This window comes from Amblyomma mixtum, chromosome 5 (genome assembly GCF_055824585.1).
Source record: "Amblyomma mixtum isolate Tamu chromosome 5, ASM5582458v1, whole genome shotgun sequence".
Lineage (NCBI taxonomy): Eukaryota > Metazoa > Arthropoda > Arachnida > Ixodida > Ixodidae > Amblyomma > Amblyomma mixtum.
The window spans coordinates 34402125-34455736 of record NC_143016.1 but is presented as its reverse complement, the minus strand read 5'-3'; the positions used below and the strand labels follow the sequence as shown (position 1 = coordinate 34455736).

At 45.3% G+C, this 53612-nt stretch overlaps 3 protein-coding genes across 3 annotated transcripts in view; all 3 read right to left on the bottom strand.

Moving 5' to 3' along the window:
* The window catches only part of LOC149341721 ((3R)-3-hydroxyacyl-CoA dehydrogenase-like), a 15148-nt gene extending 13386 nt beyond the window's left edge, over positions 1-1762 (bottom strand). The window contains exon 1 of the mRNA XM_089543883.1: positions 1622-1762. The gene's annotated coding sequence lies outside the window, so the exon portion shown is untranslated. The remainder of the gene's footprint in view (positions 1-1621) is intronic.
* LOC149341720 ((3R)-3-hydroxyacyl-CoA dehydrogenase-like) overlaps positions 1-8866 on the bottom strand; it is a 9816-nt gene extending 950 nt beyond the window's left edge. Inside the window, exons 1-2 of the mRNA XM_089543884.1 lie at positions 8685-8866; positions 1622-1815 (exon numbers count right to left, since the gene is read on the bottom strand). Of these exons, the coding sequence (XP_089400010.1) occupies positions 1622-1815; positions 8685-8835 (345 nt within the window). The 5' untranslated portion in view covers positions 8836-8866. The remainder of the gene's footprint in view (positions 1-1621; positions 1816-8684) is intronic.
* Positions 8867-19778: 10912 nt separating this feature from the next.
* Positions 19779-28706, bottom strand: LOC149341719 ((3R)-3-hydroxyacyl-CoA dehydrogenase-like). The gene is made up of 6 exons (XM_089542014.1): positions 28587-28706; positions 26821-26905; positions 23371-23524; positions 22963-23176; positions 21490-21686; positions 19779-20673 (listed from the first exon to the last, which is right to left on the bottom strand). The coding sequence occupies exons 4-6, from the start codon at positions 23156-23158 to the stop codon at positions 20269-20271; spliced, it is 798 nt and encodes a 265-aa protein (XP_089398140.1). The 5' UTR covers positions 23159-23176; positions 23371-23524; positions 26821-26905; positions 28587-28706; the 3' UTR covers positions 19779-20268.
* Between the last annotated feature and the right edge of the window lie 24906 nt (positions 28707-53612).

The following is a 53612-nucleotide window of genomic DNA, read 5'->3' as shown; positions in this document are numbered from 1 at the left end:
ACTCATTGCTGAACTGACTGAACCTTTACCGAACTTTAATAAAATAAGGTTTATACTGGAGTACGCTGTGCGGTTTGGGACCTACGAACTAAAATTTTTCCGGATACGCTCAAAAGGGTACAAAACCGTGTAGCTCGATTTGTTTATAATAATTATAACTTTACATATAGTGTTATACTACTTAAGGATGGGTTGGTAACTATTAACCAGACGCAGAAAAAAAAAATGAGATTAGAAACGCTCTTCAGAATGTATTTCAGCGTACTTAGAGTAGACAGGAAAACTTACTTTTCGCCTCCTCATTTTACGTCTAAGAGACGTGATCATCAATTGAAAATAATGGAATTTAATGGTTGGATTTAACTGTCTTTCAGTATTCACTTTTTCCACCCACAATCAGCGAATGGAATCGACTATAGCACAGAAAATTACTAAATGTCCGAGTGAAATTCTCTTTCGCTATCTGTTGTCTTATTTGTAACAGCTTGTGCGTTGTTATTTTTGTTTTTGTTTTGTTTTTATTCATTGTATTAATTTGTATCTATTGTCTTTTCTTTCCATCACTTCACTTTATTCCAGTTTTTGTCGAATAAAACTGAGGATGCCGAGAAAAAAAAAAGCAGTGCTGTCAACTGCTTGATGACCTTTGCCACTCTTGTGTGTGAGCAGTAATACAATCCATAACAAAGACATTCAGTGAGCATTGTCGGTTTTGTCTTCTGCATCAAAACAAACACAAAATATTCTAGCACAAAATCAACAACACAGAAACTGCACAGAAGGAAGTATGCAAAACAGGTATGCATTTTAAGTCTAAGGCAAACAACGCAGTTTGCATCAGAATAAAATTGGTCACTCATAACACAGGTTAACTAAAAAACATATTTCTAAGAGCACCTTATAATGATTCATTTTGAAATTTCGGTATGATGTATCATAACATTGCAAAACCTTAATTTACAAACAAATAATACATACCATAATTTACAATACAAATAATTTTCCAATTCTTAGCGCATGGGGTGTTTCTTGAGGTACAAGTGTTACAATGCTAGAGAGAAAGCCGTAATTTCTGGATATTGTAATTTTAAAAAAGCATGCCAACTTATAAAAAAAGAGTCTGTTCACAGGTACTATCTTATGTTGTAAATATAAATGGAATTAGACAAAGAATTATATAACTTGTTAGCAACAAGCCGAAACTGGCTTTTTTTTTTGTAAAGTCAGCAGTTTGTGGATACTGGGCGCAGTGTTATGACCCCAGACAAGAAAACAATAACTAAGATGTGAGTAAAAAAGCACGCATAATAGAGAGCAAACTTAGTTTTTAATGGTAAATGCTTAACGCGTGACTGGTTATTCCCGACCATACGAGCTCTCTTTGAACTCTCAACTTAGCCTTGACTTCTGTGATTATACTTGGTAGGAAGGCAGCGCAAAAACGACAACCACAGGGGAGGACAAGACACAAAAGAACGCTCTTTTGTGTCTTGTCCTCCCCTGTGGTTGTCGTTTTTTGCGCTGTCTTCCTACCAAGTATGAATTACCAACTAGCCCAGCACCATGTTTTATTGAAGTTCTGTGATTATGATCTCTACTTGCACTGCCATAACACGCTAACCTTTAGGTTGATCCGGATGACCCTGTCGAAATCCTCATCTGTTGTGTCGACAATAGAGGCAAGACTGGTTACCCCAGCGCTGTTCACGATGATGCTGATGGGCAGCGATTCCGTGTCCTTGACGTGGGCGAAAAGCTTGTCCACTGATTCCGAGTCGCCGACATCCACAAATTCTGCCCTGTGGGTTGCGGAACCTGCGAGGAATATGATTCATTCTCTGGTTTCATCCGCAGTGCGTAGACGCGAACGCTATATCCACAGTATCCCGCTAGGCCAAAAATGCGAACGGCTCGTAAATAAGCGTACGTTTCTCATTATGCGCTGTTAGTGAAAGTCCATTCTATGAATTAATGGGAGCTACTTAGTTCAACGAGTGAGGCATTTGTAAAGCTTCGTTCTCCTGTCTATTCGCCTAAACATTCCCGGTCTGCCGCTTTACTTAGGCAGTTGTAAGTGCGGCACGTCTGAAGAATGTTGTGGCTGCAGAAAAGACACATGGTTTCCCCAAATTTTTTTCATCCCGAACGGATTTCTGCAAAATTTCGTTAAACCCCATTTCTACCCGAAAATTTTGTTTCATAGAGCATTAAGCTATATGCACTGTCAGAATATAGCAGATTTCTTGTGCTTATCTTAGAGTGTTGTTTTCGGTTAATTGTTGATGTAAATTGCGTTTAACGCTTGGTTTACAGGATCTTCCCCTAAGGCTTTCAGAAAATAAAAAAAAGGCTTCTTGAGTTAGAAGACCGCATTCTTCAGCATACTCGGCTGCATTGTCAGAAGAGTGTAACCCGTCGTAATTGATAGCCATGTCAGTTTTACAAGTTCGAAAACGCGGTTAACGTCGGTGCTGCGGCACAACAAATTTTGGCTATTTCGACGAGCTCGTGCATTAGAGAGGTTGCTTTGTCTCCAAGCTTCTTGAAAGAGCATGTATTTTGGCGCGATGTAACCAAAATTTGTTGGGCCACAGCGCCGAGAGTAACAACGTTTCTGAAATTCAAAGAGCTAATATGGATATTACTTACGGTGGGCTACATACATCTCAATAATTAAGGAGCCTAACAGTAACGACCAAAAAGTTAGCTATTCAATATTAGTTAACCAGCCTGCTAGTTAGCATGCCTTAGATGTGTTTTGATGTACTACACCGCTCACAATGCTATGCCGAAAAAAGAGGTCTTCTAACTCAAAAAGCGTATTTTTTTATTTTGGAAAGTCTTAAGTGAGACACCATTTATATTCGTGGAATGATGTAAAATAAGTTCGAGCTCTAGAAGGGAGACGGCAGAACACGTGCATTGACCGGAGATTTTAATGTCATCATTGTACAAAGCGCTACCAAAACGGCCACTGCGCTGTGATGAAGAAATTTTTTCGCAGTGTTCGGAGCCCTATACATGGGAAGGGCAATGAACGCACGAAATCATTTTATTTCATTTTGCTTAACTTATACTCAGTCAAATAAAACCATTACAGAGGAGAATTGATAAAAACACAAAATCAAAAGAAGCACGAACCCAAACAATAGAAACAGAAATATGATGGAAAGCTAAGACTAGCCCCGCCGCGGTGGCTCAGTGGTTACGGCGCTCGGCTGCTGACCCGAAAGACGCGGGTTCGATCCCGGCCGCGGCGGTTGAACTTCTTTGGAGGAGAAATTCTAGAGGCCCGTGTACTGTGCGATGTCAGTGCATGTTAAAGAACCCCAGGTGGTCGAAATTTCTGGAGCCCTCTACTACGGCGTCCCTCATAGCCTTAGTCGCTTTGGGACGTTAAACCCCATAAAACCAAACCAAACCAAGCTAAGACTGATTACTACAGAAAATATGACATAGTGAATTGTGAAAAAGAACAGGATCTGTAACTGATAAAACCTCTGGTCCCGGTCTACTAATGTGCGTGGGGATGAAGGAATAAAAGAAAGAATGGCTGGTACAAGTGACAATTACCGGGGCACTTAAGGAACTTACGTGCGAGTAATGCGAAAGCATTGCAATGCTACTGCAATTCTATTATATTTTTATTCGAATTCTACTCTAATTCTTATTCTGCTTCCGCGGTGGCTCAGTGGTTATGGTGCTCGGCTGCTGACCCGAAAGACGCGGGGTCGATCCCGGCCGCGGCGGTTGAAATTTCTATGGAGGCGGAATTCTAGAGACCCATGTACTGTGCGATGTCAGTGCACGTTGAAGAACCCCAGGTGGTCGAAATTTCCGGAGCCCTCCACTACAGCGTCCCTCATAGCCTTATAGGGAAGCGCACCTGAAGTTTGCTCCCACTGCACCAGCGCCACTTCTCCCCTGCCGGTCATTTTGGCGTTTCCGTCCGGGCACGTCGCCGGCGGAGCGCATTGAGCCAGCAGCCTGTCGACTGGTACGCGCGTGCTGCTCGCGCAGCTGGCACTCTCTCTTTCATTGTGAGCACGTGCCGTCCTGCTCGCGGGCGCACAAAAGTGTTGTTGCCGCTCGCTGTGAATTCCGCGACGTTCTAAGAGTGGAGAAACTTGTTGTGTCTGCGGCTGTCAGAATAGTTCTCTGAACATCGACGGCCAAGGACTGCCCGTGGAATTCTACAGATTTCCTGGAGATGTCCTACATTCTTGCGGGAAAAAAATTTAATATTGGAAAATTGTAACGTACAGTAACGGAAATATTGAAGGTAATGGTCCACCCTTTCTATATGCAGCAGAATCTTAAATATTTTTCATCGCTCGTATCGAGCAGTTGACGATAGGAAAAACGTTAATACGAAAAAAAAAATGCAAGCCTATCGATGGGAGATTGCTATAGTGAAATCTTCCAGTATATGAAAAAAAAAATGCGTTCATACACTTTTTCCTATTAAAAGATGTTTTTGTCCGGAATTGTTGGGAATGAAATGGATGAGAACGAGAAACGGCAGGCCTCGATAACATGGGCAGGGTGAAGTAAGCTTTTCCTGTTGCTAAACACGTTTGGCATGTTGCACGCGTAATATTATTTCTGATCAGTTTTTGCTGTAATTCACTAAGAATGCAGTGTTTAGTAAAGCTCGCGCTAACGAAATTCATTTCTTTTGCCATTTTTTATTTTGGAGACTGACAACAGCTAGCGGCATTATGCAGACGCGTGTGAGGCAAGGTCAGTGATCGCCTCAATGTTCCGACTAGTGACGCCTGGCTCAATTTTCGAAGTTGCTTTACATGTAAAAAATTTCTAAAAACAAAAATTATCAAAATGTTTGCTTGCACATGAATGATGGCTCTGCAAATAAATGGTTTTGTGGATGCGCGTGCGCTGTAATCGGCATTAAAATAAATATACCAACCGCTTATCTCCGTTGTAGCGATTGACCAAACTAGAGCATTTTTTCTCTTTGCCGTATATAACAAGAAGCTGGTAGGCGCATTTCGTGAGTGTTTTCGTTTTTCTCCTCAGCCTCGCGTGTCGCCTTAAGGCCACTTTATTTTAAGTTAGAATAAAAATTATTTCAATTATTTTTCAGTGAAACCCGTAACAAAATCCTTATTATTTGGCCAACAAACCTGCATGCACCTAACTGCTCAGCCAACCAACGAAATTAAGCATCTTGCGAAGATGGCCGCGCCAAAAAAACAATGGTATTTACCTCGAATTCCATTTCTTAAATGACCTCGTCATTTACTTGCGATACACATTTTGCCGTTACGGTACCGGCTTTTTCGTCAACAATCTGCTTCACGTGTGGGCCTGATCCACTAGCAGTTCCTTTTTCAAGTTTGCGCAGCAAAAAAAAAAATTCACTGTCCACTATTTCTTTTAACCTACATCTCAGAGCGCACTGCCGCGACAGAAAGAAATGCGAACAGCGCAGTGCCTAGGCGCTCTGCTGTTGGAATTTATTTTCGTCACGCTTATACTTGGCTCGCAACACAAATACGCTAGAGACATCCGTGATACAATAATGTACCACTCTAGCGTCTTTTTGTTACTACCTAGATAAAAACGCATTAAAGATAAATTCCGACTGCGCAGCGCGTGGGCGCCGTGCTGTCCACATTTTTTTCTAGCGCCCCTGTACATTTTGCTAATCCTCTGAAGCTCGTCAGCGTTCAAGCACGAGGGAAAAAGCTCGCGACTGCACAAAGAGATTTGCAGGCTGGCCAAAACGTGCAAAGTACGTGCAGAACTGGCTTTTTTTCAGGAGAAAGCGCGCTGCTTACGCTGCTACTCAATGGGAGGGAGACCGGTTTGCCCGGACAAAAGTGCGGAGTCGGCCGGAGAGGGCGCTTTTCAGTGGCGTCCGCAGCGCCCCCCTGCGAAGCTGCGGTCCCCTATACCCCTGTCACACGGGCAAGTTTAGTGACACTTTAACGAAGTGCACTTCTCCAGAACGAGTGACACTTTCGGGGCGTGCTGCTACACGGAAAAATTAAGTGTCATTCGGAATTGATGGTGGTGACGATGGCTTTTCAAGTAAGGCACAAAAAATATTACTTTTCGCGCTTCAAAGCTTTAATGTACAGTTGATGTACAGTAGATTGCAAACTGCAAGCACTTTTTTTATGATTATCAAGGAGCTTTGTGCAATATTGTGACTGTTGCACCGCCACACCGAAACGGTTGCAGATGGTTGCTACGGTACTACGGTTGCCATGCTAGCCGGCATAGCCATACCGCTGCGGCTGCCTAAAAAATTATTGCAGCTGAAATCAAGAATGTCGGAATATGTGCAGTATATATATTTAATGGCAACGCAAATAAGTTTACATGAACAAGAGGGCGAAAAAAATTAGCTGCGTTCAATAAAACGCCATTTTTATTGCCGACGTTGTATTTTGATTTCGAAACGCTGCTACCGAGGCTATACACTTCGCCCCTCGGGAAAAGTGAAGTGAGTTCCCCAAACTCACTTCTTGCCGAGTGCGTTCAGCAGCGAGTGTCATTAAAGTTCATCGTGTGACACGATGCGAATGACACTACAGGCGAGTGTCACTCGTTGAAAATGACACTAAACTTGCTCGTCTGACAGGGGTATTATACCCGTGCCACACGGACAGATTTAATGCCATTAAGTGCTTACTGCCTTAAGTTTTAATGGCATTCGTGCGGTGCCACACGCATAAGTTTAATGGCATTAGCCTTACTGCCATTCGCGACCTACTGAGTTCGCCACAACTCATTCGCCCGTGCAATGTGTACTCTCGCTCCCATTCCACACGCAGAAAAGCATGCAGCTTTGTCAGTGACAACTGCCTAGCCCACTATAAAATGGTTAATTCTTAACTTTCAGCCAGATGAGGCACCTAAACCGCATTTTCGATGCGAAGAGCGCCATTTTAACCAGCCTTATTGACTGGTACTCTCGACTTATGTGCTGACATGCGAGTTTATGGCTACTTTTTCGACTTGTAAAGCAGGAACAGCCGTATTTTCTGGAAAATCGTTTTTACATTACATTTGAACATCATTCCCGATATATTCTGCTCATTAGGAATGTTTATATTAAGATGAAACTTTTGACTACCTTGCAAGCGTTATCGTCATCGTCACTTTCGATAATGGCATTAAAAGTGGACATGTAGCACCAACTCCGAAAATAATGGCATTAACAAACTTAAGGCCTTAAGCATTTACTGCCATTTCTTGTGCGCGTGTGGCACGGGTATTAGTCGCTTTGGGACGTTAAACCCCATAAAACCAAACCAAACCAAGCTAAGACTGATTACTACAGAAAATATGACATAGTGAATTGTGAAAAAGAACAGGATCTGTAACTGATAAAACCTCTGGTCCCGGTCTACTAATGTGCGTGGGGATGAAGGAATAAAAGAAAGAATGGCTGGTACAAGTGACAATTACCGGGGCATTTAAGGAACTTACGTGCGAGTAATGCGAAAGCATTGCAATGCTACTGCAATTCTATTATATTTTTATTCGAATTCTACTCTAATTCTTATTCTGCCTCCGCGGTGGCTCAGTGGTTATGGTGCTCGGCTGCTGACCCGAAAGACGCGGGGTCGATCCCGGCCGCGGCGGTTGAAATTTCTATGGAGGCGGAATTCTAGAGACCCATGTACTGTGCGATGTCAGTGCACGTTGAAGAACCCCAGGTGGTCGAAATTTCCGGAGCCCTCCACTACGGAGTCTCTCATAGCCTGAGTCGCTTTGGGACGTTAAGCCCCATAAACCAAACCAAACCTAATTATTATTCCTTTGTAGTTGGTTCATTTGAAGGTACCAGTAATAGGTTAACATTTCGCATTTTCCAGCCTTTGATTACACTACACCGTTTCGACCAATCGTGAGTTTTGTAATGCCACTTTCCCGGCGAAGCCGGAATTTCGTGTAGGTGAGCCATCTAATGTTTTCGCACTAATAAGAATTTTGTGAACGTGATCCATGCTCGATGATTGGCATCACTGTATCAAGCACTCACAGAATAACGACGCCCTGCTCCATTGCTCTTGTGCGTTTAAAATAGTCGTTTTGATGTAATTAATGTTTTCGTAGTGAACAAACAAATACGCACAGGTCTTGCATGGACACAGATTTCGTGCACGCGACGAAATAACTGTAGTTAATGAGAAAAAGGAAATATTTCATTTGGTACACATATCTCAGTGCATGCACCTTCCATTTTCTCATAGTGAAAATAATGAACCAAATCAAGTAATTTTGTGTTCCACATAAAAATGGGCACAAATAGCAGCGCGATTTTCGCTCCAAAAAATGACCCGGGAAAAATGTAGTTACGGAACTTTTTAATAAATAACCCGATTTGTACCCGAATTTTAATTGCCCGGCTTGCAACCCCCTGATTCCGTCTGAAAAGATTCTAAAACAGTACGCTACACAGTACGATCTCACCAGTCGTACTGCTGCTTATCACTCCAAAGAATTTCAGTCGATGTTCGTTCGAGCGACCCTGTTTGTTCGCAGATGAAATTCAGAAACCACCGCTCCCCACTATTCGATGCATCTGAGTTCATGGCTTAGCGTTATGACTTCTAGACATCCGCGTCACTTGCGGCGGCCCTGTAAACCGCGCCCTTTTCAAGCACCTGCAACGATTACCAAGCTGTGCGATTCCGAGAGCCTACCTTGTAGCGACTTGGCCACCGAGTTCGCTGCGTCCAGGTTGAGGTCTGCCACGACCACGGTAGCCCCCTGGGATGCAAGGGCGTGGCAGGCGGCTTTGCCGATGCCGCTCGCTCCTCCGGTCACCAAGGCTAGCCGACCTTTCAGGGACATGTTGACCGCTGCTCTCTGCCTCTGCCGCTGAAGCCGGAATGGTGCAATCTGCAGAGGCCCTCTGATAAGATGCCTCATAGTCACAGATAAGATGTCGCGCGGTCGTAGGCACCAGGTTTTATGTTGCACTGAATACGAGCGCCTGTACTTTTCGTTGAGATCCCTTCTGCATCTGCCGCCGCGGTGGCTCAGTGGTTATGGTGCTCGGCTGCTGACCCAAAAGACGCGGGTTCGATCCCGGCCGCGGCGGCTGGAATTTCTTTGAAGGAGAAATTCTAGAGACCCGTGTACTGTTCGACTCAGTGCAGGTTAGAGAACCCCAGGTGGTCGAAATTTCCGGAGCCCTTCACTACGGCGTCTCTCATAGCCTGAGTCGTTTTGGGACGTTAAACCCCATAAACTAAATTAAACTAAACCTTCTGCATCTTTTTGTCGATAGATACAAAAAAAATTCTTTTAAAAGGCTGCTCACCTCGCCGTGCGAAATAAACTATCTTGAAAAGGGCACAGAACAGAGGAGCATGGCGAAATGCCTAAATGCGGCTGCTAAGACTCCGCTTCCGTGGAAATTTCTGTGGAAGCGCGCTTCTTGAACGATGCCCCACATTTTTTGTGGTTGCTTTGCTAGGGATTTATGTTGGAAACATTGCAGTCCATTGTTTGAAAGACACTCAGCAAATATATAATTGTTGCGCCACTGCTACCGTATCGATGAAAGGGAAGGTGACGTCGCTAGTGATTAATTACACATCGAATAGACGGTGATAGAGGGTGGAGAGAAAAATCAGGGCTCGCATCCGAAACGTGGCGTAATTCGCAACTTGCGTATCATATACGGAGATGTGCTGATGGTCATTCTGGGGATGTTTTCTTTTTAATTTACCATGTTGATTACTTCAAAGTAAGCGTCATTATTTTATGGCTTAAAGATAATTGATAAAAAAAATCAGAAGAAGAGACAACCACATGAAGCCTGTGGGATACGAACCAAGATATATGTGGAAAATGAAAACGCGAGCAACACAAATGATATATTGCAGATCCCAGCCTGCACATCAAAAGTAGTTTTCGAACGATATAAATCTACAATGAAGTTGCCTTTTATTCAGATATCTATGACTACAGTACACAAGATTTTTTCTTAATGTTTGCAGATTTTTCTTTCAAAAGCTACCATATACGTCGGTGCGCTCTGTGCACGTGGATTGTACAGCAAGACGGACATTATTTGCCTAATATAGCTCAATAATTTCATAACTAATTACCTACAATTAACTAATCAACTTACTTAATTTTAATTTGAGGGGTCAAGATTATATTCCGAAATTGACGGCCATCAACGTTTAAGGCGAGTAATGTTTTCAATTTTCTTAATCTGCAGTGTGGTTCGAAATATTAAACATCGAAAATTAGCATTTTAAATCTCACTCAGTTCTCCGTGCCACACTGCATATTTTAAAATTGCGTCACTTGCATTTCTTACGCATCGGTTACATACATCGTTTGTGTATTCGATGATGTAGAAGTTACCTTGATTTCTGCTGCGATACCACGACCAGGGACGTCATTTTATAAATATGTAATGCGGAAAAGTCCTCAGTTGAAAGTTAGCGCTTGTCCATGCCTTCTCGTTCGTCCTGTCTTATTTTGTAAGCTATTATTTCGTTCTAAGCGGAAAAGCACATTTTAATGCGTATTTTTGACGTTCGATATAGCTCAAACCACAGTGCCGATTAAGAAAATTTTAAAACTGGGATAGCCTTCATTGTTTACGGCCTTAAGTTTCGCAACATAGTCTTGCCCCTTAAAATCAAAAATGCAAAATCTAATTATGTACTTTGAGTAATGGTCTAATAATTAAACCTTATCAAGTACATAATGTTGGCCTCGCTGCACATATGGCACTTACAATGTGCTGCCTTCTTACTATAAGAAAACCTTGAGTTGCCATGTTCGCAGTGCGCCTTTCACGAGAGTAATAGCAGAGGTACGGAGTATATTTCGGGAGAAATTGCTCTGGAAAAGTAATACATTGCAATACTCATCACTTTGAAGAGCACTTTAGTTGGCTTGAAAACTTCAGGTAATGCAGTTGTGCGTTGCAGGACGCCATTATTACTCCTGAGCATCATTGTCGTATAAATTGATATCTTACTAGGTTTTGCGAATTAAAAAATATAAAATGCATGTTACCTCGTGTAAATTCGTTTTTAATAGTTATTTTTAATAGCTAATTTCTAACAATTTTCTAATAGCTCCCGCCCCCTGCTTTCACTTGCATATCAAACAACCTACTAGAAGTATGTTCCCAAAATCGATTTAGTATTGCGTTTACTTCAAACTTTCAGAGCCCTAACATACTAATTTCATCTGCAGCAGATATCTGATGAAATCAGCATAAATCTACGATTCACTTTTACACAGGCTCCAAACGAAGGTAAGTTTATTTATTTGAAATGCCTCAAAATTTCATGGGGGCAGGGTTTTGCGTGAGGGGTGAGCGAGACATGAATAATGGAAAAGTCGTTCGATGGCGGTTTTGAAGTAGCTGGGTTAGAGTGAAGGATGACGCATGCGAGATTATTTATGCGAGAATAATGCAATTTAAAACATAAGTTTATTCTTTTTCCGAAGAGGCTACAGCACAAGTGCACAATATAAAGCCCTGAAGAAATCAACGCGGGAGAAAAATCATCAGACGGAATTACTTCTAAGTTGATCACAGTTACGTGCAGTTCAAAGATAAAAAAAGATACTATTTGATACATTGCCCAAGTGCGTAATGAAACTTGGCTTGGTATCAGCGTCGTCGTTGTCGTTGTACTTGTGTCTTTCGTTACTATCTTTGTTGTGTACTGGCTCGCTCTAGTAACCATATCCCAACCCTCGAATGTATTTCCTTCTCTAGTGAAACGCCTACAAAAATGTGAATGTACGGGAGAAGCCGCGCACAAAATTCCGTCTCGAATGAGAGGTGAATCACTCTTTGCGAAACTCGAGAGCTGTCTCCACACTCCGATTTCAGCAGCTTCGGCGCTGGGCGTCTTCTTCAACCCAAGCTTGCAAAACGCTCTCCGCCGCACTTCTTGGAAAGAGGAGGCAAGAGCTTCTGTCTCCACGCCAAACATCTATTTCTGACCGTGACAGCGGTCTGCCTATAATGTTCATGGCAAAGAGCACAAGCGTGCACGACTCTCTGCCGCAGGGAAGTTTTAGCACCCGACAAATCGGAGTTGGCATATGTCGCTGTAGATTCTCATGTTCTAATTATCGTGCGAGTTTCAAGGATATAAATGCTTCTAGAAGCTACAAAAGATAAAAAATTTAAATACAGGTATCGCGACCACCAGTCGTTCTTGAAAGGAAACTATAAGGTACATCAAAACAGATTTAGCTTCGTTAAGATGCCGATTTATCAACAAATACGTCTTTGTCAGCCGGAGAAACGTCGATACAGCCATAAAAGGCCATTGAATTTATTTTTAAAAAGAACGAAAATTTAATAGAGTTGTCCTCTGTGCTTTTTTGATAGCCTAACTGGCGCATCAAGCTTGTCGAGCGCAACGAACGCACTGTTATGGCGAAATTATTCTCCGGCCCTCACACATCTTTGCATAGCTTAAAACTAAGGCAATTAATTGAGGTTGACCACATAATTCTGTAGAGTTGTTGGCAGAAAAAAAAAGGATAATAAATATTGATAAAAGGTCATGCTTATTAACATCATTGGAGCTTGAATTAACAGCTCAACCACCACCCGGACGTCATAACAACTTACACGTTTTTTTATTTGTATATTTTGACAGAGCTACTACCTACTGTGCAAGAGCAAGAGCCACAGATAGCATACAAGGTACTGGTTTGGTCGACTAGACAAAAGTCGTTTAGCGTACGCCTGGTGAGGCCGTGCCTCCGAATGCATTGCACCACTAGATACTCTAACGGTCGCTCAAGCGGTAGATAAAAAAACCACAAAGAAGCGATCAGTTCTACAGCATACAAATACTGAGTAAACAATGCACATTAAAAGCCAATTCGACGAATCCATTATATAGCATATTTATAGACACAAAGGCAAAGAGCAGAGGGGCTCAGTCCGAGATAGACAGCCGCCTTGTTACAGCCAGATCGTTCTCTGGATTGTTTCAAAACATTCGAAATGCAAGGCAACAGAGCGTATACATCACGACAAAGCTGTTATCATGTTTCATGCAGCGAAAGTGTTTTCCATTCGTCTTTTATAGCTGCTTGTTGATATCGCATTGCAAGCCACTCCAACGAATTCTGGAAGCGAGTTTAATAGTGCGAGAACTTGGTGTTTAATTCTGCTTTCATATTAATGCAAAGCATTTCTAGGCTATGTCGGCGGGTTCGTGTCACCAAAACGTGTCTGCAGCAGTTGTGACGTTCTCAGAAGAGGTAGCATCAAACGAGTGGTTGTAATCGAAAGAGGACGATGTGAGGATGCTGCGCAAAAAAATAACTCGATAGGATGATTAGGTAATAAATGAAAGCCAAAATGTCTAAAAAACGTCAAAATAGCGCTGATTTCAATATATTGAGTGGACGGGAAAACAGCTGTGGATGACAAAATAGGCAAAGGAGTAAAAAGTTTGAAATTAATAGAAATGTATTTGATGAATGATAATTAATAGAACAAAAATGTTCATTGAAATAGATTAATTAGATAATTAACTATCAGTAAAAATTATTGGACGGTTGAATAGGCTGAGCCGGGATATAGTAAGTGGGCGGGAAATCAACCATGGCGCCGAATTTGAGAAACCAAAATTGTTCATGAGATAAAAGAATGTATAATCAGAGTCAGTAAATCGATCTTTAACTAAAGCATAAGATGATTACGCTAACTCAGTAATTAAATTAACAAACAAAAAGGAAATGATAAAGAGAGGCAAAGAGAGGCGACGAGTGCCGAGGAGGCGTCAATGCTTTGATGTTCTCCCAATGCGGGTCGCCGCAGATATCTCTAATTTTATATTCTATACCGTATTCTGCTTGCATATTATAGTATGCATTAAACAAAAATTATAATCTGTTTTTCTGTTGGCAAATGAAGATTTCTTTGTGCGAAACCTCATTCTCTGTTCTCCGAGATTATTATACGCCACAAGTTTACAATACAAAGACGTCTCTCAGCCCCTATCTCTCCTAACACTTTTCAGGGCGAGTAGTTTAAATTAAAAAAGATCGGATGGCAAATGCTTTGACTTTCTCTCCATTTTTTTTTCGATAGGGTTGGCGGAAGAGGTTAGAGAGGAGAGGATGTCTAAGCCTTGTTCGTGTAAAGCAGGCATAAATGTCTTTCTGTCCTCCGATGACTTCTACTAGTCATGCCGGCTCATTTCTTTTTTCTACCACCTAATTTTCGTCGCATTTTTTATGCGTGCCGAAACATGCATCTTACAAACTGCACACAGGCAGGGCTGCACATAGAAATATTCCTTTTTACGCCTACGTTAAGGTCATGCAGTTAATTTATTCGTACACGACGCTATTCACATACAGCAGGGCACAACGACCCCTATCTTAACGAAGTCGTACGTTCGTTGAACGCCTCTTGTAATAGTAATAAAAATGGTTTTAGAAGCTCCGAGGGAGTTCAGAGAAAGGTTTTCTGCTTATCATGCAAAATATGTCATGAATTGAGCGCCTACTCTCTTGCTGCTGCACGAAAAACAGATAGGATTAACTTTCCTGCCATTGACGTGTGATATTGTCATCCTCTTAGCAAATTATTTCAGAACTGTACGAACACGGTTGATAACGCGACAAGGAAATATTTTCGGATGTTGACATGGACTTCAAATGCCATTTAAGTCAAAAGTAAACTGGTGGGCGATCATACGATGAGATACCATAAAACTGATTAAGTAGTGTTGGTGGTAAGCACATTCGATTTTACTTTGATCACCTTCCCTTATAGCGTATTTTGACTTGATTACGACGTCACCTTTTCGTTCAGTTTCTGAGTGGGTTTCTGAAGGGTGGAAGCGGGCGCAGGGTGAAGGTGGATGATAGGTGGAGGTTGAGCGTGGAAGTGGGTGAGTGGAGACCTTTTGTAAGATGGAGGTATTTAATCCTCACCAGATCCGAGAAGATCGTCGGTTTTTCAGTGTTAATCTAAATACGTTTCTGAAGTCTCAGTAGTGTTATGAACGTGCACAAAAAAATTTCGCAGCCATAAGCTCAACAGTCCTTACTGCAAAAATGTTCTCCGTGCTCTCCGCTACGGACCTTCGTGCTTTCAGAAACGTGCAACAGGGCATTATGACGCATATTTAGTTAAATCTAGGCACTAAAGAGTGCGTATCTATTTAAAAGTTTCAAATATTTTCACTGCAAATCCCAGAATACAGGAGATATTTGGCTGCTAGAGAACAAAGCTGATTTGACACAGCAACAAAATTCAAAGACTGCTCAAAGCGACCCTCATAATACCCTGTGGTTGTACGGTTGGCTGGGTGGGGACATGGTGAATACTCTTGATGCGTTTTTTTTTATGATTTCACTAAGAGTCAAATGTGCATTATAATCTATGCGAGGTCTGACGAAGATTACACGTCTTACAAAAAGTAATGCATAATGCGCAAATTAATATCTGAACACATACCGCCAGGCGCAGCGCGCACAGATTATAAACAGAACAAACAAACGAAGTTAATTATTCACTACAATACATATATTTCCGCTTAAGAACTGTTTTCATTCCTCACAATGGAAACTTTTGACTAAGAGCAGTTTTTCATGTTGTTTCCAAATGCACGTTCTGGACAGCTGGAATTCCCAAAATCTCCTATTTTCTTCGATAGACGTGAATAAAAAAGTTTGTTTCCAATAACTGATTCTGCCTTTAGAGACAATTGTTACACTGTACCTAAAACAGTATATTACTGGTATCAGGAAAAAGTTTTTTTCTGCATGAACTGCAACATGTTCGGAAGTATATTCCGTTCGCATGAAACACAGTGTAATGGGGAAAGAGTGAAACAGTTCATAGCTATGAAACAGGAGTATAGTAATTTGAGAATAAGTGAAGCATGCTTTTTTGTAAGATTATTAACTTATTATAATTAGTTTTACTAGTGATTTTCCATATAATTGTGTCATTTCGAAGAAAGGAATTAACAGGTAAGGCCATTATATAGCTGTCTTTTTTATCCAGGGCGCAATTAAACCTGCTGATCTATAAAGGACACCAATGTTTTTTGAGATATGAAAATGTACACAAATGATATACTATCACGCTCAGTATGACCTGCAACGCACCCGAAGTAGGCCGACTGAGGTTTCTGCTGTGTAGCAAATCAGTCCGCCTTCATGCATATAGCACCAAACACGCACAAATATTCACGATACTCTTCTTTTCATTGGTCGCTAAATGCATAACTTTGAATGCATGTACCGTCTTTGCTGAAGTAACCATGCAACGGGTTTGCATGTCAGCCGTATAGTGGAGCCCTTACAGCACCCCTAAAGACTGAGAGGCCTCGAAAGGTGAGTCCTTGCTTGACAGGTATTTAGAACTTAAAGGATGTCATAATCGTGTCAGTGCACGGCTAAGTAACAAGCCACGTTGTCTGGTTACTTCTGGCAAAGACAATGTGTACACCTGACGAAACCATACTCTCAGGAATTTTGGTCCGTTACTCGCTTGCTCACCTGGCTTTCGTACTTAATTTTTAGTTTGGTTTGGTTTATGGGGTTTAACGTCCCAAAGCGACTAAGGCTATGAGAGACGCCGTAGTGGAGGGCTCCGGAAATTTCGAAATTTCGAAATTCAAGCACTTAAATCATAGATCTGGTCCATAATTATACAAGCGAGCGCTTAGTTATGAAAAATCAAGAGAAATGCTGTTTCTAGCGCTCTGATAAATCTACTTCGTTTAGGTTGTTCCTTGTCACTGATAGATGTTTCTTTTCTATTTTACTCTTAATCTTAACGTGTATATGGGAATTTGCTGTTATAATATTATAACTATGGCATGCGTTAAACCTACGTTATATCTGTTATATCTGTCCTTTCAGACGCTATTCGGCCTTGGGTGAGGAAGAAAGAGGCAAATGCTCGCTGCCTGACGAGGACCCTGACACCCATTCACTGGTCAGCAAGTAAAAGTGAGAAAATACATTATTATACAAATGCTAATTGCAAATATACAGTAATAAAAACACTAACAACAAAATTTTGCAATCTTTCGAACATGTATGCACTTTTTTCATCAAATAATAAATAGAAAACACTCACGGCATTGAGCATTCACTAAGACAGCATGTAAATTTTGAAGGCCTTTTTAAAGCTTCCAGACGATCTACACTGCTGCAAGATATTGAGGAAAGCTGGGTGGGTGTTCAGAAAGTTAGGGAATAAATGTATCAGTGTTTGGGTACCACAACTAGTTCTTATCGCGGGTAGTTTGAAGAAACTATATCTCCTGTTATACCGTGTATTACTGGGCAAACGCAAGTCGGATAGTCTGGTTGGATCTCGTATAACTTAATTTCTAATATGTGTGGCAATTTTTAGCTCGTAGAACTGGTTAACGTTAAGCACGTTAGGTCTTAGAAACAAGAAACACCGGGGCCCTGTGTTCTAACCACTCAAGGTGACTATAAACACCACAAATGATGTTTAAAAAAGACATCCCCTATGCTTCTTGGTTTCGGTGAGTGTTGGCTTCCGTCATGTACCTCATAAAGAGCCCCTCTTTTCCCTCCTCTTATCTGCTCATTATGAATGCAGGCGGCTATTGATTCAGCGGTAGTGAATGCGATATATATGGTCGGCGAAACTCCAGCTGTCTTTAACAAAAAGCGCTATTCCGCCCCTGAGTCACGAGTAAAGAAAAAGTTGTTATATCCTGATACCGAAAATTGCGCTGACAGGTTTCGTGAAATGTTTATCTCGGTCATTAAATACGAAAGCGTCGCTGGAATCTTTTGATATATTGAAACAAATCAGAATTGGTTTCATTGCTTCCGGAAGCTTCTGATGTTCACATCGAGATCAGCAAGACAACCATAAGTGGTGGTAAACAATGGCACGAAAAGTGGAAAAATCAGAATAAAAGATCAGCAAAACAGCCTCACTCATCTTAGTAAGGCTCGACATATTCCTTGCGCGAATGTATGGGTCCCCTTCCTTTTCACGTAGGTCAGTGTGGCTGTTCTTTCCCGCGCAGGTTTCAAGGAGTTTGCCTTGGCCGCATTGCGCGAAGCCCAGTAAAGTTCTCTGCTATCTCTTGGTAGGTTCTCAGCGAAAAAAAAGAAATAAACTTGAAGCATACATGTCTTCGACGAATTGTACGGAGTTTAATGGAGGAATAAACCTAGAGTAAAATTTTTTTCTCGAGTATTTTTAATTCTGCTATCCATAATTCTCATCAGTGCATGCTCGGTTGATTTACTTTTTTAAAAAAAAAATATGTACTGATAAAGTGAAATCGCTTCATAGTTGGCAGAACCTGTTCTTAGGTTGTCATAGATTACATCCTCAAATATTTTAGAGAGCACTGCTAGCGCACATATCGCCCTGTAAATCGAGAGGGTGTCATCATCGCCACCTTTGCGACTGGTGTCACTTTTGCATGCTTTAGTTCACCTATAAAATTGCCAGAAAGCAGTGTTAAATTAATAATAAAAGCTGGTATATGCCTATAGTTTAAAAGGCAACATGCGTATCTGCTTCGGGAGCAGCTCCGTCAAGTCATTGGTACATTGTTTCTTTTTTCAAAGTACCCATTATGCTTGTATTTCCATATAATTTGTCGCTTGCGCTTGAAGAAAGATCTAGCCGGAAGCTTGTGATGCACTCATTTGTAACAGGATGGCTGTAAATCTTTATTGAAGTTGAGCCCTCCCCCGCTTTTTTCAAGCGATTATTCATAACAACCTTTGTTTGGTGCCCATTTAACAATATCCCTCGCAGTTGATTTCTTTTATTCCAGGCTGTCATCCCGTTCACTGATTCCCAATTTTTTTTTTCGCCTGTTTGCGCATGTCAGAGGAGAGCCTTTTATAGTATCTGAGTCTAGGTCTTCTGAGGTCAGTCTGTAGCTTGGTCCCGAGTTTCTCGTTTGTTTTAAACAAATCCTGGCCACGTGTTCACACGAAAGTATGATACATTGATGAATGTCAGAGTTACAGCTGTAAGGATCCACACACGACCCACTTCAGTTGATGCGCAATGGCGTCGTGGTCATTGCAATACCCACAAAGTGCTATACCTGGCGTGCAGATAGCTTAAGTATGATAGGAGCCAGTCACTTTGCACACAGGAACAAACTCTCAACTGCTACTTTTCCACTGACGTTGGAAATGGCTCACGGATACCATCCGTTCACAGGAAAACTGTTATAACATATAAAAAAGCGTAATTTTCGTTCACACCGATAAAGTCATTATTAGCTGAATGTGTTCGCTTCTATGCTGAAGTTACTTCTTTGTGGCACTTCCCACGCGTGCTTAGCTCGCGCACAACGTAAGCCTCGTACTGTGAACGACTTTTCCACGTACATTGCTCTCAATTCGGAGTCATATCAGCACGTAACGTCATATTAGATGTTAGGAGATAGCAAAAATCTTAGGAGACCGCAAGAAACCAGCAAAAACCTCGGACTGAGCCGGTAGCATCATCACTAGACTCCACCGGAAAGTTAGTGACTGAATAAAATCTTGCTATTCCAATAACGCTGCTGGCGGTTCATGCCTGCTGGCGTATGAGCAAAAACTCTGATCCACTGGCAGCTTAATGACTCAGTATCAGGCTGTCTGTTGCCCCAGTCCGTAAAGAATAAGTAACGCCGAAAAATTGGTGTTCCACAGTGGAAACTTTATTTCTCATCAAAACTTGCGCCAGGAAGGGTATGAGGACTCCCAGGGATCTATGGATGTAAAGCTGAGAAGGGACTTCTACATATACGGGAATTAGCTCATTACGCTATTGTGTCATACCCTCCAAGTGGAGCTTAAGTGCCCTCCCTTTTTTTTTTCGCTCCAGGCGATGCACATATATCAGCCCTCCACGAGTCAGTCGGACACCACGAACATCCACCTTCTTCACACTGCTGTATTAGCGGAAAAGGGATGTGCTGCCTACACGAAGGTGTTTCGATGGACGTGTCCCACGCAGTTCGTTGGCTCCAGCGACATCTAACGTCATGCAGGTGTTGCTGTCTTAAATCGCAGTCGCGCCAGCGTTGCATGCGAAGAGAATCGGTTTCAGAAACATTTGTTTCTTCAGTGCAGGGAGTGGTACGTATCAACCAGGAGCTTCAGAAATCTGTCTCAAACGTGTGCTTTTGACAGAGCGTGACCACGTACAAGTCCTCCATCTTCACCGATCTGTCCTCGTGACGTTGCGGAGGTGCTATCAAGCATTACGTTCCGGAAATCATCTGCAGGCGTGACGTCACATCACATGCTGAGCCCGCCGGTGACCTCGATCGCGGCCCCCGTGACGAAAGAGCTGTCCGCGTCGTCGCACAAGAAACGTATGGTTCTGGCGATCTCCTCGGGCCTGGCTACCCGACCCAAGGGTGTGCGGGCGACCACGCATGCGCGATCCTTGTCCCCGACGTCGGCCGTCATGGCGGTCTCGGTGAAGCCCGGCAGCACAGCGTTGCAGCGGATTCCGTGCGCCGCCAGCTCGACCGCCGCCGTCTTGGTCAGCGCCACGATAGCCGCCTTGGAAGCGGCGTAGGCGCCGTGCTGCCGCAGGCCCGTGCGGCCCACTATGCTCGACACGGTCACCACGGAGCCTGTCTGCACTCCTCGCGCCAGCATCTCTCTGGCAGCCGCTTGCACAGTCAGGAAAGTGCCCTGCGATGCACACAAGAAAAAAAAGAAGAAATTAACCCTTTTTTTTTTCGCACCTCAGCGGCAACGATTCCTGGAAAAACCTCGAAACGCTCTTTCCTGACACTGCGACATCTTTGACTTTTGGGGGCGCCGTTTTTTCCGAAACCGACTCTTTATTTTTTTTTTCATTATGTTTTTCTTCTCCTCCTGCTAAACTCCTCGTTATTCCTCTTTTGTCAGGCTGGTTACCCCGAATGCGGTACCCAGCGCTAAACAGTGCCGAATATGTGTCTTCTATTCAATAAAGAGCTTCCTCCGTTCCTCGCGCTACTCGCGCTATTTCAACGATCTCTCAGAACAGGCGCGCCACTAAATGCAAAGCTTTTGTCTAAAACTAGCTTTGTAATAAGTCTTTTGTGTTAGCAAAACATAAATGCTTGGCACTCTAACGTCCGCAGCTCTTGGGTGCGGGCCCTTTTTATACCTGTTTAGATGCATCCTTCTATTGCGACGGCCGGGTGTTTTCTACAATATGTATACCTTCTTTCTAGACATCATTCTGTGTAAGAGCGGGGTACCAAAGAGCCAAAACACATATCGTGCTTGGTGACAACGTGGGCCTACGAATAACGCTTGAACTGATACATGATTTCCAATTGCTTTCGACGTGCGCGTTTCCCGTCCCGGCAGACCGCTATCGCTTCGATTGCTCACCCCTGTGTTCAGTCTTTCTTTTGTTTCTAAACCATTACCATTCTTTTTTTTTTTTTTACTCCGCTGAAAGTCTGCTCCTGAAGGGTGTTCTCCGTATACGTAGCAGTAGAATCATGAACTTACCCGCAGATTAACGGCCAACACTCGGTCGAAGGCGTCCAGTTCCATGTCGAGGAGGCTGACATTTTTGTTGACACCAGCGCAGCAAACGACGATGCTCACAGGCGGCAGATCTGTATACCCACGAATGCGTTCGAAGAGGGACGTCACCGACTCTGGGATAGAGACGTCGACGTCCAAGGCCAGGTGACGCTCGGCTCCTGCGCATACGAGAGGAGGTTGAGTTCACAGTTTCTCCGTCATACATCCTTATTGACGTAGTAAAAGACGACAGGCTGTGAGCTCCAAACCATTTGGTAGTATGCGCTGTTGTCGGTCTCATGAAAACAAAGGCATCAGCAAGCGCACGGAAGGCAGGTTCCCGCGAATGACCGGCTCACATATGGCAGCCCTCAAATAAACATACACTAACTCACAACAGACATTCCAAAGGATCATACTGACATTACATTGAATGTTTGCGCGCACTTCTGTGTGGCGGAACTTGCCCTAAGGTCGAGAATTATAGGCATCACTCTAAAGCGCTTGCCGATGGCTAAGTCTTGCGGTCTTGCGCAGACGCTTCCATTGCACGATATACGAGCTCGTTATAGGCACACAAAATATGGCGTTTATATCTTTTACATGTTTTAGTCGCATATTATCTGGAGCCGGAGGTGACTTGAAGGATCCTGACGTGAGCCATGCAGACGAAAGATTTAGCCTTTAATCATGGGTCATGTTTGAATTCCTGATGCAGTACTTCTTATTGCAAAATATAGTACTGACGGTAAATCTAAAAACTGCACGTATGCGTGTCGATTACACGATTTCCGATGCCTTTATGCGAGCTGAGTACACGACTCCCTTACTACACAGAGCGTGAATTGTACATGAACAGCCTCTGTCAAAACAAAATAGACCAATGAGCTGCTTCTAAACCGGGAAAAGTGACTGTTCATCATCTGTGGTACTCCTGACTTTCCGAGACATGACGACGACAGTTCTTCTCAATATTCATAAATATGGAACATTGGCGATTCCTTGCGAACCGCATAACATTTTCTTACTTCTTTCACTGCCTTCTTCATGGGTTTCCTCACGGTGCGGTTGAGGTGTACATCGAGAGTGAGACAGTTACTGTCATTTTCCTTTCCTCATGAGTCACAACCAATCATTAAAAACGCAGCATGACCAAGAAGAAAGTTATTTGGGCTTTTTACCTTTGACAAAGTCTGTACCGTCTCTGACAGAAGTAACCGTGCAGGCTCTATGTTTTGCTTCCCATTGGTATAGCGGAGCACTTCGCCACCCCTCAAGCAACTCTAGATATCTGTAAGGTAAGGGCAAGCCTTGTCCTCACCTCTGAAGAGCTTTTCATCTTTAGCAAAGCCGTAAGGGCTTCACAACAGATCTGAGAAGCAAACCATGCAGCCTGCTTACTGTTGGCAAGGGCGGCACCTGAGACAGACACATGCGCTCGCCCGACGTGCTCACCTGCGGGCAGCTGTGCCACAGTCTGGACGGCAGCGTCCAGGTTGCAGTCGGCGGCCACCACTCGGGCGCCCTGTGCGGCCAGAGCCTCGCAGACGCTACGGCCGATGCCACTCCCCGCACCCGTCACCAGGGCAACGCGGTCCTCGAGCCCCGATGTGGGCAGTACTTCTTGCGGAAAACAGCGAGCGGGGCACATGTTCGGTCCTCAACAGTTCTGAAAAGCACAAGTGAGGGAGGATGGTATATTACCGGGAGGAAAAACACTGATAGGACGATCATGAAAACTGATGCGATAAAGCCGCGATAGCAGTTGGATTTACCCTCGCTTACTTCGACGCGTTTACTCTAAGCATATACTTAACACATGCAAAAAAATTCACGCATGGAAAACATCTAAGGTCGACATACCTGAACGTCTTCACAACTTTCGAGTCGTTCAATGTACTCCAAGCTTCTTGGCAAAGTTTGTAGAAATCACCAGTAGAGAGGCTAGGCACGATATTATTGTGCAAACTTCCTTTGTTTGGTTGTCGAGACTCCCGCCAGATTTCACAATGGCAGACTGCAAATGAAGCACCACAGCAATTTCAGAAGGCTTCTTATACGCTGACACAGCAAACATTTTAAACCGAGATGACGCCAACAGCCCAATTGTTCTAGAACGCATTACTTTCACTTCATGTTTCATACCGAATATAGCTGTTATGGAAAACAAGAGTTCTTCTGAAAGGTCAGAAAAGGTCAGCGTTGACGTTCCGAACGTCATCTGCGAGAAGCATGTGCTCCTCAAACTGCTAAGCTACCCACATTCTTCACAAAAGCTGTGTTCTTTTTTTTTTTTCGCGTTCCTGAGTTGTATGGCCGTTTAAACTTCACCAACCACGTCATCCTGGAGTAATAAAAAAACGGTCGCACTTGAGACGCGGCCGAGACTTTTGCAATTAAGAAAATGGGCCCTCTCTCCGGGTCAATAACGCATCATTTCTAATTCATTGTTTATGTTCTCAAACTGGTATTTGCTGCATGTAAGCAAGAAAGCCTGCAGTATTCGGCGCCGGTGTTGTTCGTTTTTCGGTGCATCCTGTTTGTGCGGCTTTTCGGTCTGGGTAGAAGGCAACGCGCCCGTCTTCATGCCTATATGTCCCGCGTAATACGAGCCTACTGTTTTACAGGGAGAGCTGATTGGGCGAGGTTTGGCGACATCACCTCGTCGTCGTCGGTGGCGGCGACGTCGTCTATGCTTTCCCCTTTTCCTTTCTCACATCCCTTTTCTTCTCGCCCCTCTCCTAGGGACCGTGCGTTACGTACACAGTAACCTTCCTAGACACATACACGCATCCCGCACCTCCGCCGGCACCGCAATACCCCGTTACTGTTTACTGCACCACCCGGTTACGGCAACTCTCAACAAACACTAGGGCTTACTACTTGGCGCTAATGAAAGTGTAGCGGCATAAACGGAATAGGCATCCACCCCCCCCCCCCCCTTACCCAGAGCTACTGAAGACTCCTACTGGCATAATCATTTCGCGCTTGCTGTTATTTGTATATAGAGGTAATTACCGTCTGGCAAGTTTATTTATGGCTGTTTGTTTTAAGCATTCAATACCTCTAGGCAAATTAAGTGAAACCTGAAGCCAAAAACGCGGAATAACATTACGCCGAACATGACGGTGAACTTTTCAACATATTCCGAAACTTTCCGTCTGATTGATCTTCACCAGTAAAAATCTTCAGCCCCGACAGGGATTTGAACCGGCCTCGGTGCATACAAGCCGGTTTCGCTTCCCGCTGGCTTCGACCAATCGGCAATCGACGCTTTAATTTTTTTTTTACATTGTACTCATTACATTTATATAATGCCCCATGCGCATAAACTATTTACAAAGAGTTCAGCAAGCGGTATCAAGTTCAAGCACGCCCTGCATGCAACTTCCGCTTTCGTATTCTGAGTAAAAAACAAAATATTCCTTTCCGAGACACGCACAGATCATAGAACGTCGAAAATATGCTATATTAGTTAAACGCACCATAAAACAAGCGGAACCAACTTCAACAGAACAGAACATTTTTTTTTCTTATTTGACACAAAAAGGTGAAATGAGAGAGCAGAGAAAAAGCTGTTTGAGCACAGCTTAACAGCGCTCCATCCCCCCAAAGGCAACACTAAAATCTTGCATATTTCACGTTTCAAGATTACAGGGAAGGCCTATAGATTTAAAAAAGTTAAATAGTGCATACAAGGCTACAACCTTCAAAGTTTCGAAGTAACAAAGGTACAAGACTAAGAACAGTAAATGTTCACAGGGAAAAAAAAAGAAATATAAAAATGAGGATCGGACAAATGTACGTAGAAGAGAGTCATACAGACGCAACGCATTTCTCTAAAGCGAAAACACTAATAATGACACTGAAATGAAAAACTTGTCCACATTGATTTTTTCTACTGGCATCACAAATTTTCACTATGACATAACTGTACTTTCCGCTGCTATACTGTACTGTATAGGCGCCCTTTGCAGCAGTTGTGTGCAACATGGCCCTTCGTTAGAAATATGCATGTACCGGGTTACTTATAGGGTTACTTTAGCTCATCTGTGCTCCGGAGAACGGAGGTCCGCAGTTCCCCCTCACTATCTACAGGCTGGAAATACAGAACGAGCCGCACTGCCAGAACCAGAAGCGAACCTGGTTGCCTGCACTTTTTCACAAAAAAAGTTTTTCACAAACAGACGCATATTGTAAATAGACCTTAACGTACACAAGTTTAGCGCCGCTGTGAATGGCCCTTGTTTATTTTTGTGTTATTACTATAATTGGGCCGCCGCGGTGGCTCAGTGGCTATGGTGCTCGGCTGCTGACCCGAAAGACGCGGGTTCGATCCCGGCCGCGGCGGTTGAATTTCTTTGGAGGAGAAATCCTAGAGGCCCGAGTACTGTGCTATGTCAGTGCACGTCAAAGAACCCCTGGTGGTAGAAATTTCCGGAGCCCTCCACTACGGCGTCTCTCATAGCCTTAGTCGCTTTGTTTTGTTTGTTTGTTTGTTTATGGGGTTTAACGTCCCAAAGCGACTAAGGCTATGAGAGACGCCGTAGTGGAGGGCTCCGGAAATTTCGACCACCTGGGGTTCTTTAACGTGCACTGACATCGCACAGTACACGGGCCTCTAGAATTTCTCCTCCAAAGAAATTCCAGCCGCCGCGGCCGGGATCGAACCCACGTCTTTTGGGTCAGCAGCCGAGCACCATAACCACTGAGCCACCGCGGCGGCTTCTTAGTCGCTTTGGGACGTTAAACCCCATAAACCAAACCAAACCATTATTATTGGCAGGAAGACTTATGCGTGAGCAGAGTGCTTTTAGTCGTCGTTCAGGTGCAGAAATAGAGGGGAAATCACTTTTTTCGCACAGAAACTTGAGGCAAACCTCGTACGTCACTGAGCCTTGACAGAATGAACTCTGCGAATGAATAAAGTGATGACTGCATTTAAGTAGCGAATAATTACGAGCATATAAAAGTAAGTTTCCCAACAGCGGCACTTTCTCTAATTATAAAAGCTGGAAAAAAGGTGGTTGAGGCGAATTGACCGATATTCTGGTTAGCACGAATAACCTTTAAAAATTACATAAAAAGTTAGTAATGGTAACATTTAATGGGTTGCGGCAACCATAAATAATGAAAAATAATAGCCCCTGCCAGCATCACTTACGTAATACAGGCTTAAACCGATTAAAAAATAAAAGAGGAAGTCCTAGGGCAATTGGAAGTTTTGCCACCCGAAGGTGGAAAAATAAAATAAAGGAAGGGGGGGGGGGGGGGGGGGGGGGGGGTAACAATCGGAATAGTTGCAAAGAATACCTTTGATCACAGCGGTGTATCTAAACGGCACATCAGGGTCGTTGTGCAGCGCACACCAGCTATCGACTTGAAGATCGGGGAACACCTGCGACAGTAAAATCTGCAGCTCGTTTATATAGGTTTTCCCGATCGGGGCTTCTTGTCCTCAAAGACGTCGACGCGCGTCATCACTTTCTGTGCGCGTGAAGAATAGAGATCGTGATATTTCGAAAACGCTGCGAAAATATAAATATATTCCTAGAAGTTCCCAGCCGCCAGATGTCAATGCGCCTGTCAGCACGCTGCGGTATGCGCTCTCCCAGACACTGCAGGCGTCTCCTTGCGGTGGAGCCTGTTCCAGAACCTTTAACTCACTGCAGCAGAGCAAAGCATTTCCATAATTTCTTTCTTGCTTTGCAAGCTCACAAAGCCATTGAACCCATCTGACTCCGCTAGGCGGTGAGCAAACGGCTTTGTCTATTTATTTAGCCTATTACTTACGGAACTGGCGAAGGAAATGGAAAAAATACCTAAAAACACCTTGTTCAAAACACTAGGAAAGAGGCGCGGCTAACTGCGTCAATATGTTTACGTCAATAACTTAAGCCACGTAGTTAGAGCGGAGACGTCAAAGCCCAGTATTTTTTTTTTTCATACGCGAGTATGCCAGCTGCTCATTTAATCGTATTTCACTACACTCGTCAAAATCTACACGCGTCAAAAAGGCTATCCGTAGCAAAGAGCAGTTGAGTGCAATATTTCGAAATGCATTCTCGAAACGTACCAGCTGTCGTCTGATAGCCAGAGGAGCTAATTCGTTTGCAGTCGACAAATTGTGCTGTTAGTCGAACCAACATGACATAAAACACGTTATTAGCATTCAGTAAGAGATTACTCCCAAAGTATGTGTAAGAAACTCACTTTGACCATGTTTTTTTTTTCCACGTATGATACCCTTCAAGTATTTTAATGTTTTATGAAGTAGTAAAAATAAATTAAATTTGGTTTCTGGTTACGAACGAATATATCATTTCCTGAAGGTCCGGTTCTTTTGAGGACAGTGCGGACAAATTAAGTTCATCTGCGCAAGAAGTTAAGCGCGTTCTCGTGCCTAACAAGGCATTTTTACTGGAAATGGAGCTTTTATAAGTTATCAAACGTCATAAAATTTGGTACACATACCGCCACCGCCGGGGCGTTTTGAAGCGAAATCTCCACTACAGGACCTCGTGCTTCGATCGCCGGGTGTCTAGATTTGACCTTCAGCTGAGTTCGAGGTCAAACCATGAAAAAAGGAATCGAATCAATATCTATGACGGGGCAGTGCCGCGGGACTGCCTGCTCAAAGTCGTGTTCTACGTAGCACAAATCCGTGCTTTCGCTCCGATTCGAATGTAGTAAATATTCTCTGTTTAGTTTTTTGGCAAAGCGAACTTCGATGACGGCAATAGTTTCTGTGCGCGGATCCTGGAGGCCCACTCAATTCCAAGCGGGGATCACGGAGACACTGTTTCCGTCGTGACGCCGCAAGTTTGAGTCATTAAAAACTCGAGTGCAGCGCAGTGGGAGAAGATGCTTACCAGCAAGGACGAAAAGGAAACCCCCCCATCTAAAGTCAAGTAATGCGGCGGCCCTGGAGCTGTGGGAGGTGAAGCTGACCAGCGCACGTCTGCCTCGATGACCGGGCAGTGGTCCCTATCATCACCAGAAGCACTGAGCCCGGGACTGAGGGCCCACCCACATGCGCTCCAGCCACCGTCCTCTTCAATAAACATTGACTCACTCACTCAGTCACTCCCTCATCAGCAATGCCTGGTCCAACGTGACAAGCGGGCAGCAGAAGCAAGTGGCGCCCTTGGTTGTGGACACGCCCGCTGGATTAGAAGAGCGACTCAAGCAGGACCTCAAGCTGCGATAACAGCAAATAATCAGTAGTGTTTTTTTCGCTCTCTCTCATAGGGTGGAAAAAATGAATTGTTTCTCAGCAATAAATTAGCGGTTTATTCGTTTTTATTTATACATACATACATACATACATACATACATACATACATACATACATACATACATACATACATACATACATACATACATACATACATACATACATACATACATACATACATACATACATACATACATACATACATGCATACATACATACTGCAGCCCTTTCTTTCTAGGCTATAGCAGGAGTGGATATACAGGCATAAGGCGCACAAAGGCGCCAGTGGCCTACACGGCAACACCAAAAACTATAAACAAGCAAATACCGCATGCACTCGAGACCGAAACAAACATCGCTGCCGACCAAACACCAACATAGCCAGAAAAGGCTGTAGAATTGATTTGCAATCAAGAAAAAAAACACGAATGAATGGAGTGGTCCAAGGCGTCCCCCTAAAGGTCTAAGTAATTCATTGAGTGTTCCCCCTTTGTATCATGCCTGCTCGTATGGTTGCTCGCAACACTGTTGCTGTTGACTAGGTACAGAACTAGACAGGTGCGACGTGAGCTATGATTAATTTTATAGCACCTCATCTATTTTATGGCGGCAAAGTGGCAGCGTGCACTTTCCAGGACGATGCCACTTTACACGCGTTTATTTATTTATGGTTTCACTGCTTGCTTATGCATGCTGCGACGAGGCCGCCGCAATCGACAGCCCTCGAACTTCCTTGCGAGCTGCGAGAGCGACTGTTTCGCCTTCTTGACGTTAATTTTAAGTTTTAAACGTTAAGCAGTGTTTCTGTATAAACACACATGTTGGCACTCCACAGTGCGGCGACCCCGTCGCGTTCTTTCTCGGCGCACACCAAGCAGAGGCAGATGCGAGACATGCCGCGTTACTAATGCAGGAAATGGATTTCTTGCTTCTTAAGCACCGAGATTTCTCGTCACGCATAAAAATTGTATATGTGTGAATTAATCATAAAAAGCGACCCATGATTCCTGCTTCGGCGACCACAAGACAGGACGCGCGTGGGTCTTTAGCATTCCGCCTCCATCGAAATGCGACCCCCCCCCCCCCGTTGCCGGGATCCAACCCGCGTATTTCGAGTCAGCAGCCGAGCGCCATAACCAGTGAGCCACCGCAGCGGCTCCAAGGTAAATGTATATGACGGAAGCCAACAATTTTTAAAACCAAGGAAAACATACGGGGACTTCATCTGTGTGTTTATCAATGGAAAATTCGTAGTGTAATCATTTTTACCTGAAATATAATTGATTAGCACGTAGAGGAAAACATTTACTGACACCAAACGTGACCCGCGATTCGTTTTTCGGCAGACTCGAGACACGCCCGCTTCTTCGATTGTCATTGAGATCGCATAATACACCCGAGACATGCAAAAAAAATACCAGATTGTAATTTCACTAACGAATGGTTTTACGAACGCTCACAGCCCACGGTGTGCCAGCAGTCCGTATATAGCGCACAACGCGCACTAGAAGACGCAAGGTACATTGTTTGTTTTGATGATGATGATGTCCTCATGCTTAAGCATCTATAGGTTCTTCTTCTTCCACTTATCTTTCTTTCTTCTCTCCCATTTCTCATCTCCATCTCTTATCCACATATGGCAGTAGTAGTAGCCACACTGACGTCATTCGACAGGCCTATGTCCTTTCCTCTATACTTGCCTGCAGACTCCTCCACGCTTCGCTCTTTCTGTACACTAACTACAACTGACCACCCCAGCTCAGCAGACACTCTCTACCTCTCTTTGAGCGAGCCTCCTCTCCTTCCATTCCCTCCTCGAAATTCTTCTCTCCCGCTCCTCGTCGAGTAGGCTCGGCAAGGCAAAATCACCCCTTCCTTCTCCGGTGTAAGCCGGAGGCGTGGTGTCTGTGGAGTGCGTCACAGGGTGACGTCATGGCCCCGCCTTCAATAGAATTCTTTTCTTGGTTTTTGCATTTTCTCCGCACACTGAGCGATCGAGAGGCGCGATCGGCTCGACCACCTAGACTTGTTAGCGAGCGCATCCTTTCATACATCTGTTTGTCATTCCCAGTTAACGAGCCACCTTTTCATTTTCTTTTAGGCCTCCCCACCGTTTCACGAGCGGAGGGGCGGAAGTCAGTTGTGTTCGAAACACACGGCGAAGCGCGGACCCGGCAACCGCCCGTTTGCTTTTCTCCATGCGTGTTTGTGTTCTGTGTGTTTGTGTCTTTTCTCCGCTCCAAAGCATATGTCATTCATTGGAGTCAAGGCGTACGCAAGATGCACGAAAGATAAGCGGTTTGTGTGCGGAGCGGTGAAGTGGGCGAGCGAGGGAAAGGCTCTGCTGCACTACTAATTAAAACCTTGTTTTGGGGGGCTCGCATAGAAGAAAAGAAACTGAGAAGGGAGCGTGCACGCAGAGCGTCTCGTGACGTGATCACGGCGGGGGGGAGGGGGGGGGGGCGAACCAACTCCCTCAGTTTTACTATTTTTTTTTTACTTTTTATGGCTAGGGTTCAAGGCTGTCGCCGCACGCTCCCTCCGCAGTTTTTTTTTTTTTTTGTTCCTTCATGCGGGCTTGTAGGCATGAGCCAGAACAGAAGGCGCTGCGGAAAGCCTTGTGCAGACGACGCGACGCCAAGGCTACGCCCAACCTTCTCCCGTCAGTCAGAACGATGCACCAATGGAGTGCCTTTAGCGAAAGTATCCCCCCTTGACGTCAGCGGGGTGCAGAGTAGTGGGCCGGGCCCGTTTTTGAAGGAAGGAAAGAACGAACGGGCTTTGATTTGAATTTTCGCAGCTTTTCGGGGCGCGCATGGCTCTAGTATTTTGCAGAGGTTATCTTCGATGCCTCATCTATGCAGTGGGCTTGTTTTTCAAAAATGTCCGGACCCTGGTCAGTGGCCCTTTAAGCACTGGCCATGAGTGAGCCATGTATACGCCGCCCCTTAATAAGCGCGAAAGCACTATTCCAGATGTACCAACCCAGAGTGAGAATCCCTTCTTGTCATCTCTTGGCTTGTCCTGTGCTTCTTGTGACCTTGTGATGTCATAACAACCTGCCCACCGGATTCGGAGCAAACTGACCACCGTGGTAGGTGGCATTTAAATCGAAGGTTGGTCGCGAGAGGTTGCTCTGGAAAAGCAACATGGGTCGCACAATACCTGGCGGTGGCTGTGACATAGACAACCACCTGCTACTGCCAGTGCAGCGGCGCATCGCTAGGCTGCGCCGCTGGCAATGAATGCTACCAACCAAGCGTGTGCCTCAATAGTTCATAATGTGCTATTGCGTTTCTAGCGGCCCAAGAGGCTGACGGCAGCAGTTTTTAGTCGCAGAATGGAACAACTGCAATGACATCTGGGCAGTGCAGATTCCCTATAGCCGAGCCCTCCTGCAAAAGGCGTCAGTTTCTCTGTTTGCTGAGTCTTGAGAAGAAAAAAAAAAGCTAACTAGTAGCAGTATGTTCCGGATGATGTCACAGACTTTGATTTGAGTTCAAACGATGGTAGACCCCCCCGTAAAATAAAGCCCTGAACATTGACTGCTGTTCATCGTGAACCTTAATTTCCTGCCTGCGGCCGCTTTGCCCTATTTTTGTCTACCTAGTAAGGTGTCGTAAAGATGTTGGCTGTTAATACCATCACCACACACCATCGCCATCACCACATTATACTAGCAATAAAATAATAAAATACGATGTACCGCAAGGGAGCACCTTAGGACCAATACTTCTAACATATATGTTACTGACGTGGGCAGTTTACCACTGACTTCAAAAATTTATCAATATGCAGATAACTCTTGATGCAATAGATTTCGAGAAAGGATGTGTTCGTTTTCAAGCAGACATACATAAAATCATGGACTGGTTTGGTAAAAAAAATTGTATTTTCGTCAACCCTCTGAAAACAAAATTTTTATGTTTCAGAAATCCACATAAGCCGGTTACCCTCAGTCGACCTTTCTACTTGCACACTTCTACTTGTGGCACTTATAAATGTTGTAAATGTGTGCCACTAAGACCTGAGTCAGCGGTTAAATATTTAGGCCTTTTTTTGGACAAACACTTAACTTGGAATAACCATATCGAGCACTTGAGAACAAAGTTACGAAATACGGCGGCTTTAATTTACAACCTGCGGGGGAAATGACCTCTTAATTTAAGAATTACAATATATAAAACATTAGTGGAGTCTGTTTCACGCTATGGAGTCACTTTATATGGCACATGCTAAGAATACAAAATGCAAAACATTGATACACTAATAAAAAGAATAGTAAACAGTATCAGTTACGGCACAGACTTACACACGGCCTCCACAAAAGAGAAGTACTCCGAACTAGGATACTCAAGGTACGCGAAATGTTTCGGTTTTCGGTAGTTACGAGGCACTATTTCGCAAGTGATTTCGAAGTATCTGTAAACAAAGAAGTCACTCTCAAGAAAATAGAAAGATACATTAAGCCAAGAGTTTTCACAAACTACGAAAAAAAAAACTAGAAAATATTATGTCCCCACGCTATTTAACGAACTTAATGACAGCCTGTACAATATTGAACAAAGAAAAACAATGGTGAAAAGCATTAGGAAGTGGGGCTTAGCAACAATGCAAGAATGACATTTTTTATGGCTTTGCAGGTTTGGACAGTTCCTATTCGCATACCTCATGTGTATTGCCTTCTTAGGTGTGCTTATCATGTATTACTGGCCTTCTCCCTTTTGTTCTCATTTTTCTCTTTTTTTCTCGTGACGAGCAGAACAGAATCCTGCTATCTGATCACTTCTTTGGATAGCATATTTACTGAAGATGTATCCACCAACTGCCAGGTCAGCCAACAAGCGCTTTGTGCTTAGGTTAACCAGCAGACTTATGTGTATAAAAAAGTGGTGAATAAATTTTATTGTATTGTAATTGTACCCTTGCTTAAAGTGCGTCTTATTAATGGCCAGAATTTGCAGCCGCTAGCTCGCGAAAGATAATGATGTTACTGTACGCAGTCGCGCGCTGACGAGGACGTTGTTCTGGCGTTTCGTTCTCGAAGACGGCGACGTTGCAGTTTAGTTCTGGCGCCAGCCTGCTTGTGCTCACGTCCGCGGTCTGTCGCAGCTCCCGCTCAAATAACGCCCCGTATTATTTTGGTCAAAGTGCTGAGTAACGACATCCAATCAGGCCCTGGACCTTCACAGCGACAGCCATTTTGATACCACAAAACTACGCCCGAAGAAGTTCCTTCCACGGCGGCCAGGCTAACGCAACCCTGCGACCCGGACACCTTTCTGTAGCACCGACTACGTCGACATCGGCGACTTACTGGCCGCGTACGAGTGTGTTATCAAACACAGCCGGTGGCGTGCGACACTCATGCTGGCGAATGTCATATTCTACCTGGCGGGTACGGCGCGCGTGTTGTTCGAGACACAGGAGGACGAATTGACCTTGCAGCTGGGATCTACTGCGGAACTTATTCGGTTAGCCCATTGGGCACAAGCTCACCGCAAAAAAAAAAAAAAAAAGATCTTGCCTCTCGAGCCTACTCGTCCACGGAGTCCTACCTCTCGTCAATCTATAGGACGTCCTAGCTTTGTGCCATGCGGACAGTGCCATGTCGGAGGCCGATAAAGTGGACCACATCCTGAAAGGGACTGCCGATGACACTTTGACCTGCCGCTCTGCAAGTACTTCGTCACAGTTGAGTCTCTCCTCCACGTTCCATGGCTATCAGCTTCACAGCCTAAACGAATTTTTTCGCGCAATGGCACGTAACTATTTGACAGTGACGATATTTTCGCGGCCGGAAGAGTATTACAGCACGGCTGTTGAACGCCATTTTCTGGCTTTAGCGTCGTTGGCGTCTCCTGTAAGAGGATGAGGAGAAAAGGTCAAAGGGGGAGAGTATAGAGAGAGTGAAAGAACTCCGAAGAAGCAGAACAACGAAGTCAGAACATTTTAAGAGAGATTGAGAGGTTAGTGGGGCATAACGGGTAAGTGCAAATTTTTTTAAAACCAGTTTTATACTTTTTTAGACCATTTCAGTAATAAAACTGGGCTAATTGGTGTTTCTAATATCAAGGCATTACTACAGTGAAATAACAGACACCGACCGAGAATACGCCAGGACGAACGCAAGATCTAGCCTTATGACATGCAAGCGAAGACGATAGCGAATCCTGCCGCCGCGCCGCAAACACCCGTTTTGAGTCATCGTGGCGGTGAGCGGCGAGGTTTCGACAAGTTGGGAATGTCCGCTGCGACGCGCCGCTCAATCGCTCAGTCGCTCAGTCGCTTGCATGTGAACCAGCCTTTAGTGCTGTTGCTTTCTCGGTGTAATTACTTCACGCTGTAATTAGGTCTCCCCATTCAAGTATAGGATAACTGGAGTACTACTGCACTTGTCCACCGTTCATGTTAAAACTTCAAGAAAAGAAATGTATCCAAACCTTGCGGCAAGCACATGGAAGGCTAATTGCACACACTACAATAAAGACAGAAAAATTTCCTCTTCTAACTCAGCATACGAACACAACTCGAGGCGCGCTCGTTTTTTTTTTGTTTTATTCCGAAGGCAATACTACTCCCAAGAACGGCCTTTGCGTAGCGGCGGCCACTTGCCACGTTTGAACTTTAGAATGACCCCTGACATCATACCATGTCTAGTGACGTCACAGCGTGGCGTCATACCGGGAACGAGAGACGGGCTACCAACTCGGCTCGTCGGGTAAAGGCGCTTTGCCACGGCGCGCCGCGTTCTTCCCACTAGAGGCTCTGCATAGGCAGTATAAAACACCTGCTTTCGCAACCTACAAGGCTTAACCAAAGCTAAGCCCCCGCCATTTTTTTTTTTTTCAGCAGGAGCGCCGTCAACGCTGCTGCCACTATGGAAATTATGCTTCGTAAAAGGAAAGGTGACCAAATCTGCGGCTCAATTCCATGCATAAGCGAGAAAAAATGAGATGGTTTCGGGTTCGCCGCACGAGCTTTTACGTAGTAGCAGTGACTCGGAAATGCCTCAGCGGTCACAGATCACTGCTGGCCATGCAGCAAGCAATATCCTGCTGCAGAGAAATTGCATAGCAACAAAAAATTGAAACATTGTTTCCTTATATGCTCGCAAACTTTAAGACATCGAAAATGGATTCTATAAAGGAGTATTTTCCGCGTTTTACTTTTCTCCCAAGCAGTATTGCAAGCAAGTTAAAGGGCTTGCTTGTAAGCCGTGTATTGGGTCTTTTCAATAATACGTAGAAGTGTTAACTTTCGTAGCGGTGCGCACAAGTATTCCTCGCACTATCAAGAGATATGCATAATGAGCCGCACAGCCTGTACCAGCATCAAACGCATTGGGCTCTGTACTTTTTTTAGCTGTCTTCATTGACTATATAAAAATATATAATTATTTTATGCGTGACTTAAATAAATAAACTATATAAATATAAGTTCCCACATATATTCAAGTCTAGGAGAGACCGCTGCTGCGGTCACTGAGTTCATCATAGCGAATCTGTGCAACGAGTCGCCATTAATGAAAGTCTTGATGCACTGCCGTCCAGCAAAGAGCGAATCGACCATTTCCTCATAAGCTTTAAAGCTAGATGAACTTCCTAGCTTTAAGCCCGAGGATGAAACACTGAAAACTGCGATGAATGAGGTTCAGTCGTCTCTAGATATTCTTTTCAAAAACTACGACTTGCTTCTGGCTCCATCTGCGGACGATGTCGGTGACGCCTTGGCCACACAGGTGTTGACACTGCAGCTCACGTTACTTCACAGGGCTAAACTATCTACAATCTCACTTGAATGAGTGGTTTGTTTGTACAACCCATTCATGGTTGCGGATAATTTCTACCACCTGCGGTTTTTTTTAACGTACACTGACATCGAACAGTGCATGGGTCTTCAGCATTCCGCCTCCATCGAAATGCGACCCCCCGTTGCCGGGATCGGGCCCGAGACTTTCGGGTCAGCAGCCGAGCGCCATAACCACTGAGCCACCGGTGCGGCGACTAGCTTCAATGACTATGACTATTGCAGCAGGTTGACCAATTTTTAGATAAATGTCCTCGCCACTTGATGGAAGTCTAGCAGGGCATGGGTCAACAGCTTGAAATCCACTCCTTCGCATGCGATAACATGGTAGCAGTGTATATGCTTGCACCCTTTAGGCACTGCTCCACTTCTGTGATTTTAAGAGGTCAGCACCCAAGATGACTGGCTACCTGCCCGACCGAAGCTCCGAACCGTGACTCAAAGCGTTGTATACTCTAAGTTTTCTTTGGCTGAAAACCTATCAATGGATAAAGATAGAGAGAGCTCTTAGCACACTGCGCCCAAGGAAAAACCCTACAAATTCCCGCGGGTAAAGAACAGCAACATTTACCTGCGTAAGACGGAAGGTGTTCCATCCATATCGTGTAAGCTACCTGTCAATGCTTACTAAGTAGATTTAGGCTATTTGAGCGCATTAGTGTTCAGGAGCTCGAGCAGCAGACAATCTGGCATCGCCGTCGGCGTCGTTGACCATGAGCGAAAAATCCACGAAAAATCCCCAGAGAAGCAACATAGGTGGTGGGCGAACCACCTAGGTCACGTGTCCTTGTGACGTCATCACAACCTGCCAATCGGATTGTGAGCAAACTGCGCACCGGGGCAGGTGGCAGTTAATCCCGTGAGGAGAGGGTGTACGAAATGTCTTCTTGATGTCCTTCTTTCTTTTTTTTTCCACGCCCTGGGTTCGAGGTTGTACCCAACCTTCAAGGCTAAGGCTAGGGCGAGTTTCGGAACATGACCGCCCTAACTTCTTTATTTGTGGAACCCTTGAAATGAGGCGCAAAAGCATTGGACCTCAGTCTTGGTAGCGGCTTCATCCTTAGCACTGTCGTGACCGTACTTCTGGCCACGTGGGCCCGATCAAGCAGCTACAGTGAACAGTCGACAAGGCCGACGACCTCGCGACGGCGGTGGTGCAGTGGGGTGCTTGGAATGCCCCCCTCCGAGCCTAAGCGGATTAGTGCAGCGGAGTGCAGGTGACCGTGGCAGCAGCGACGAAGGCAGGAGATGCGCAGGAGGTATTGTCAGCGCAACCACAGCGGAAGCAGAGGCGACGTGGCGGCGCCAGTCACGCTGGCTGTTAATTGAAGACTTCTGTGTCCCCGACTCGTGTTCTGGACATCCGGCGGGGAAGCAAGTTCATTCACCCGCTGGAAGACTGCGGGAGATTCCTTTCCAGCCGGGCTGGATTAGTCAGCATCTCCTCCTTCCCATCGACCCAGCTGCGAGAGAGTGGAACAGCCCTGCCGTGGGTGGTAACACCAGCGTCTACTTCGGTCCATCCGATTGGACAGTGCTCTTCGAACTTTATTCCCCAGCCAGGGATCTGGGGAATCCGAACACTATTAAGGCGGAAGCCTTTAATGTCTCATCGTTGTAAGCAGCAGTTGTCGACAGAAAATGTCACGCTTTTCAGTTGGTGGAAACGGTCGTGATGTCACAGTGCGCGAATTTCAAACGGGGCCAATTGCACTTTGGCTTGTAACCATACAACCAATTGAAGGGATCGTATAGTGATGCTCCAAGTAAGTGGGACTGAGCTTAGTTAATTGCTTAATTACCCAATTAGCCTAATTAGCTTTACTTGTCAGGCCATATAAATAAATAAAAGCGATTAAGAAATTGGTCGAGCTCAGGAATCGAACCCCGGACTTCGGCGTGAGAGACGAGCACGCTATCCACTCCTCCATGCCAGCTCAATGGTTTGGAATCAACAAAGGCGCGTCTAGTGAATACACGGTGTCTTCACTCACTCTCATCCTCCTCCATTCCCTTCCGGCGAGGTTTAGGTGTCCACCGACAAATGAGAGACAGATACATTTCCTTTCCTCAAAAACCAATTTACTGACGAGCAAGGCGTAGAACCGAATGGGCGATGGCGTTCTATGGACTCCTTGGCAGCGTTGCAAGACACTGTCACGTTCCACTCTTAGGGGCGAAGCTTAACATCTTAACCACACATCAGTGACCACACTTTAGGTCAAAAAAGTGCCCCCCTGAATTTTGACGGGTGTCCACCGAGATATGTGAGTCAGTTACTGCGTAATTTCCTTTCCTCAGATACAATTTTCATTTTCTTCATTACGGCTCCTCTTTATCTATCTTCTTTCACTCCCACCTCCCTTCCTCTACGGTGCGGTTCAGGTGTCCACCGAGATGACAGGGAATTACTGCGCCATTTCCTTTCCCCACAAAGCGTTGCGTTCAAAGGGCAAGGCATCGCGCCGAACGGGTGGTGGCGTTCCGTGGACTTCCTGGCAGCGCTACAACGCGCTGTCGCGTTCCACTCATAAAGGCGAAGCTTAAGCGGCATTAATTAGCAGTTAATTAGCATTCAGGCATTAATCAGTAATTAACAATTAATTAGTGATTTGCCATCACTTAGTAATTAGTACTCAAATATATGTGACGCCTCCAGTGCCACAGAAACAGCGAAGGTGGTGCGGAAAACGCTTCCGCCTCTACCCACTGTAGACAGTCAAAGTGCCCCCTGAATTTTTTAACTCGGCTGTGAGTGTGGCCGAGAGAAGCCTGCTAGCTCCAGTCGACTACGGTTGACGAAGACGTTCCCTTCCACTGAGAGTCATTCTCAGGCCCGCTTTGTAAATAATGTAAATAAGTGTATAAAGTTTTTCGTTACCTTCCTCCTAACCCAGTCTCCCATCCTCCTCGTCCAATCACCGGTCTCCGGCCATGCTACCCGGGTCGCAACAGCACGTAACGTTCACAGCACCTCGGATTTAACTAATACGTTTAGTCGATATGTAAGGTACTGGAAAGTTGTTTCCCTGAGTGAGATTGCTTTTCATTAAGTTACAGTTCGCTCAAATCGTTTCTGTGACTTTGCGTATGTAACGAATTTTTCACTCTTGTGAATTCTGTAAATATGTTTCTTCATCATCTGCATCATCTGTCGTCACCTCCTTCGTCACCGAATCACCATATTTGGAGAGGTCTGAACCCCTCTGAAAAAAGGGAGTGAACCATCTTAAATTTACTCCCTTCCAATTTTTTGCTAGTCTCGTTTCTAGTTTTATGCGAAGCATATTAACGTAGGTTTCGGACCTTCGCGCGACGCCCGGCGGTGGCCACCATTGACCTTCAAGTGACCTTCAAGTAGGTCACGTGACATGACGTCACGTGATGACGTCACACCGGCTGCAGATGGGGCCTCATATCGCGCCGTCGGACGTCGCCCGGCGGAGGCCTCCACGCTTCGGTTCGCGCCGTCGCGCGCGACGCGGCGGCGGCGCCACCATCGCTGCATCACGTGATATGTGACATCACGCCAGGGATGAGGCGGCGCGCGCCCGCCGTCGCGTCAGTCTCTGTGCCCGCAACCGCGCCAGCGTCTTTGCGCCGGGCGTGTATGCGGTCAAGATGCCTCCAAACGCTAAGGACATGCTTCGCATCCACTGGGCTTAACCTTGATAAGCCTCCAATTTTTTTTGTGTTCCGAGTCTCTTTTATTCCGAAAATGTCCCACTTTTTTAGACATATTCCTATTACCACTGGCGGTTGTTTTACTGTTATTCAGGTAAGCATTAGAAGCTTATGGAAACTCGGGGACCAGTTGTGCTTTGTTGTGAATATATTAAAGGACTCCATCAACGCTTTTGTTTGACCGAGATAATGATTTGACAAAACAAGCTGCCGCAGTTTCCAATATCAGGATATAATAAGTTTCTCTTTACCCGTGTCTCTTGACAGGGTGGTGAAATAGCGCTATTTGTTAAAGCCTGCATTCAAAATAGACTTTTTGTCATAGCTTTGACTTCTCTTCATCGGCCGCTGACGCAAAGTAGAACATATTTCATCGAAAAGCTGAGCCAAGCTAAATTTCCACAACGTAATATTTTGTATGATCGCTGACGTTAATATTGACCTTCTCAAACCAAAAAACAGTTGTTGAATATTTAAACACTCTAGCCGACGCTGGCATTGAAGCCACAATCAATCTTTTGCGCATGTTGAATTTTTTTTACAACCTTTAGTACCGTCATACTCTGGCCACGTAAACATCAGCCTTGAACAGCATGAATCAACTTTTTTATTGTACAAAAAATGTCAGACCCTTTCTTCCTTGTTTCATGTTGTTTTTTTTTCCTCAAGCAGGGACTATCGTAATAAGAGATGATGAACTTGACAAAATCAAAGTTGTTTGATGGTACTGGTTTGACTCTGCAGTGGAAAACTACCGCTGGGATCTGTTCTTAACTCATACTTCCGAAAGTTCTCTTTACGACTCGTTTGTTGAAGCCTTCACGCAGTTGTTAGTCCTGCAAAAAAAAACAATATTATGAAACAAAATAAGGTTGGCTGTCCATAAATAAATAACGCCTATCTCTAGGCGAATGCATAGACGGAACTGGCAAGGGCTCGGTGTAGGCGCTCAACTAAAAATTTTATATTGAGAGCACTTAACAGGATAGCCTGTAATAGAACAAACGCATTGCTGCAACCAAAAAATTGGAGGACACAACTAGGCTCCGCCTTAAGGGTATGACGCGGTACCTTAATGGGTTAATGCCCATATTTGCGGAATTTCTCAATCTCTACCTAACATACGCAGATCCCTGGGAGTCCTCCTACCACTCCTGGCGCTGTGGTGCAGCGGTTATAAGCGATGCGCCACTGCTCTGCGTTGGCAGGCGCTGTCACCGGTGGTGCTTATGCCACCTAGGTTGCTCTTCCCTGGCTACCTCCTGCGTCCAAATTTAACTGCCACCTGCACGGTGCGCAGTTTGCTCACAATCCGGTGAGCAGGTTGCGATCGCGCCACAAGGTTATGACTCAGGTAGCCCACCTGGCTCCTAGGTTGCTTCTGTGCGGATTTTTCACGGATTTTTCGCTCATGGTCGACGAAGCCGACGCCGTATTTTCTGCGGCACGAGCACCACAGGAGTAAACAGGGGTAAATACTATATATCCAGACAGAGTTTCTTGAAACGATGAAATATCCGGTGATGTCGCGGGATGTTGTTAATCGCATACGAGGCTGTGCACCTAGGAACGCATCGGAAACCATTTCATGCAACTTTGATGCGTTATCTCCTCCTTAGCTCAACCTCGTCTGCAGTGGTAAAACCGCGGGGGAGGGTTACCGCACGCGGAGGGATGAGAGGCGCCGGAAGAGCTCTTTTTTCGTTAAAAGGAGGCTGAAAAATTAAAATTGGTTTTGAGGAGAGGAAATGGCGCAGTGATTGATTGATTGATTTATTTATTGATTGATTGATTGATTGATTGATTGATTGATTGATTGATTGATTGATTGATTGATTGATTGATTGATTGATTGATTGATTGATTGATTGATTGATTGATTGATTGATTGATTGATTGATTGATTGATTGATTGAAACCATATTTATTTGCTGGATATTCTTAGAACATGTGGGTGGGCCGCCTAGTCCTGTAGTCCACTGGCTGTTGCTGCTGCGCTGGCCCTCCCCACCAGCCAGTGCTGACGGTCAGGATCATCGCTGAGCAGAATAGCCTCCCACAAGGTTGTAGGGGAAAACAATGGGGGAAAACAGCAACAGGGAGGGAGGGAAACTTTTTACACAAAAACGAAAAAGAAGAACCAAAGACCAAAGGCAAATTCATATAACAAATATATGCAGAAATGCATTGAAAAGAAAGGTAAGGAAGGAAAGAAAAAAAGTATAGAACAACCGTAACAGCTGCCTCGCGTATCTCGGTGGACTCCCGAACCGCGCCGCGAGGGAAGGGATAAAGGAGGGAGTGAAACAGGAATGGAAGGAAGAGGTGCCGTAGTGGAGGGCTCCGGAATAATTTGACCACCTGGGGACCTTTAACGTGCACTTGCATTGCAGAGCACACGGGCGCTTTTGCGTTTCGCCTCCATCGAAACGCGTCATCATCCAGATTTAGGAGCCGAGGTAATGACGTGGTTGGTTATCACTTTGCATAAGAATGAAGTAAGAAGTCAAAGTTGAAAATTATTCTAGCATTTCGATCTTATCTTCCCCTGCGCTTTTTTTTAGAAAAACATTTCCTTGGTGCTGAATAGTTTACGTGAAGCTCATGACGTGTTTCCTGTAATTAGTTCGTACCCATCAAGGGTCGCGGTACGCATGAAATGCTTGAAGAATTTGCCGGTCCGTAAATGGTATTCCTGACGAAACAATTTGTTGCGTGTTATTTTTGCATGTACTCAGTACACTTGATTCCGTAAATCATCTTGTATTGTCTGATCAACTTTACAAAAGTGGCTCCTGAGAACCCCTTCTGTCTCTGCTTGCTAGCTATCTTCCTAACCGTTCTCAGATCGTTGTACTATAGGTAAATACCGGGTGTTTCATCGAACACCTTAAGAATTTTCAGAAATGGGCCTTTTGGGGTAAAACTATGGCTTTTGCGGCATAGTATTACTGGTGTTGGCGGACACGAGAACATCGGTGAATCGTCTTAAGTAGTAACTATTTTTTAATAATTAACTTTTTAACTAGTAGCGTTAGGCGCCTAGTTGCAATTACAGATTTGTTGCCAGTCGTTAGTAATAGCCATATCAGTTTTTAGAATTTCTAAAACGCGATTACCCTCGTTGCTGTGGCTCAATGACATCGTGCTTCATCGTTCGAAAAATACATACGCTTTCGAAAGCATGCAGGCAAAGCAACCCCTCCAATGCAAGTAACTAGTCGAAAAAGCCAAATTTTAAGGCGGAAGCCTTGCCTTTAATGCCTCATCGTCGTAAGCAGTTGTCGACAGAAATGTCACGCTTTTCAATTGGTCGAAACGGTCGTGACGTCACGGTGCGCGAGTTTCAAACGGGGCCAATTGTACTTTGGCTAGTAATTATGCAACCAATTTAAGAGATCGTATAGTGATGCTCCAGGTAAGTGGGTCTGAGTTTAGTTAATTGCTTAATTACCGAACTAGCCTAATTAATCCTTCTAGTCAGGCCAGATAAGTAAATAAAACCGAGTAGGAAATTGGTCATGTTCGGGAATCGAACCCCGGTCACCGGAGTGCGAGACGAGCATGCTAACCACTCCCCTATGCCAGCTCGATGGTTTGGAATGAACAAAGGCGCGTCTAGTCAATAAGGTGTCTTTGTTCACTCCCATCTTCCTTCCTTCCCGTTATGGCGAGGTTCAGGTGTCCACCCAGATATGCGGGACAGATGTAATTCCTTTCCTCAAAAATCAATTTACCGACGAGCAAAGCGTACAACCGAACGGGCGATGGCGTTCTATGGACTCCCTGGTGGTGGTGGTGAAAACATTTATTTAATCATAGGGAGAGGTGTTGGGGGTCGTGACCTGAAGGGTCACGCCCTTACAACCACTAGGTGGGATGCCTAGTCAGGCACACCATTGGTGTTTGCCGCAGCCCGGGCGCGCTGCGTTAAGCCCCTTTGGGCCTCGAGGGTGCAGCGACCGGACAGGGTCGCCTCCCAGACCTCTCGGGTGGGGTTCGGGATAGGAGGTAGGGATGGGTTCTGCTGGCAGGCCCACACCATGTGGTAGTTGTCAGACACCTCCCCACAGTGTGAGCACCGCCCGTCGAATTTAGGATCGAAATGCTGTAGAATTGCCGGGCACAACATCGTGTTGGTGAGCAGGCGCAGGATTACCGGTCGTTGACCTTCCCCAGCCCTTTGCACGGGGTGGGAAGAGTTTGGTGCGTGGATTTGTAATAATCGCATATTTCCTTAAATGTGTAAATCGGATTGAAATCGAAGTCCTGGACGGCGTCGGGTCCCGTGGGAAATGCCCGGAGAGAGAGCGCGCGGGCGGCGGCGTCGGCTGCCTCATTTCCGTGGATGCCTTGGTGACCTGGAGCCCAAACGATAGATCGGTGCGCGGGATCCGAGTCTCGGCTACAATTTTGGTAAATGTGATAAGCTAGGGGAGTTACCCACCCTTGCGTGACGTTTCGATAAGCCCCTCGCGAGTTGGTGATTATGTATTAGGAGGAGGTGCCAGAGGCTGCCAAAGCGATGCCAACCTCTTCTGCGTGAATTGCTGACTGGGCCTTGAAAGTAAGGGCGTCTACTGTTTTACCCTCGTGGACGACCGCGGCCGTGTACCATCCCCTGGGGTCCGGACCGGACGCGTCCACGTAGAAGACTCCTGGTTTGCTGCCAAAATGGCGGTCCAAGGCTTCCGCCCGCGCCAGGCGCCTGCCATTATGATCCTCTTTGGACATATTGGTGGGGAGAGGCCGCACGTGGAGGGCGCGACTCCAGTGTACGGGAAGGCGGCATCTCTCCTCTGTGAATTGAGTGTGCTGGATGTGAAGTCGGGCTAAAACGCGGCGACCCGACCCTATCTTTGTAAGACGAGTGTATTGGTTGTTGAGGTGGGCCTCCCGAAGCTCCCTAAAAGTGTTCACCATCCCCAGTGCCATAAGGCGGCTGGTAGAGGTAGAAACCGGGAGGTCCAGCGCTCGTTTCATGATTTTGCGGAGGATGGCCTCGAGGGCATCCTCCTCCTGTTTCCGCAGGTGGAGGTAGGAAGACGAATGCAAGATTCGACTGGTCATGAATGCGTTCGCCAGCCGCAAGGCGTCTTTGCATCGTAACCCACCGCGCTTGTTGGAAACCCGGCGGACCATGCGGCCCACCTGGTCCCCCACCTGCCGGAGCTTGGCGAATGTTGTGTCGCAGCGTCGCTGGTTGTGTATGAAGAGTCCAAGGACTCTGATTTCCTTGTATTCGGGAATGGGACCGCTTTGCAACGAGAGATTGATTTGGGTCGAGCATGTACGCGAGGGACGTAAATGCACGAATTCCGATTTCTGCGGGGAGCATTGCAGACCACAGTCTCGAGCATACCGGTCCACTATGCTGGCGGCCGTTTGCAGGCTGGTCTCCATATCCCCCAGGCGTCCTTGCGTAGCCCAGATGGTGATGTCGTCGGCGTACAGCGCGTGCTGGACCCCTTCGACCGCACCCAGCAGGGCGGGTAGGCGCATCATGGCAATGTTGAATAGCAGAGGGGACAGCAACGCGCCTTGTGGAGTCCCCCTCGTGCCGAGCAGGAAAGGTCCGTGCTCTTCGTCCTGTATTCGGATGTAGGATAGTCTGTCCGTGAGAAATTGTTTAACGTAATTGAAGGTATTGGTGCCGCAGTGAGTTTGACTCAAATGTGTGAGTATGACCTCGTGAGTTACGTTATCGAACGCTCCTTTCAGGTCGAGCGCAAGGACAATTTTATCGTTTTTGGGGTGTGTAATGGGGTTCAAGACTTCGCGGTCGAGTTGGAGCAGGACATCGTGTGCGGATCTATGTGGGCGAAATCCGAACATGGTGTCCTGGCAGCGTTGCAAGACGCTGTCGCGTTTTGATTGAAAACATCTTTATTTATTCAGTATTCTCAGAACATGTGGGTGGGCCGCCTAGTCCGGTAGTCCATTGGCTGCTGCTGCTGCGCTGGCCCTCCCCACCAGCCAGTGCTGACGGTCAGGATCATCGCTGAGCAGAATAGCCTCCCACTGCTCCTCCGAGGGGTTGGGAATGTGGTCAACTAAGGGATTAAATTGGTTTCACTCTTAGAGGCGAAGCCTAACATCTTACCAACGCATCAGTGACACAAGCAGCAACACCGCGCTTAAGGCTTTCGCCTCACCACACTTTAGGTCAACAAAGTGCCCCCCTGAATTTTTGTCGAGCCATAGCGCCAAGGGTAATCGAAGTTTTGAAATTCCAAAAACTGATATGACTATTACTAACGACAGGCTACAAATATCTAATTGCAACTAGGCGCTTAACTCTACTTGTTAGAAATTAATTATTAAAAGTTAGTTAGCCAGCTTACTACTTAAGACGGTTCACTGGCTTTCCGGTGTCCGCCAACACTGGTAATACTATGCCGCAAAAGCCATGTTTTTACTCCAAAAAGCCTATTTTTGACAATTTTTGAAAGTGTTCGCTGGAACTCCCGGTATAAAACTAATACGCAATAACTAGGATCAGGTGTTCCGCAAGGATCTATTTTGTTTATTCTATATGTCAATTATTTGAGTTATTCCTGTAAAAACTTCCGTGTATTCCAGAACACAGACGATACTCTCTGAGTAGCTGGCGGACTGTAAGACATCATTATCATATATGCAACACGATTCCTAACTAGTAACGGAATGACTCAGCGGTAACTTAATCACAGTTAACAATAAAAAGACACAATTACTATATTTCAAACTATTATTTAAAGCCAATTCCACATTATGTACCGATCTTCCTCCACAAACAAAACTGTGCACATTGTAAATGATCTCCTGTTATGCTTGTGTCGACGGTCAAATACTTGGGAGTGTTTTTAGAGATGCCAGTCATGGAATAGCCATTTTTCTTTCGTTTGTTCTCTGCTCCGGAACGCCGCGCGTTTGCTGCATTCTATTAAAACTATTTGCCCTTTGCCGTATGTATTTTCGTAAGCAAATTATGTGCGCCGCAGCCTACAGTGTGTTACTTTATGGTATATTTTTGTTTTACTTTTCCCAGCCTTTTGGACAAAGAAGGTCAACGATATGTTAAAATTTACCCTTAAATCGGTTATGCATGTTACTTAAGAGAACAGTGTTTCGCAATTTTTGCATATGCCTGGCATTTTAACACTTGTTTGCAGAAACTGATTTATTTAAAATACATCTCGACAAAAGATTTTTTACACCATGTCATCCTGTTAGAGATCTTTGTTCCTGTGATCACTTTGTACTGCCTAGTATACACTACATATGCCCAGTGTCTTTGCAGATTTTATTTACCACTTGTTCTGGACTAAAAAACCTGAAGAATTATGTTCGTTTCATATTACAATTGAAAAGAAATGATTTGTTAAAGTGCGCTTTCAATTTTCGTATTCTGATGCCATGTATTGCGTTTTTTTTTTTTATGAGGTCGAATTTTTCGTGTTGTTCCTGTTAGTTTCGGTTTTGAAATAGTATTGAAGTAAGAATTTCTGATGGGCTAGTTGGTGCGTGACATTTATTGAAAATCTGTGTGCTAAATAAAAGTTCACAGTGTAAGGTGGGGTTTATTTGGAGAAACTTCAGAACCAGAGCAAGGCCAACGGCAGTCCGAGATCAGCCAGCAATAAGAGATGGCCATGCGGCTCGCGCGTATACACCCGTCTTCTTCTTAACAAAGGCCCCCGGGCAGAACCCTCCTACGTCTTAAGGGGCGGACGAGACAGGGGGGTCGTAGTATATGTCTTGAGGCGCTGAATATGGAAAATCTCGCGGCCGTGGCATCGGAGATCGGAGACGACATTAGGGGCTCAGCAAGCAGATCCACAGCAGTAGGCGCACCCACATTACCTGGGGTGGTATTCTCCCGGTGTCGCCTTTTGCGACATGTCGCATTCGCTCTTCGCTGATTGGCTTGAGCCGCGGTGACGACGGCGTGACGACACGGATCCGCCTTTCTGCTACGTCATCGTGACGTCGCCCCAATTTACTACGCTTAGTCGAACAACGGAATGCGCTGAAGCGATTCGCGTGGGCGACGGGCTACGAAATTAGAGAGATTTAGTATTGCGGGCTTTGCGTAATTGCGTGCATAGCGGAATAGCGGGTCCATAGTGACCATGCGCAGAACGCTAATGGGGAAATAGCGTTAGCGCACGAACGCAATCGGCAGTTGCGGCTTTTGCGCCCTTAGCGTGAAAACATGGCGGCGTCCTTCTAAGCGAGAGCCGCCCGCTTCAGCCAATTCAGCAGTCCTTTCGATTCCGGTCGACATGTTTACCGGCAACTACTGGTGTAGTTGCTTTTCGCTATGACTTACCTTGCTTCGACGATAAAGTTTAAGCTGCAATTCAGCCTAGTTTTTGAGATACGCTCTCGATTCCGGAGCGCGCAAGCCTAATGGGACTTCCAGCTATACTGCTACCGTCTGCAACTGCCCGAAACGCAGCCGAAACCTAGCACAACCGTCCGGAACGAAACAAAAATAGATTTGGAGCTTTTTCGCGGTGTTTTATAGACTGTAATGAAGTAAAGCGAGTTTATATTAAATTTGCAAGTATTTTTTGAACATTAGACGTCATGTGATGGCAAATATTCTTGCTATCAAAGATACAAAACTGCTGCTGCTAGTGAATCAGCAGTGGTAAATTGTCGCTTCTCGAAGTGAATGAAAACACCGCCGACGAAAGTGCCGGCGGCGTTTTGCGTTTCTTCGAGCAACTGTACGCACTTTTTTAGGCCCCGCCCTAATGCGACATGTCGCAAAAGGCGACACCGGGAGAATACCACCCCTGGAAGCAGCTAAGAGAAGAATAAACTTTATACTGGCTTGAAAAACATGCTACTATACCACGCTCAAACCAGCCCCCATACGAAGCCTTCAGTCCGAGGACCCCATCCGCCGGGAGCTGCTCACCAGTCTAGAGAATCAAGAAACTTTCATACAACTTAAAAAAAAAAATTACCAAAGGCCGCAGGTTTCTACAGACACGATGTGAACGTCGGTTAAGTCATTCGACGTGAAACGCTGCCTTTGTTCTGTTGCGTCCTTTTTCGTCTTCACAAACTCTACCCCGAGAAGATGAGCACCATATCGGGGCAAAGCGTGTGCCCAAAACCGGAGATCGAACCCCGCACCTCCCGTTTGCGCAGTGTATGCTCAAACCACTAGGCCAACTCTGCAGTAACTATTTCGAAGAAAAAAAGCGCCGGAAATGCACCTGTACATCCTGTATTTTGTTTTAAGGCTCAGTTCAAGATCTGCTGATAGTCATCGCTTCTTTTTTTTTTTTTCATTCTCTTTTATTTGCCCGTTCACTTATCACCGCATGAACCTACGGGTTACCGCAGGCACTGTGAATCTCATCGCGCACATAAAACCTCAGTTTAGCACATAACATATGCGAACCAAATGCTAATGACGAAGTAATATTCTCAGAAATTTTTCTGATTTTAAGAAGTTTTTGCTCTAGCTAAGGAAGTGTTTTCGCCCAAGGTTCGACGCCGTTGCGAATTTTCGCAAGAACAAAATTAAACCGGCTTCCACTGGTTTTTCAGTTCTTCAGGGAAAAAAGATGATGACACTGCAAGCCTTAGAGTTCAAAATACTTGTAAATTCAGCTCCGAGTCATCGCGTTCCGCACTTGCCAAGCGCCGCTCAAGAAAGGTTACAGCCCATAGATTTCAACGCTTTCACCAGATGGACTGTTAAATAAGCTATCGATACTGCTAAAGCCGGCAGGCAAAAATTGTTGTGTCACATGTTCCAAAATAACCTTTTCGCTTCCATGAAACTCTAGCCCTCTTAGTTCTTTATTTAGAGACGTAAATCTCAACGCTCGGCTACTACACATCGAATCGAGGAATGCATGTGCGCACAGTATGGCGGCATTTCGAAAGGGCATCATCATTAAAAAGAACGTTCTGAACGCGTCTTTCAGTACGAAAGCACTCATATGCTCACCAACACCAACATGAATCTTGACTCGATCTTTGTTGGGCCATTCTCTAGGAACAGCGACGCTTTGCCTAAGTTAAAAAGAAATCAAATAAATATCCACCACTGGGAGTCGAACCGGCGGCTGCAGGTCGCTGCGCAAGGATACTAGGCTATCGCCACAGTTTTTTTTTTTCTTAATTGCATGGAAATAGTGCCGAAAAAGGAACATCCTACTGTGCTCATTCCACAAAACACCAGGCTGTGTTATACGGACCCGCCATATCCCAGCACGTCCCCACCTCCCCAGACATGAAACGTTTGGGAGGCACACTCATGCATCTAGATGGGGGACATATTCAGGAAAACTTTGCGCAGATTAACATATACACGCACATATACACGAGCGCAAACTTGCAACTGTATTCTCAGGAACGATAACTGAGTTTGGTTAGTTTGTGCCTTGCACTGTTACTGTGGTGTATAAGGTTCCACTCAGCTGTGGGTCTGTGTACATAGGCCAGACAGGGCGCTGTCTAAATGACAGGCTCAGAGAGCACGCCAATTCCCTGGGCTCAAATGGCGGCTCGAGCCTGTCATTGCATTGCCTTAAATGCAAACACTACATTGACAGGAATAAGAAGAAGAAACAGCAGTGCCGTCCTCTCCTCCGTCCTACGGTGGTTATCGGTAGAGCTTCCGATAGGCTGCCCCAGGAAATTGTGGGCGCCCTCAAGATATCTACTACAGATGGCTATGTGAGTAAGGCATCGGTAGCCCTTCTCAAAAAAGAACTTGATTTTCTTCGCGATAGATAACTCGCTTTTGTTGTTCCTGGTTTCTGAGTTCCGGTATGGCTTTCCTTGTGCCTATCATTGATGCAATATCTGCTGTGCCCATGTACTCGCCGTTTTTTTCCCACACGTGTTGCACTCGATATCGTACGCTTGCGCCCTTTCTGCTTCGGTGTGTAGTTTCTGAGAATACAGTGGCAAGTTTGCGCTCGTGTGTGTGTGCGTGTTTCTCCCTTCCGTCTTGCGTTAATCTGCGCGGAGTTTTCCTGAATATGTCGCTTCACCAACCGGCCCAACGTTCTGCTCTACTAGATAGGGGAACCAGCTGGGCGGCTCTTCCAGGGCATCTCCACGCACCAAAGCGTACTGCTTACGGAACAAATATTTCGATGACCGCGGTTGTTCGGAGTGGCGGTCCATCATGCGGTTCTTCCAGAGACTAAAGAGCCCCATCGACATAAATAGGTCACATGCAGTGGCGGTCCAAAGAAGGGGGAGGTGACCCCTTTCCCAAAGCCTTTGAACAACTTCCCGAACGTCCGTTTTCGACCTCTCATAGGGCGAGATGTGATTTTTGACGTAGAACTGGAAAGATTTTTCGTCACTGATGTATCAAGTAGTCCCCTACTTTGTACGTTCACCGTGTTAGCGGCTGTCTTATTTCACTCAATTCTACGTTCTACAGGTTGGTAGTTGTACGAGTACAATTTGTAGTGACTGTCGAAGTATCTTGGTCCTGCCGTGATCCTGCCATACCCCCACCGTTGTCTTGCCTCGGCGCCGGCGCGGCGACGATGACGGCGGCGATGCCATTCACATGCGGTTGCGGTGGCCAGCAACATCGTCGAGGCGGCAAGGAGCCACCCATTCATGTCTTTATCCCACCCTGGGACACTCTATCTCACCCTGTCTCGTCCTTTCATATGGCATGTGCGAAAATATAGCAGCGTCACCTTTTGAAAGTACATTGAGTACGGGCGTATTTGTAGCATTGTTGGCATTTACCTTAATCGTTTTGTGTTCACCGTGTTAAATATGACACCGCGGATGGGTTTACGAATTTTTATAAACCAAACAACACCTTGAATACGATCCATGGCCTAACAGAAGGCTTGATTTCTATACTATCTCGGTTTCTGTAGCGTGTGCCGAAATCTCAGCACAAGGACGTTTTTACGTCTTGTCTCTATCGGAATGCAGCTGCCGCAGCTGGGATCAAGAACTTGCGACGTTGGGCTTTAGCAGCAGAAAGTCAGAACCACAAAATACTTTTCGGTGCATCCTGATACAGTCCAGCGCCGCTACTACAGAGCTCATGTTATGGAGACAGCACAGACCAGACAACATGTTTCAAAGACGACGGAAGAAACGTTCGAGTTTGGTTGGCACCGCGTATAACCTCTAACCGCAGGAAGCGAGCGGAAAATGCCTCCATTTATCACTTTGTTTCACATGCAGACTCGGCTTTTTTTCAATGAGCAAACTTTCTGGCTCTTTAGTGTCGCAAACATGGGCAACTGCTTGCAGCAAACAGTGCCCATGCTTACATATTGCAGCACAGTTAAATGTTAATACAACCCACCGCGGCCGGTCAGTGGCTTTAGCAATCGCCTGGTCATCCTTAGGCCGTATTTCGATGAAGGCGAATTACAGAAACGCCCGAGCGTTGTTCGGTGTCAGCGCACATTAAAAAACACGTGGTCTAAATCGATCAGGAGCCATACTGTGTCCCTCGTGGTCTATCTGTCGTTCCGGTACATTAAACCCGACAATTTACAATTTAATTTACAAAGCTAGGTTAATGAATGCGCAGTATTCTTCCTCAACGTCATGACATGCACATATTGATCCGGCGTTTTTTTATTATTACCGCCTTGTCGAACTGGCCAGCAACTACTACATTTCAACGCGGCTGCGTGCAGCCTTTTCTTTTTTTCCTTTGATGGACGATACATAGTATTTGTACAGGATAAAAACACATCGTGCGTTATCTGAGCTGTCGTCTCGCCAGATAGAGTGCTTTACTGCAATTTGTACTTGCAAGAAGACCGAACAAAACACATGAGGATGGCTAGCTCCTTCGTCTATCCTTCATCGCCATATTCTTCCAAGAATGAGGGATCATTTCCCCCCACCCCCCCCCCCCCCCCCAAAAAAAAAAAAAAAACTGTCGTTTCTATCGGCCAGCACTAAAGCGGTCACCTTCATATTGACGCGCACTGCACAACCAATATTTGCGCAAACACACTGGCAAATGCTGCTTCAGCCATCAGTACTTGCGAAGGTCAAAAAGGGATACCAAAGGAAATTCATGATTAAAATGCGCGTGCCCAAGAGATTTTTTCCAACTGTATTGTGCATTCCAGTATTTCTCCTCATTCCGCTTCCAGAGGACTTGCAACAGAATATTCAATAACTTATTATCACTCATGAGAAGTTCACTGACTCACCTTTGGAAAAGGACTCAGGGGTTTTTAAACCTAATCTTCTAGAGCTCACGTCAATGCATGCCGGAATGCATGCACGTCAGGGCATATCACAGTGGATTCCAAAAGTCGATGTCCTTAGCGCAGAGTGGGGAATGGCCAATACCATTTCGCAGCAGGCTTTGTAGCATGCGAAAAGTCAGTTTGGAAGAGCTTTTTTATAT

Excerpts from the sequence above, each read along its gene's own strand:
- LOC149341719 (XM_089542014.1), bottom strand. The coding sequence starts at position 23,158 with ATGTGCCCCGCTCGCTGTTTTCCGCAAGAAGTACTGCCCACATCGGGG. Across the intron at positions 21,687-22,962 it reads TGTGGCACAGCTGCCCGCAG|GAGCCGAGCGTCACCTGGCC; the intron begins GTGAGCACGTCG and ends TCGTATGCGCAG. Across the intron at positions 20,674-21,489 it reads TGTTGGCCGTTAATCTGCGG|GGCACTTTCCTGACTGTGCA; the intron begins GTAAGTTCATGA and ends TGTGCATCGCAG.